The following is a 64175-nucleotide window of genomic DNA, read 5'->3' on the forward strand; positions in this document are numbered from 1 at the left end:
GAGAATCGGCTCACTACATTTCAATTCATTTAATTTATTTACCTTAAAGACCCCACTAGTGGGTATAACATAACGGGTGGGTGTACATAAAAAACAAAAAAAAAACACAAATTTGTGACAACAGGTACTCAGTCACATTGGGAGAAAAAGATGATGGACAGGGGAGAACGACGATATTGCGAGGAAGGCTGTTCCAGTCTTTGTCTGCACGAGAAAAAAAATATGCTGAAAAATTAACAGTTCTCATACGTGTACGGGAAACTTGCAGTTGGTGACCAGTTCGAGGAGTTATGTATGCGGGCGGTGTTATGTAAGGGGCACTGTTAAGTGATGAATGGTAAAGCTTATAGAATAGACGAAGTGTTGCTTTGCGTCGGTAGAGGGATAAAGCTTGCAGCCCAGATTCCGCTTTGAGGGCGGTAACACTGACTTCGTGAGAATAAGATGAGTGAATGAATCTAGCGGCACGATTTTGTACCTCTTCAAGGTCATCTACGACGCATGCTTGATGTGGGGACCATATGGGTGACGCATACTCTAGTTTTGAACGGATAAGTGACTTATAGGCTAGTAATTTAACGTGTTGGGGAGCGTTACGAACGTGACGTTTTAGAAAACCGAGAGTTCCCTTTGCCGATGATATAATGTTTGTAGTATGTGCATGCCATGAGAGATCATTGGACAAAGTAACGCCTAAGTATTTGAACGATGTTACTGTTTGTATAGGTTCGTTAGCAATTATGCACGGGAATGTAACGGGGTGCTTTTGGCGAGTAATGGAAAGAAGTTTACATTTAGTCGGGTTAAGGGTCATTAGCCAGTGGTCGCACCATTCCTGGACACGGTCTAGATCATGCTGAAGTTTTGCTGCGTCGCAATGGTTAGAAACTGATCGGTAAATTGCACAGTCGTCAGCGAACATTCGGATTTCGCAATATAAGTGTTGAGGCAAGTGGTTAATATATATTAGAAATAGGAGAGCAGCGAGAAGAGAGCCTTACGGTACACCAGATGTTACTGGAACAGGGTCGGAGGTACGATTATTACCAAGGACGTGTTCAGATCTGTTAGACAAGAATTCCTTGATCCAAATCAGAATGTTGTGGCCCAGGCTTAACTGGTTTAGTTTTAAGAGCAATCGTTGATGCGGCACTTTATCAAACGCTTTTGCGTAATTTAAGAAAATGGCATCAGTTAGTATGTTGGTGTCGAGGTTAGCAAGCAAGTCATGAATGAAAATGGCCAGTTGGGTCTCGCATGAGAAGCCCTTCCGAAAGCCATGCTCAGATGGATGAAAAAAGGTATTTTTATCGAGAAATGCCATGATATGAGAATAAATGACTTGCTCAATGATTTTGCACGGGATACTTGTTAATGATACGGAGGAGTAATTTAGTGGCGAGTCTTTTTTACCAGATTTCTAGACAGGAACATCCCTCCCCACTTCCCAGACGGCACCCCCGGACTGACCCACCCGGGCGAAATCGGTATTTGCCTTTTCCTATCCTGCTCTCCAATCTTCGTCCTTCTCTCTCACATTCCATCTTTCCTGTCTCCTACTCACTTCATTATTGCTTCAAATCTACCAAGCAGCAAGGGTTAACCTTGTGTCGGATAGCCAACCTTGGTTATAACAGATTTGGTTACAGCAGAAACGTACAGTTTGCGTTCGCAGGATCTGTTTCTTACAATTCCTTCGGCGTTCCCTTGTTTTAGCTCCACCGTGGCTGGCTGGCTTTACTGCCGAAACCTGAAATATACTTATGGAGATTTCTTTTCCAAAACTTCCTGATCGCGCACAGAATGAGGGCCCACCGAACAAGTCTTTCAATTTTTTAGCAAGTACAAGAAAAGCTTCCCGCGGTTTCAAGTGATACATAGTGATCAAACAGAAAAGATGGTGAGGATGATCTCACAATCCCTTGTGTCGAAATGTCTTACGACAGCTCTCCGTGGAGGCTATAAAGGAACGAAGATGGCAAGCGGGGATCTCCTCTTGGAACTCGGATATAAGAAACAACATGCCAAGCTCTCTAACCTATTGTCATGCACGGACATTCCAGTGACAGTGTCACGACGTCGTACCGTGAACACCACCCCTGATGTTGTCTCCGATGACGACCTAATAAAACCGAGTGAAATAGGATTATTATACTGCGTTCGTTACATCGGGTGCAACTCTGTGGAAGCTAAGCAAAAGGTCTGGTCACCACAATGTATCACTCGGCGCTTTTCCGTCTATTGCGCGCCAGCGGCGTTTACTCGCTCGAGCACGCACGTGAGGCTGCTGCGACAGGCTGCAATTAAGAAAATAAGGAAAAGCAAATTTATTTAAAACAACGTGTTAGCAGCCGTAGAAGTGCATGGATTATTTCTAAGGTTAATTTTTTTCCATTCAGACCTGAGCTTATACAAAAAGATTTTCATAAGAAGTCGGGTCAAGAAACACCGAACTATTTCGAAGTGTGAACGCAGCCACTGCAAAAAGTATCTCTAGCCTCCTCAGCGTTGCACCTGATGTATGAAACGAAGTATAGAAGGCTGGAGTGAACAGAATGTCGTTAATGTTAAAAAGAATTAACATGAGGCGTGAGTGCAAAGAGGTCAAAACTAAGCACCCAATCCTTACGCTTGGTTTGAGTACACTGCTCGAGAGTATTGAGGTAGGTTACGTCAAGATCCGGGTCAGGCCACACATTCCAAATCATCTGCGATGCTTCCAATGCCAGCGATTTCGGCGCAGTTCATTGAACTGCCGAGGCCGACAGACATGTGCTAAATGTAGCTCCCGTAAAAATTCATCCGGAGCATGTGAAAACACTGCGCACCCTGTCAAATGTGATGGCGCACATGCCACGTACTCCCGGTCCTGCCCATCCTGCAGGAGAGAAAAAAAGGCTGTAATCACCAAACTGAAAAAAAACTTCCTTTAAGGAACCACGAAGGCGGGCTTCCTACCTGCCAAAGAACAGCCTTGCCGAAGTGACGCGTCTGGTGGCAGCGCCAATACGGCACCCGCTAGTTGTCGGGCCCACGCACCGTGAGCCCGCAGCAATGACATCTGCCCCCTGGGCGGATGCAGCCAGCTCTGCTCCATCATCCAAGAAGGAGCCATCAACTTCCGGGCGTGCAGAATCCAAGGTCTTGTCCTTCGAGCGAAGCTTTTGAAGCGAACAAACCACTCGCATGTGCGCATGACCAGTAGTGCCTCTCAGAAGGCGATAGAAACAACACCGAGTGTGACTGCGCAGTCAGTGCTCAAGGACCGGCGCGATTTCATCAGGCGCTCGAAAGAAGGCAGACCTCGCGTCATGGCGTCCCGGCAGGGCCCCGGGACCCAATGCCTGTTTCCTAAACACGCAGCACAAACACTACTATTACCATTGAGACACATATACTACTATGGAATGTAAAAGAACTCCTCTGTAATCAACTATTGTTAACTCACTTTGTCATGTGTTTGGCCCTCTTTGACCGGAACTGCTCCTTGAGCCAATACAAACAAGTCATCAATAAAATCAATGAAATCGACAAGCTTACTGCCAAGCCGCGACTCTGAACACAGAGCGTCAGGCTAAATCTAAATGTTTTCCAACTATCGCAATAGGTAGCAAGAGTGAAAAGCTCGTACGTCAAACATTCGCACCCATTGGAGCCGCGGCCTTCGTCCTACGTCGGACAACAAATGTATTATTGCAGTGTGAAATCCAATCACATGGTTGCAGGCAATATTATAAATGGCATTCGTACGGTACCCTATTTATAGTGTTGTATTAATTTTGTTCGGGACTCTGTTCGCTTAACGAAGAGGGAAATTTTCAGGTAAATTTGTTTGTGCTGACAGCTACGCCGACGTATTAGGCTATGGAAACACGATAATGGCCAAAATTTGACATGCACCGGTACTTGGTCACAGTGAGAATAATTGAAATGTTCATGCCCCATACCATAGAGTTTCTCACTACATTACCTAGAGGGAAATCTGGCGCTGCTGCGCTGTGGTATGCATGGGAACGCCGGTATATTGCGACTTCGGATTGGCATCGTTCTCGGAGAGACAGGACACCTTGAAGGCGCGCTTGGCAAGCACCGTTCCGTCTGTCGCAATGATTCATTTTCTACTAAAACAGCACGTGAAGAGCTGTTTTGGTTTTATTATTACGCAAAAACATGTTTTGCGTAACTATGGGAACTTGTTATTGCGTGTACAATTATATGTTACGTAAAATGTATCAGCGGGCCGCTAAAGCTGGAGGACAGACGACAAGGTTCGTGCTCGCTTTGAAACAGTTTCTCGTCTATTCTTGCTTTTCTTCGCTTGGTCACACATTGTAGGTGAGTAAAGATGTAATATGCGTGAATGGAAACATTTTATGAAGATTTTACTTTGAGAACGCGTTATTTGTGTAGCCATATACATGTTTTAGACGAAGCCTCGTACAACACCAGCCAACACGAGCCTCGTAGACACATATACCGTCACTCCCATGACGGCACGGTGCCTCCTTAAGAAACTCCCATAGATGGTGGCGCCAGATTTCCCTCTAGGTGTTATAGTGAAAAACTGTATGCCCCATACAATAAGGTTATTATTATGAAAGTACATTCAGTGAAGCTCCTTAACTGTCGCGAAAAGTGCACTACTCAAAATGAGTGGAAGTGCAACTGCTACACGAGAGCCACTACCAAGAACGTTATTCAAAGAGGGCATTCACTGCACGTTGGCTGCAGCAGTAATAGACGCCAACTCCAAAGCCGCAACGCGTGTAGCGTTGAAAACCAACATTCGGATGAATAGAAAGAGGTAGCCATCGCCTTGGCCCTCTTGAATCCGGACTGCAACACCATCCTGAGAACATCCAGGGGGTGGTGAGAAATGTATTCTAGAATAGTTGATTGTTCGGCTTGTTAGTTTTCCATATTGGAAGTACTAACTTAGCGCGATAAAAACCGTAGGGACAAGAAACTTTGCCACAAGACGCATTTCGCGCTTCGCCAAAAACATCATTAGAAGATGCACCCCCAACGACCTCCAGAGTCCAATCGTATTGTTCCCCGTCCACGTTAACACGGGCGACCAAGCATCCCTCAAGCTCAACGAGGTAGCCCACAGCAGTGCGCGAGAGCTGACAAACCATGCCCGGCCAGTCTTTCGGGAGTACCCCCTAGCCGAACGAGACAGACTGACCGGACACAACGATGTCATAACAGCATTTTCACCACCACACAGAGATCTAAACGAAGAACATGCACTGGCCCAACCCCAACTACAAACAAATCCCTTCCCGAACCTGTTTCACCTCAAATGGGTATTCCATGAGGTACACAAAGAAGACACATGTAAGATATGCAAATAGGATACAGCTGCACTCAAACACATGCTATGGGAATGTAACACCCGACGCCAAACCCAGTTAAACTCCGAGACCCTGTCGCTAAGGTGGGCCGCCGCTGGGCACAACTCTGACCGCGCCGACCAACTCTGGTCCGTCCAGCAGGGCCGCGAGGCGGCGCTGAGACAAAATCCCGATGTCCCGTCGTGGGAGACCCGAGCCTGGGCCGTCAAAATCCTGCCGGACATTTCAGTAAAGTTATTATCAAAAATATGCGCAAAAAACAAATATAAACTCTAGGCAGCGTGAATAAAAAGGCGGAGGATGAATAGGAAGTATCCACGTCTGACGGCGAAATGGCTTTCGCGCTTGCAATAATTGCTGCTTTTAAATAATCTTAAGTTTCTTGTTGAAAACTGAGCCATACTACCGACATTCATCGTAACTTGCGACTTCAACGATTAGCAGTAAAATGGCAAATTCCTCTGGTACACATCAGTGCGGATTGAAGGAAGAAAATCAAGTTTAAACTCATCTTGTAGTAAATTTGATTCAGTAACTTAATTTATTTCCTTGTTTGCTCGACACTGGACTGTTACACTGCCTCAGTATTTTCTTAAAATGTTTACTATTTTGGGACAATCGTTCCATTTCTTTTGAATTGGCCACTGTGGGTAGTCAGCCATGGATTCAATATGACCATGCCTGATGTTATATCACTAGTAGCGTCTCCTCCGGGACATTATCATAGGGATGTTGATTCAGCTGTTGTGAGGTATATAAATCACGACAATTTCCTTGCTAAATTTCTAGCGTTCTGCCTAACATTAAACTCTTAAGCTACTCGAAATTTGTCAACAGTGCTTGTTTTTAGACTTGTATGATTATTTTCTTAACTTCAACGTTCGAACTGTTAACTCCCTTGTTTCTTTATTCACATGATTTGACCACCCTATTCATGGCCAATCCCCCACTGCGGATATGGGCCACAGCCCATATCCGCAACAACAACAACAACAACAACAACAAAACAAGATTCTTGACGACCAACACCATTTTCCTAGGAAGGCGTGGGCAGGCGTCGACCAATCCTCTGGTGAGCCCACCGCAATATTTGAGATTCCCGATGAATCAAGCTCCCGCCAAACCCGAACACATTCCGAGGGGTCCGACGCGTCCGTCTATGGCTCAGAAAGAATAACGACCTTGTAGCGGGCACTTGCCAGTCGCGCTGAGGCGAACCATGACAACGAGCATTCTAGAAAAAAGAAAATGTCATGGTGCTGGATTTAATATCACCATGCCTCATATTCTATCACTAGGAACGTCTTCTTTGGGACATTGTCATAGGGATGATGATGCAGCTGTTGTGAGGTATATAAATCACGACAATTTCCTTGCTAAATTTCTAAATTTCTGGCTGACATTAAACTCCTTAGCTACTCGAAATTTCTCAATAGTGCTTCTTTTTAGACTCGTATGATTATTTTCTTAACTCGCCCGAATCTTGGCCAATCCCTCATAGAGGGTTTGAGCTACTGTTCGATGGAAACAAAGATTTTTTCACATATATACATGGTTTTCTTCTGGTTGTTTTTTCCCACACACAAAAAGTTTACTTGTTAAGTTGCAATGTTCAAATTGTTACTCCCTTGTGGTTTATACACCTCATTTGGCCACCCGATTCATGGCCAATCCCCCACTGTGGGTATGTGCCACCACCACTTAGGACCACAACAACAAGGACAACAACAACAAGAACAAGGTTCCTGACGACTAGCACCATGTTCCCAAGAAACCGTGGTCAGGCGCCGACCAATCGTCCGCTGAGCCCACCGCAAAACTTGAGAGTCCCGATGAATCGAGCTCCCGCCAGACCCGAACACACTCCGAGGGGTCCGACGCGTCGGTCTATTGCGAGCCCCCCACCCGGTGCGAGGCCTCCGCTCAACCAAGGGACAATGAGTCCGAGGCGTTTGATGAATCAACCGCCACTGAAGCCACCTACCAATCAGCCAGCCGCGCTTCCTGCAAGACCTGTAAGAAGTCCGACCAACAGACCGCCGAGCCCACAGCGAATGGTGAGGGCACTGATGAATCAACCAAATCCCTGCGCCGAAACGGCTCCTCGTGGTCCAAGCCACCTGCCGGTAATGAGCCCCGAAATGGGTGCTAAGTATCCTGCGAGCCCACAAACCCCGCGCCAGGTGTTTCCGGCTGTTCAGTCGCCCATGAGCCCCCAACCAGCTCACAGGCGTTCGGTTCACTCACCGGTCTTGGGACCCGAACGTTTAGCGCGGCCGTCGCAAAACCAACCAAACGTGGCCCCGGAATGTGCTATGAGGGGTCCTACGAACAAGCCAGCGATGGGCCCTGGGCAAGCGTTTCGGATGCCTGAGAATCAGCAGAAGCTGGTGCCCCAACGGTATGCGATGCCCCCGCCGAACCAACAGATGATGAACCCCGGACACTTTACGAGACCGCGAAACCCACGGCCGATGATAGATCCCGACTTGGTTGAAGGGGGAGTGTATGAGATACCGAGAATTGTGCTCCCCGACGACATTGACGAGCAGAGGCCGCCTGAATATCCGCCAAAGTTCGGGCGCCCTCAGTAGTCCCCGTACCAAGCGATCCGGCACGTTGTCGGGGGACATGCTATACGTTACATCATCTCGCTTGAATGGCGCATTGCCAATCACGCACGCTGTCACCTTCGTGCGGGCTGCAACAGTAGTACTCTATCCACGGTGCGGGGAACGCAAATTCCGGCCATCGTCATCGACGGGCACATTACTGCAGGATTTGAGGAAGAACGCTTATTTTATCCAACATTTTATTGTTCGTATTGCTACGCCGTGTTGGCACATCGACCTCTACGACTGCTCGTTTGAGCACTGTTGTCTTCATCTTGTGTAGACAGCGCATCTTAAATTATATTCAATACGCGCCGATTTTACCAATTGATAAGAGTAAATGCCTATTTTTTTTGGCAGGCATGTGGTCGCTTTCATATCTCACTCTCAGTTTTGCTTGAGGGGGTTGGGAGAGGCTTGGGACAGTTACCTTATTTCGCTCACGACAAGGGAGGACAGGAATAGCTTGTTTAGTAAAGCAGATAAACAGTATTTAGCAATTATTAAGCGGGATAGCTAATGGATAGATGTAGAAGTTAATGAGGGACAAGACACTACTCTATAAGCTTATATTAGAAATTCCATTTCAAAACTCTCTCTCCGTTTTTACATTGCGAAGGCAAGTACATAATCCACAGTGGAAACCAAGAGCAAATGCTTTGTTTTTAATTTTTGGTGTGAACCATAGTTACGAGGATGTCACTAAAATGTCACAAATATTGTGCCATCTTCCCATATTTGGAACAGTTTGATGCTGCAATGATTTCATAATTGCTTATTTGAACCTTTTCTTGATTTGTTAAGTACGTTACTCTTTATTAGTCAGTGAAGAGTTATCTAGCTAAGGAAGACACGGAACTTGCCAATTGAAGACCTGCTATGTCTTTTTTTTTCAGGTTCTTTACTCTCTTACGAAGCATGCGCTCTCTCTTTGACGAGCTGCAAACCAGCATGCTTTAGTTCTTGTCCTAGCGTTGATTTTTGTAAATGAACAAATGCTAAATTAAGATTGAAATATTTATTTACGTTGTGGAACATACATGCTCTACTAACACTGTAAATTAAGGTTGTTTGTCTGAAGCATGGGTTTATTGTCCGGGGCAGACAGAAAGGGTGCCACTCTCCTATGTTCAAAACGGGGGAGGGCAAATAGTGCAATTTGTAAACGTATACCAATATCAAACATATAAACGCATCAGTAAAACATGAAGGAGGAAGTATCGACGCATATCGGACGTGAACGTCAACGCGCTTTTTGAGCATGGAATATCTTTTAATCCATTGTCATTTAGGTTCTTTGCATGCATCTGGATACGACGGTAAATAAATGCTAAATTATACAGAAAACATAAATGGCTAGATTCGACGAAAACAAACAGTTTTTTTTAACACTTCTCATTATAACTCGAACACGAGGTTCCAAGCCTTCCTATTAGGATAGTCAAAGTTTGTTTCAACGCATCATTAAAGACGAATATATTCCATTTTCCAGGAAAGATACAGGTAGATTATCAACCAAAACGTGATTGCTCGATGCAGCATCTTTTTTCGCATATCTTTACGACGCATTAGGAATATTTTACGAAAGGATTTTAGTTACGCGTATGCATTTTCTCGCGGATTAAAGGCGGCAGAACAGTCGCCGTAGATTGTTACTCAGATTTCAGTGTTTTCACCTATAAATGGTGATGCCGCGCCCAAAATCATACAACTTACACAGCCCTTATTCAGAGAAACGTTTTTTCCACAGTGAGCGTGCTCTTTTCAACAAGCGCTCAAGGAAGTGGAAATTCAATTCAAGGTAAACTGACACGCCCACTGAGGCAACACTTCTCCTCAAGAGGTGCAGTGTTATCGCCGCGCTCGCAAGAGTGCGCGCATCACTCTTGTTCCCATTGGACGCATCTGTCTTGTTCCCATGCAACGTTATCGTGTCTAGTGTGTTTAGCACCTTCACAACTGCTCGAAGAGCATGAGTGACGTAATAAACTGTGGAAAATAGTGAACGAACCAAACCCGCTAAATAGCGACACATTGACCCCAAGAGTAAAACACCCCACCGTCTACATTCCTGTTCATTTTACTAAAATATTTTATGCGAGCTTCGAGCGAATGCTACGGGGCTGCGCCTCTGCCGGTCCCCCTTTCACCCAAGAGGAACTGATAAAGCTTATTAAGGCCCAATACCAGACAAGTCAAATCATGCCATTTCAGAGGACCCGCGAGAGGACCGTCAGGTTTGACCTGATGGTCCGGAGTGGCCCCAGCCAGGCAACGTTTTGTTTACTCACGTCTATTGTGGACCGAATAAAGTTGTTTCACTCACTCACTCACTCACTCACTCACTCACTCACTCACTCACTCACTCACTCACTCACTCACTCACTCACTCACTCACTCACTCACTCACTCACTCACTCACTCACTCACTCACTCACTCACTCACTCACTCACTCACTCACTCACTCACTCACTCACTCACTCACTCACTCACTGCCACATATTACTGAGACGTGTAGTACAACTCGCAGCAGAAATGTCAGAATCCAGTGGGAGGAATACTCAAGATCACGCGATCCGTACTAAACGTCACTCTTATCATGCATTTTTGGTTTAGATATAGCCTAGGAGTTGTTGCGCCTGGCGATCCCTCAAAACCAAGGGTGCTTCACCGGCAGACATGTGGCTGTCACGGCTGCTGATCATGCCTTCTTGTTCATTCAAGGAAGCTCAATCAGAGTCACTTGTGTCTTACGGACAGGCGGTCTGGTTCCAGACCTTCGGCTTTTCGAGCGCCCAGAAACGACAGCTTGCTTCAAGGCAAGGTCGCCCCTCCTGATCGTCATGAAGAGGCCACTGATTGATGAAAGGGTTATTGTCGAGAGCTCCCCAGGAAAGTCGTCGACGGGTAGTTCACAGCTTGCCACGTGGTTGCTTCGTATGGTGCAACGTTGGAGATATGTGGCATGTTGGGGAATGGGAGGTGGTGAAGATTTCGGAGTTTGTGATTGGCCGGTGAGTTCTCTCGACGAGGGAAAGAGGCTAATAAATGGCATATTAAGCGGATCTGGACGTTAGTGAGGACACGTTCGGATATGCAAGGTCTTTAGCATGTAGTGCGCACTGATAGTTGGAGCCGTGCTTGTAAAGCTGAATCATGCACATTTTTTGAATCAACTCAACTCATCAACGTCGCTGTTAAACTTTCTTCCTCCCGCCACGTGGCACGGCACCATCCATGGAACCTTTGTTAGCCGCACGGACACCCGAATTTCAAAACAGGGCTCACTAATTGTCCGCAAAGCACCTGAAGGGCCTTAATGAAGATTTGCAAGGTGATGACACTTGTAAAGGAGATTTATTGAAACTTTTAGACCAACCGGCACATTTGTAGTCACGCTTCAACATCCATCCTTGAGTGCTTGACTACGAAATTCGTCTCCTTTGTTGGTCAGCTGGTGGTGCAGTCATCCACTTTCATTTATGCTGTTCTGCCTTGTCGCTTATGAGCCGATGCAAATGCACCATGCCAAAGGCCGTGCTGACTCAACGTGCAACGTCGCGTCGCTGGCCATTGAGTACTTCTATGGGTACGTGGACTACCCACCTCGCCGAACGTTCTACAAGCTTGACGCGTTTTTGTCAATGAGCTGCCCTGAGAGGCTCCAAGCGCCCTCGTAGAGAAACATCCAGAGAATGCACCCTTAATTGACGCGTGCCACAAGAAATACGCGGGTGGTTTCCACTGGGGTCGCCTTGTGGGCTCTAAGGCGAACGGCCACCCGATGTTAAACGAACGTTTAAGAGGGTGCGGACGTACTCTGTAGCACCTTACGTTGCTTAAAGCGACAGCCGAATGTGGCTGTAGATTTGTAACTAAATGACAACTGGCCGTGTGCACAGTGATGGGAGGATGAACATGACTCTCCTCCTGTGAGACTGAGCTGCGATAATTTTGGTTTGTTGGGTTAGGCACTAGATCTTAATGAAATGCATTGCCGCGAATAAACACAATGTCGATGTGCTCCAGTGAGCGCCATGACGCTTGTAATCACACCGGGATGGAGCCCTAGGCTGATATTTTTATAGCAAAATTTTTTAGCGGCTCAACATAATTCTGCTCATACGATGGCATACTAAGAACATGCTGGGAGTGCAGAGTGCACCCTAGGTGGATGTGGACGTTGTTACGGGACCTGAAGATTTCATGTATGTGAAAATATTAACTGGCAATATAAAATAATGCTCGAGCTAACACCCGATAAAAGCTTGACGTTGAAGTGGCTGTGTGGGGCATACTGCAAACTTGTATAGGGATTTCTGCGAATTTTCTGTGAGTGCCATTTTTACAATTCCATTAGGGTTGCCGCGACGCGTAAATACATTTCATTGTAAGGCGAAGGTCATTTGGCTGCTGTGCTTTAGCGGCGAACGTTCTTCGGGCTGGCGCCATCTTGCGGTTTCCTTCCCACAACACATGCAATCTAATACAATGGGAATGACAGCGGCGCTTATTGCATAAAGGAACGCATGCTATGTCTCGTTGCAACTTTTTAAAATTTGTTTGCTGTGGCTGAATGCGTCAACAAGATATCATGGAGTAAAGGTGTGTTAGTCATGCCGAGATATCCCGGGCATTTAGGCGGCTCTCTTGTGTAGGAGTGCTTGTCTGTTCTTTTCATATCTGTGCCTCTTGGTTGCTGAATGATGGCAAAACATATGCACAGCAGTCGAAGCAGTTATGGTCGCTTGGCTCTCCAAGTAATTAAGAATGACTGACTTATAGTGTTTCTTTATTTTAACACACGCAATGAACAAGCAATAACTAGAATGTACAACATTTATTTGGTTCACAAGGCCACTGCCGCAGCGGCACGATTAGAACAGCCTGTTTAAAGCTGATTACAAGTGCACAAGCATACTTAAGACTTGCCCGTTGCAATAGCGATAGCAAAGTATAAATCACTACAAGAAAAAGGGTTGATAGCTATATCACTCCTTTAAATTGCGGTACACATTCGCATATAATTATTGAATTATCCTTCCAATGCACCTTGCAGACATGTGCGGGATGAATTCCTAACCTAAGGAGCTTCCACCACGATGCCGACACACCTCGAACTTGTGTGGCTCGGGTAGCGGCGACTTGAGTCTGCAGCATGTGGTTACTCGGGCTGGCAGGCGACGCCGGCCGCCTGGAGCCACGTCCCCCACAGAGACCAATTAGAGCATGCGGTCGTGCCAGCGCCTGGACGGCTCGTCGCGCTAGTTCACGACGGCCGCGATTTCTACACTAGGCAGTAGTCGCAGCTACACGCAACTGCAGTGCACATAGTGCAACGTTTGCTTTGTGCACTACAGGGCTGGAGGGCACGCCCAAGCTTCTATACTCCAGTCTGGCCGTGTCCCGTGATGCGCACTTGCTTTGCCCTGCACGTATAGTAGAGAAATCCATATTTGCGCATTTCGAAGTGCTATGAACAGCTCAATGCGAAGCGATGTCTGCTAAGGCGTCTAGCCAGGAGCGGCAAGTGTTGAGCGCGCGCTGGCACGAGTCCCTCGTAGATGCTATCCACCATTCTTCAGAGCATGCGGACAGGCGTACCGTACGCGTGGACAGAGCTTAAGTTTTGCGTGGTTCGAGGATAGTTCAGTGCTCAAACCAAATCAATATTCTCGTGACCTCACCAGTAAGACACCGATAAGGAGAGGGGCCGAAGTGTCCTTCCTACGTAGGCGACCGCGACCGATAGCGGGCAGGCGTTAGTTGGCTTCTACCTGAAGTGCGCAATTCCTACTGGAATTCAAAACCCAGATTTGTTCACTCACTCTAGCCTCTTTAGTTAACTACGTCAATAAATTTATAGGGAAACAGTAGCATCAAGTGCTCGTGTCCAAACAGCCTTCTTGATTTGATGTCAGCTTTCGGCCAATAGCAGCCGTCTATGGGAATCGTGCCTATAACGACACATGAAAGCCGCCTGCAGCATAAAAAGTGGTTGGCAGAAGGCCTCTGTTTGAAAAATTGGCTTTCGATAAAGAGGTGTCTCCGTGATCTCTTTGTGAACTACACTTCGCGCACGACTGCGAAATTTGGCTGAGATGTTCACAGCAGCGTAAGCTTCGCGCAGAAAGCTTGTTTACCAAGCCCGAAAAGTGGTGCAGGATCCCTTCAAGTTGAGCTCTTGCACGAGATCCACTGCTAAGAATGTTAATGGGGACTCTTCACTACAGCACGTTGAATGCATATCTCACAAGTTATGGTTGAATGCATATTTCTGAAGGGTTTGGTTTTATGAGGAAGTGTGAGGTGGACATAGGTGGACGAACCTAACGTTCGAAAGGATGGCAAAAAAATACTCTCGGGCTTGTGTTCTCAAGACGTGCATTTCAAATCACAGCGAAGTTGATATGACGAACGGGAACCGCACTAGCTATTACTTGCCAACCCCGTATGCTTCTAAGACACGTAAGCGCAGACTCAAGGAAGAAGGAAAAGAAGAAGAAGAAGAAGAAGAAGAAGAAGAAGAAGAAGTAGAAGAAGAAGAAGAAGAAGAAGAAGAAGAAGAAGAAGATGATGATGATGGCCTCATATTATGGCCTATATCTACACTGGGCGATTGGCCATGGATTGTATGCTGAAATATTAACTTAATCTTGTCCTTTGGAGGATCTTCTTCTTCCTCTCTGATTTTTTTCCTTCTTTGTTTGAGACTATACAATATGCACTACGCATTTTTTTGAAGTTATCCTTTCGTATAATCTAAGTTTACGCTTTCCATATATCAAAACATATCCTGTCGCTTCTCGTCCTGTACTGAGTAGCGCGCTATGAGCAACATTATTTGAGATGTGAACGAATCCCTCTCCCCTGACAACGCTTCGCCGTGCTCCATCATGGGTTACAAAATCAAGCATCTTCCCCTTCTTTAAATCGCTATCATCATCGTCGTTATCATACCGAGTCCCGTACTGAATACGTGCTTGTCACACTGAATTGAACCGATAAACGAGCATGGTTGACCAGCACTAAAGAACCAGAACAAGAGCAGCATGATGTTCCCAGGAAAGGGTGGGAATGCGCTCACGAATCGTCAGGGAATAACCCCGCAAAATTTGAGAGCACCGATTAATCCAGCTCCCGGAAGATCAGAACACACTCCGAGGAGTCCGACCTATCAGTCTATGGCGAACCTTCCACCCGGCGCGAGGCCCCAGCTCAACCAAAGGACTATGAGTCCGAGGCATTTGATGAATCATCTGCACTGGAGCCACCTACCAATCAGCCAGCTGCCCTTCCCGCAAGAGCTGTGACAAGTCAACTAATAAGCCGACGAGACCACCGCGAGTCGTGAGGGCACTGACGAATCAACCAAACGCCTGCGCCCAAAGAGCTCCGGGGGTTCGAACACACCAACCGTTAACGCGCTCCGAAATGTGTGTGAGGAATCCTGCGAAGGGCAACGAACCACGTGCCAGATGTTACCGGCCATTCAATTGCCCATGGGCCCCCAAATAGCCTTCGAGGCTTCTGGTTCACTCACCGGTCAAGGAAGCCGAACGGTTAGCCAGGTCGTCGCTTAAGAAACTTAACCTGGTCCCAGGAAGGGCGGTGAGGAGTCCGGTGAACATGCCAGCAGTGGGCCCTGGGCAACCTTATCGAATGTCGGAAAACATGCAGAATCTGATGCTGCAAGGTTTTGTGATGCCTCCGCGCAACCAACAGATGATGAGCCCCGGACAGTTTACGAGACCACGCAACCCACGGCCGATGATGGATCCCGACTTGGTTGAAGGGGAAGTGTATGATATACCGGGAATGACGGTATATCATCAATAACCGGTGTGACGTTCTAAGCCGTTAATTTTTCACTTTACTTATGTCGTTAGCATAATTTCATACTTGAACAAGTCCTAAGTTACTGGCATGCCATTGTGAGGTTCAATTTATTCTTTCTCCAGCACATAGATACTGTACATTCGGGAGAAGAAAACGCTTAGAACATGCGACAGAGTTATTGCCCCTTGCATTCCCAGTTACGTGTGAAAGATGTTCTGAATAGTTACTTTTCTCTTGCTATTTCAATAATTTCTGGTACAACATAAATGAAATTAGAATCAGCCGCACAGCAAAGCAGTGATGTGCAGATTTTGCATGCGCACTGAAGCAACGTGTACAATATTTTGTATTTGAAACTTCAATAGGCACTAATACTGGCTGTAACGTATATATATATATATATATATATATATATATATATATATATATATATATATATATATATATATATATATATATATATATATATATATATATATATTGTAGGTAAATAGGAATTCTTCAGGCTTACCTCACTTTTACCTTGCCGCAAGGTAAACGGAACTAGTATATAATTTCAACAGTTTCGACTGGTGGACAAATCTTCGACAGGGTTTACAAGAATATGGCAGTTCGGCGCTGATAGTGAAGACACCAGACCGGGTGTCTGGTCGTTCTCAAATACATCAAACCCAAAGGGAGAGTTGTGACAGTGATTGACTTTTTCTGGGCGCTTTGGCAGATTTACAACTGCCTTATCGGCAACGATGCAGGGCAAGAGGAAGGTGGAGTCCCATGTATGTAGGGAAAGGAGGTCAGTGAAAAAAAGAAAAAAAGAAGAAAAGAAAAAGCACACAGGAGGAGGGAGGCATAAGTCGGAGAGTGGAAGGGGGCGGGGAGTAGCGGCAGCTAGGTTCCCGTTGACACGAGGCAAGGAGGGAGAAAACGGTCGCTGCGCAAGACCAGTGCGCGTGCTGCCGTTGCAGCGGGAAAGAGGGCAAGTTGAATCGGGCGGCGGGCGGCACAATAGAGAAGGGTCCCAGAAGGAAGTCAAAAGAGCGGCAACTTGTGGAAAGTAACACAGTGTCACAGTACACATATACAAGGCACGGCCCGTTCCGGCAACTCTGAGGTCCAGCTAAGGTGCGAAAAAATATACAGTTCCAAAAAGAATATATGCGTGGGATTCGCAAGGCAAGTGCGCCCCTGGGCTTATGTTTAGGGAGCCGGGTTAAGGAGCCTCCTTGTTGTCCAGTTTTTGAATGTTTAACCGACAGCTAATATCGCGTCAGCTCGTGCGGATTCCCAGAAAGGGCAATAGGTCACTCAGAATGACCACTTGAGCTGTGTTTAAAGCTTTAAGAAGCGTGCGTTGCAATGTATTGCGCAGCAATACTGACCGTTATATTCCAAAATGTTAGTTCTCGTAGCTCTGATCTATCATCCTGACAAAACTATGTCGATTGTAACACACTTACAAGTTATCATTTGCCCCTACTTGTGGTGCAATTGATATAACAATTATTGCCCTAAATTTATTTACTATTACCTGCGATATTTTTCTGCATTTCGTGCACTACTGGTCTTTTCTTACTCTAATAAGCTTTTCATTTGTACAACTAATTGCCATCCTACTATTTTTATTGTAATTTTTCCGCACTGTATACGAAAAACTACCATGTGCGTTTCTTTGTCAATTATGCTGTCATATTCATCAGACTGCATAAATGTATCAGGCGCATATTTCTCGGGCTTCGTTCTATCATCTAAAGTGCGTGTAACCAATTGTTCTTTAAAAGAGACTGCCTTATCTTTATTTAATTGCATTGTTCTTGTCACCAACTGCCAAGTACAGCGCCTGCTAGAGCCACTCAACCGGCAAACCGCAGCTTTTAGGCCTAGAGTACCTTTTCAGCGCGCACTCATCCGCCTTTATTAGTGCTTCGGACCTCTAAAACTCCTTCCTTTTACAGATCGCTTCGCAGTGAGCACCTTGCGCCATGTCGATCACATTATAGGAGACGTGCAACAAGAGTACGCTTTTATTTAAAATGAATTCGAAAGTGACTTAGTGAAATATGCCGTAAATGTTTTTGTGCACAGTTTATTAGATCAAAGAGAATGTGCGACTGCAGCCGATGCTGTGGCACCGAGGTTCACGGGGTTCGGTGCGATGAAAGACGGCAGCGAGGCAAGTTAAAGCTTCGCGTCGCCGAATCGCGCTGTCGTGTTCCTTGCCGTCGAAAATGTTGGCTTGTTTGCAGCTTCTTCAACACTCTTGCCTTGGTTGGCAGTCGCGTCCTTTCCGTCGTAGGTGGTTTGACGACGTGTTCGTTCACAGTTACGAGTACATCATTGTACGTACCTGCATCAAATGCGGCGTATTCGTCACCAGTGGTACCTGCTGCTGGGTTACGAGCATCATAAGCGTATGAACTGAACAATTCCCGATGCAGTCCAGCTGGACTGTAACATTCGCTGACATCGACACTTTCGCCGAGTGGGTCGCTAGAGCTAGCGGAGACCGCCACTGGGTGGCACCTTCGGAAGGCTTAGGTGCACCTTTACGTGGCGATAGTTGTAAGGCAATTAATCAGACGTAGGGGCCGCCTTGATCGTTTCGTTGTACAGACAATTTCGTTGTATTGGTCTTCATCGTGGAAGCATTTAGAGTAGCAGTGAAGTGTAGGAATTTGGCGAAGATAATTATTCCTTCATTATGCAGGTTAATTCACCATAGAGGTGTTTGTCGTAGAGGCGGCTCAATCTACATTGCAGAAAAAAAAATTCGTGTGCATTGCATCGAAAACGGCCTATGGTAATTTTCATGGAACTGGCAGGAAAGTAGATTTTATAATTGGGTGTCAGCCTCTTTGAGGTCTGAGGGAACGACGTTCGACTAGGCCAAGCATTCACAGGGAACGAGTATGAGAAGGAAAACACGAGAGAAATGAAAATGAGAAAGAAACGATTTAATCACAGAAGGCACTTATTCTCAAGTCATGAAACTACAGCTTACCGCTATTGTTGAAAAGAAAAGTTTGCGGCAAGCAGTCTAACACTACTAGTCTATGAAGCGTAAGCTAACGAAGTTGAAAAGTAAATAATTATTGTCCAATTAGTGATTCAACGAGAATTGTTTCTATGACTTTTTCAGGAATAAGAAGTCCGGTTGAGTTGAAGATCAAAGGGTGAATCTTTTACTTTTGTTTACATTGCGAAATACAAGTATGTTGCGAAGGACAATTGTAAAAAATTAGGTATGCTTGATTACGTCTACACTTTCGTGTAATCAACGCAAATTGTTCGAGCATACTGCGAAGCCAGCACCTCCGTGGTAAACGAAGACTTGCACGTTCTGTTAGCTAAGTGACGATGCTTCTATTTAAACCTTGCTTGATAGAAAAAATATAGTCGGGCTAAGCGTGGACCACGTCTTCTCACCTTTCTCTCCTGGCAAAGCGTCTCCAATAGTGAATACCTTTATTTCAGTAGTCGGTGTTAGTCGAATCCATGGTCACCACTGCCACATCCTGCGTTTCCGGTGGTTTATAACTCCTGTATTCTATATAATTGCTCTTTCCTGTTCCCATGTTGGATTGATCACTGTACGCATGTCTATCTATAGCATTCGTTATGTACCACACATACAAGTTTGTTGGTTGACACTTTTTAGTGGTTTCTGTTTTATACTGATACTTTCTTTTTGTGCCTAGCTAATTCCGCGCATTCTTTCGATTTCGAAGACATGTGTCCGTCATTCTCTTGTTATTTTACTTATTTTCCTGCTCCGCTTCCAACAACAACAACCACAGCAACAAACCCAACGAGAGCAATGACAGTTAGTACGCCCTTCCCTGCTATTAGGCAATCTCCCCACGTCACTTCTAAACTTCTATAAATAGTACGCTAGACCAACCTGACACCACTTCAACAGGAAAGAAAACGGTGAAGCTTTCGAGTGGCTCTCCTTGTAATTACATCACAGACAGCAAAAACAGCAAAACGCACTCGCGTTTCCTTTTTGAATTTACAGAGCTAAGTTGAAAGAACGCGTGTGCCAGGGCCTTCGCCCTGTCCAGTTTTGTTCTTCATTAAGCGAAAACAGAAGCTTTTCTCGCCGTTTTGATTGCTATGTTGGGCTTCATAGGTGAGGACCCGTTCTCAACATGTTTTTTCTTGCATTTCAAAATAGAAAACAAATAAAAGCTCGACTTATTCTTTGGGGTTAATGTGTTAAACCTGTAGTCACTGTAGTCAAAATTTCCGCAGCAATTTGGACCACCTGCGTTTCATTAACATGCGCACAGGTCTGGGCACACAAACTCCTTGGCGTTCTTCCGAGTCAAAATGTGGCCGCTGCGGCCGGCATTTCAGTCCGCGACCTCGCGCTCTACAGCAAAACACTGCGACCACTCAGACACTAGGGTGAGAAATCATAATAAAGAAAGAGCTCCGACTCGCGCTGTCTTCCCATAAAACATCAAAACTGGAAGTCTACACCCTTCAGTAAGCCGTGCCAACAAACCGCAAGCACTGCATTCCATAACATCTGTAGCCGTTTTTGCTCAGTCGTCGACCTCTTGACTGCTTCATTTCCTGTTTGTAAATGTTTTTTGCATGTTCAGTTCCTGTTCCAGAGGCTGAATAGTTACACCGCCAAAACGCGATGCCCTTCTGTCGCTGACCCCCGTCTCCCCCAGTCGCCATCTCATTGCTCCTCCTTTCCAGTCGGCCTTATAAGGACAACGATAACATATCGGAACCCAGATCGGTCGGCCCTACGTTTCAATGCCACAAGAGCACGCAATTTCCGAGCTGTATTGGCGGCCGTCGGCGAATATTGTGTCAAGGTAAGGAACGTCGTCGCGTGCGTGTGTGCTGGGCCCCCGTCTCGAACGTGTTACGGCGAGCTGGTTTCACCGTGAGTGGGGCCAATCGCCGAGCGCAGTTTGAGCCGGAAAGCCGCCTTACGTAATGCGCTCACTCGCTTAATCTCTTTTCCTGGCCTGCCGAGTGAGCAGTCGGCAGCGGTGGTCGGCTATACTGCGTGAATTCCCCCTTGAGTTGCAGGTAAGATACGGAGCTGAAAATTGTTAATTAGAAACGCATCCGATCTGTTTAACTTTTTTTACACCTTCGCGCAGCCCACATTCGTTCCGGACCCCCCCCCCCCCCCCCCCCCCCCAATTGTGTCGTCTCTAAAATTTCCTTATCTCGCCGGTATAAATGGCGAACTTGAGAAAGCTGCGGAAGAAATTCGCACGCTGGTAAAACCGTTCTGAAGCCAAAGATTCCCAATCACTCCTGGGTTATGCCTATCTGGAGTGGTACAAGACTTTTCAATCAGTAATGGTTTGCGACATGATGGTTTCTTAGATTTATCTTCCTACACGTGTGTACTTACTCTACGAATAACTTGTTGAGATGAATAGACTACTAATTTATTATTTGACAAGCGCTTTGGACTGAGAAAAACAATGCTACAAGCAGAAAGTACTTCGTCGATTAAGTTTAGTCGATAGATAGATAGAAAAAAGTTAAATGGATCACTTGATTGATTGATTGATTGATTGATTGATTGATTGATTGATTGATTGATTGATTGATTGATTGATTGATTGGCTGGCTGGCTGGCTGGCTGGCTGATGAGGCGACGCGTAATGTAACGTTCTAGCATTATGGATTTGATCTTCTCGCACATGTTATCCATTATTACCACCCCAGTCCAATACGCAAGTAATAACTCGGAACATTCGCAGGCAAGGACATGACTACAAGGTGGATACTTTTCTTCGCCTTGATCCTTCCCATCTGGAAACTCTGGAAGCGATTGCCGCTTATGCTCGACTTGGGTACCTACTTCGGTTCCTGGTTCCTTGTGCTCCTGGTTAGTTTTGGGATTGCACGGTTGTTGTCGTCTAGATTCTTCAGGAAGCTTGTTGACGGTGACGGCAAAGCTGTGCTGGTGACGGGTGAGTGCATTTTTATTCGCTCATGAATGTTCCCACTAACTGTAAGCTGTGTACAAGGCCGAATATTTTCAGAGAACATATGATTCTTATTTGAAATAGAAATACAGCAGCAGGGATTAGAGAAGAAATTGGTGTATCTTCTGGTTGAGAGTCAATGAAAGGAGGAAGCTTTGGCGGGTGGCGTAATGCGTACAACAGAGCCCAGAGTTGTCGTCTATTAGTGTAAGGAAACATCTGCCAAATGAAGTGTTTGGGAAGCTTTTGTGTATATAACGAGGTGGACCGATGTGATACGGAAGAAATCGGACATCGCTGAACCGGAATTTTGCAATTAAGTGGACATAAAGTGGCGCAACAGTCATGATGAGCACTCAAGGAGCTATAGCATGCTAAATGTAGAAGAAGTAAGGCATAAATTTTTGTTTCATACAATGCATACTTGCATTAGGTGTGATGTCGCCCAAGTTCTCCCGTGAAGTAGAAGTGAAAGTTCAAACCATATTTGATTGAATAATAACGAGGTGCGTTTAGCCATTGCGGACATGAACGTCCCGTGTGGGAGCAGCGAAGGCCAGTAATTGCAACATCTGCTCCACGAAGGTTGCTGTTGTGCTTCGGCCAACAATGTTGCCCCAGGAAATTATTCATGCCGCGAAATACGTCGCCGGATACGCGTGTTTGCAATGTGGTGGGTCCTTCATTTTGAAGGTAGTGAACGCCGAATACACAGTGGCAAAAGAGCATCTGCCCGTCTGTTTGGCTCTCACTTCAGCATTTGATGCCAGCTTGACGAGTAGAACGTTTTTCTGACGCAGGCACGCGTTTAAGGGCGACAACAAAAGGACAGCGCAGTCAATACACTGTCTAGTTCAGAGCTTGCCATCAACGGAAATTTGGCACGCTAAACAATAATTTGAGTGGGAATTTGTTGCCGTCAGGATATGTGGATCGCGCGTCAGTTTCACATTGTTGGCACTGTCAGCATTGAAATAATTGTGACCATGAATAATTTTGTCTTATTCTCCACACTGCGCGCTGTATTGAAGGGACCCTTACACAATTTTCTAATGAATCGTAGAGTGACCTCACTAACGAAGAACGCCGCCTCACGAATACACTGCTGCGAAATTTTTTTCGAATCATTTTAGCAGTTACCTCTCGGCTGCGCGGCTTTCGCGCTCCTTTCGTCTTCACTGGCGCTCTGGAAGCTACACAGGGTAGCTGGCATGGGGTAAGGCTGCACATAAAGTTGAGCTTTTCGTCGGTGAGAGGGTTGGTCGCGCCACCGAGTGGCGGCCATGGTAAGCTACGCTACACAGCATGCCGTTATAGTTTCGGGGGCCACACGCAGTAGGCCCTGCCAAGAACAACTGTCGTGCGTAGACTGGCAGTGCAAAGATGAAATAATTTGTTTCTTTTTGAGATTGCAGATATACATTTATTTTTCATTTATTTTGGTCAACATTAGAAGTAATGGTGTTACCGAGACAGTTCCCACGATCAGTCAAATCAGTCAATAGCTGTTGGTGGGAATCTGTGCTTGCGATGCTGCTGCATTAGGACAATGCAGAGGTGAGAGCAAGTGATTTTTCATTGTTTTGGACGCGACTTTATGAATTCCATGCGGCATGCACTGCAATGATATTTGGCGCACGTGTTCGCATTAGCGTCTTCTACGGAGCGGCGACCTGTTAGTATGTTCAAAACGCGTTTCCGGACCCCTTTAAGAATTCCTTCTTGTTTCCTTTTTGTGGATGAAATATGTAGCACTGGTGATGATCATTGAATGTGTTGGTAGTACTGATATATACTGGACTTGGTTCTTCACAGCGGTCTGTAGTATTGAGCAAAATATGGTTAAACCTAATTATGGTCTTGTTTTAGGTAAACGGAGCCCACGACTTATATATCTAGTTATTTTTTAACTGTAGATGGTTGTTCTTTCTAGTGAGGAAGTAACAATGGAAATTCTGAGTCGTTTTCTCACCATGTAGCGGGTGCTTGGGCACTCACGTTACCTTTTCTTTGCCAGGCTGCGACACAGGCTTTGGAAACCTGCTTGCTAAGCGACTATCCCGCAATGGCTTTATGGTGTATGCCGGTTGCCTGAATGCCTCAAGCGAGGATGCCTGTGAACTCTCCAAGGAACCTAACGTCCACGTGCTTCAACTGGATGTCACAAAAGAAGAGGAGATGGATAATGCCCTCGTGGCTGTGAAGAATACTCTAGGAACTAAAAGCAAGTGAAATTATATGCTTAAGTTTCTGTTGACTGAAACGTATGTTAAAAAAGCTGCATTAACTGCTTGCTCAAGCACAACGAACGTAGCATGGAGCTATGCGCGACCCGCGTATTGAGGGTCATCTTTTATATGTTTGCTGTAAATGGTAAAGTGCTGCCAGTGTAAGTTTCCGGTTGCACACACAAAATAAGTATTCAGCGAATGACAGAAGCAACCCTAGAGATATATTAGACACTTTTTGAGCAAGAAATTATCAAGGATCAAGGCAAGAACTAAACTTCCTCGACCGTATTAGGCTCATCATGGCCTGCACGCACTGTACTTCAAATGCAAACCTCATAATCTACCTGCACGAGAAAAATATATGCGTATTTCTTGTTTACCTGCATGCGCCGCTCACTGCTGTTAGTGTATGTTTAACCACATACTGGGTGTCCAAGAAGTTCTACTTCTGACAGAGTTTGGATCACTACTGGAGTTGCGCGAAACGTCTACCACCTGCAAAAGGCTGTTTCTCTCTCTCTACCACCGGCTTGAAAACATCTGTGCACACGACGCTGCATGTTGTTGAACACTTGGTGAAATATTGCTAGAGTTATATGAGCAATGAGGGGCGGTTTGTAGCTCCGGCGGTGCGTGAGGATTGTTCTCGTACATCTGTTGTCCGAGCGCACCCCACAGACGTTGCCAGACGAGCTACAGGCCTCGTGCTCTCATATCGCACTTGAAAGGGCGATGTCATTCGCGATTATGATAATATTTTTGTTTCTTTCCCCACTGCACAGTTAATTTTTTCGGACACCGAATACCTGCATTTAGGCATAACATGCCCGAAGTAATAAGCTATGAAAGCTTCGCTTTTCAGACTTGGCTATGTATTGCGTGCGTGAAGTTTCTTTCGGTTTGCACCGTGTTTTATGTGACTGCAATTCATGTTCAACCGACAGAACCATGTCTGAAGTTTGCGTTTCACATGTACCGCGACGCGAACTTAGAACAGCGTGACATTCTCGGTCTGAGGAGCACAGGCTGTTCCGCGGGAGATGGAAACTCAGGACGATGAGTCTTTTTCAAGCCTTGAACATTGAAAAAGACAAGTCCTCTTGTCGAAACGTTTGCTCCCGCTTTTACATTGTTCTCGTTTTGCTCATGTTCCAGTTGTGCTGGTATAAGAAACGTTTCGAAGATTCTTTATACCAACTATTAGAGCGTGATCACTATGTCTCTAAAGGTGTTGTTTTGGGGATTTCGCGTTAACACCTTGCATATTTCTTTGGTTTCTCCATGTCAGAAAAAAAGCACGTTACAATGGGGTCATTATGCTGTAATTCGTACAGTTTCCTTTATGATAAAACCCAATGCCCATAAAATAGTATGCTGAATTTATGTTTAGAAATTTCGGCAGAGTAAGAAGAAAGCTGACTGTTCAGTGGAAGTTTGTCAAGCTTGAAACTGAGCATACTTGGGGCACACGAATTGAATTTAGGATAGGTATTGCCGTATGGGCAGGATTCTGTCGTAAGCATAGCGTCACGTGATTAGAACAAAATATGCATGCAAAATGAAACATATGTGGACGTTTAGAATGTCGTAATGATGCCTTAATCGCATAAACAAAACGCAGAGCAGCCGCGACTACATACCTAAAATATAATAGGCAATTCTAGTGCATTGGTTGTAGCATATTTCATTTTTCTTATGAAATCAGTGATACATACGGGCACTGAAATGCTGATATGTGTTTTATTTTCCATTACGACTGCGAAATTTCGTCTGCTATCATCTTCCTTCACCAGACAATCATTCATCCGACACTTACATAGCTTGATGTGGTGACGGGAAAGCCAGTGCTGGTCGTTATCGCACGAAACGTGGCATCCCAAACCTCACGCTTTCGCATGATTAGGAATTACCGTCCTTTTTCTGGACATTGTCTACCTTTCTTTTATTTTAGACTGAACGAAATTAGCACAGAGAAATCATTTGACAAATAAGGCAATTGACCTCCTTTTTTTTTTTGGCTTGGGCAGGGTTATGGGCCGTGGTGGCTAACGCTGGCGTACCGAGTCACGGCCTCCTCGAATGGGCAAGCATGTCATCCATTAGGAAAATCTTTGACGTCAACGTTTTCGGTGTGGTCAGCGTGGCAAAGAAGTTTCTTCCACTTCTGAGGAAAGCGAAAGGACGTCTCGTCATTACAGGAAGCGTCCTCGGTGAGTGTGAAGGTGTGGCAATCTTTGAGTTTGATCAAGGCGCAGAAGCTGACTGACTGAGGTAAAAGAAAAAGTGAAATTTCGCTTGCAGTATCTTGCATGAACCATGGCCGAAAAAAAAATGTTAAGTGCTAGAAATGTTCAGCTAAATGCGATTTACTAACGAATGGGACTTACTTACTAGCGAATGCGACCAGAGAATCGGCAGTAGCAGCAACGAGAAAAAAAGCTGCAAAATCACAGAATTTCTGCGTGACAAGCCAAGCCTACTGTGACCGAATGTATACCTAAAGTATAACTGAAGCAAGTGTATCATAATATTACGTCTATGTTGGCAGTGACGTCATAGAAGCTACGTCGTGACGCTGCCGAGTGTGAAGTCATGGGTTCGGTCTCTACCGAGACGGCCGCATTTCGGTGGGGAGGGGGGCATGCAACAACGCTCATGTACTTATGTTTAGGTTCAGGATAACAAAAACCCAGGTGGTCAAAGTGAATCCGGAGGCTCCACTATGACGTTCCGCGTAATAAGATTGTGGTCTTGGCACGTTAAGGCCGGGGATTCAATTACTTAGCTATGTTACGCACAGCGCGTTTCAAACGGTATGAGGCGCTTTAGAATATGGGGTGCGGGAACATCCTCTTGAAGTTCGATTACAGCCTAAATAAGTGACGAGTTCCAGTTAAAAGCTTGTTTTAAGAGAGTTTTGCCATCTTAATCAAGCAAACGTTAACAAATGGCACGTCTCGATCAACCCCATAGAAGGAATTCTCCGCATAATAAACGAAAAAAAAACAATAAAGAAGATGGACCGCTAAAGCGAGCTTAAAGGAAACCAGTACGGCTTACTTTAGGTAAATACAGAACACTAGACTCACCGTCTTTGTTAAATGCGGCAACATCGTATTCGTCGGCAACATCGTAGTCATTGAAATCGCGTACAAGAATTTGAGGATTGTAGTTTTTGTTTGGCGGTCTTATAGGTAATGTTGCCTTAGACTTACCAAAATATGTTGGGCCTTATAGCACAAGAAACAGCAGACACACTCGCGAAACATCGCTGGCTCAAATTTTGGCTAGCACAAATACATTTACACAGAGTTTTTCCTGTCAATGTTGCCGAATCGAACACATTGCGTGTACGTGTATGTGGTGGAATTTATTTTGTTTTTTAATTGGAGTGTTTCAATACTGACAATTTTTACTTGCACACATCTTAGTGGAAGTCTAGAGCGCGGGAACCGACAAAGACAAAGGAGGCACACGAAGTGCACAGGCACAGTGCTGACTTTCAAAAGAAACGTTTATTTTGCCGGTGCCCGGCTAGTTGTGAAGTGACCACTTCGCAAAAAACAAGATCACACATGCGCACAGAATCTGCTCGTACCGCTATCGCACCCTGGCATTTGAAAAAAAAAAGGTTGGTCGGCTCTATTTCACACAACGCTATCGAAGGACAACTGGCACAGTTATTTCCCGCGAGTGCAATTGCGACAGCCTCGATAATTTCTGGAGTAGGGCTTGATTTTCTCATAGATGCAATCCTGCATTTGTCGAAGACAGGTTGGATCCACAGTCGCGACAGTGCATGGCCTTGACGGCGGATGTGGAACATCGTTTCTGCCGCCGGCGTCACGTGTATGTGATATTTTTTTGGTAAAAGAAAGCTGTTAATAAACCCACGCATGCTACCCGAAATTGCATTGTGGGTTGACGCTGGCATAGCTGGGCTCGGTCGTTCGCGTCACCAATTTGTGGGAGGCGGCGTAAGGAAGTAGGTGCCGTAGCCACGTTTTGTCAAATATAGCTGTAACACACACGTTGTAAGTTTGCTAAGTTTTTGTTTTTTGGCCGTGAATCAACACTCGTGTAATTTTCCTAAACTGGCGCCCATCAGGTGTCTTACGAACGTCTAAAAAACTGCAAAAATCTACAAAGTGTACCTAAGTTATAAGACAATGTTAAATAGAAGATATCGGCAGACGCTTTACGGCTTGATCTCGATTGTGATTATTAGCTTTGTTTAACGACCGATTTACTGAAATCTATATAATGGTTTGACTGTTTCGTTCATCAATCTATAACGCTTATATATGTGCTTGTATTTAATATTTATGAACGCAACATCTGTCTTTCGGCAATCACAAAATGTTCCGTTCCATAGGAAAGGGGGCAAAGTTGCCATAATATAAATTGGTGGCTCTTTGCTTGTGTACACAAGTGTTGTTGAAGATAAAATTGATTGAATGAATGATTGATTGATTGATTGATTGTTTGATTGATTGATTGATTGAAAATGAATTACCACAGGTCGAAGCACGGTACCCACGGGTGTTGTTTACTGCATGACAAAGCACGCAGTCATCTCGCTGGCTGATGGACTGCGCAGGGAATGCGGCGACAAGGGTGTGTACGTCGCCACCGTGGAGCCCACTGCATACAGGTGAGACCGTGCATCTCAAGCTCATTGTATTGTGTCCCCAAATGACTTCTGGATACATCAAATGTTTCCAGAACGCACTTCCTCGCGATTTGAATTTCTGTGCATTTGTTTGCTAGTAGCGATAGGTATGCATGCAAATAACGAGGTTACAGCAAGGAACAGATGCAAGGTGGCCAGGGTAGTGGCACGAGTTCGTGAGCTCCATCTTTAGTTTCACTTCTAGGGTGACGTTCGCAATCTTGTGCAGATCAAACGAGACGTATGGGGACGCGCACTTGCTGAGCTTCTCAGATGCATTATTGCGCTATCTTGACATATTAATACACTCAGAGAAGGTGTGGCAGCGCTCCCAGCCAATCACAGATGAGAGGACTATGAATTTCACAATATAACTGCATTCGACAATGTCAACAATAGCATGCACGAATCCGATGCCCTTAGCTGTCAATGTCATCATCATTATCACCATCATTATCAGCCTATTTTTATTTCCACTACGGGACGAAGCCCTCTCCCAGCGATCTACAGCTGCCCGGTCTCAAGTGCGCTAGCTAATTCCAACTAGCATCCACAAATTTTCTAATTTCATCGCCCTGCTTAACTTTCTGCCGTCACCGACTTCCCTTCTCCTGGCACCCTTTCTGTAACATTTACGCTCCGCCAGTTATCTGCCTTACGCATTACATGGCCTGTCCAGATCCATTTATCCCTCCTAATGTCAACAAGGATATCGGCTTTCGCCGTCTGTTCTCTGGTCTACCCGCTATCTTCGTATGTCATAATTTTACGCGTAAATTTTTTTCCATCGATATTTGCGGGGCCCTTAACTTGCTATTGAGCTTCTTTGTTATCCTAGAAGTTTCTGTCCCATATGTTAGCACTGGTAGAATGCAATGATTGTGCACTTTTCAATGACTGTGGTAAGCTCCCAGTCATAATTTCGCTATGCCTGCCCTATGCACTCTAATCCATATTTATTATCCTGTAAATCTCCCTCCTCATAAAGCGGGGTCCCCTACAAGTCACTGACCTAGATAAACGTACTCCTGCACAGACTATTTATGCAGACGTCTTTAATATTCGCGACAACCATAACACAGTTTTTTATCACGACATTTAATACATTGATAAACATCATTCATAAACCTGACCATGGGTGCCTTTGGACGCAGCAGTGACCATGGCAGTGGCGTAGGTATGATCACGCCACCCCTTATAAGGATCGTTATAGGCGCATAGGCAAGCTGATGGGCAAATGCTCTCGGGTATAACTTTTCCGACGATGACTTTCGCCTATATTAACAAAACACTTTGTGGCCCTAGATCTATAAGTAAGAGCAAGTGTCATTTTTCAGTGATACTGGACATACTATCATCGATGGCGGCCGGCCAATTGCAATAAGCACTTACAATAAAAATTTATGCGAATTCCGCACCTTGATTCTTAAAGCAACGCTTTCTTTGCTTTTTCCTTTGACTTATCTACTGCTGATGCTAATATTTTGCACGCTTCGGGGGGGGGGGGGGGTTGAGAATGTGTATATCTGCATGGCAGAAGTGTGGCAAATCGTAAAGGCAAACTCAAAAACTATGTGTTGTTTTGGGTTCCTTAGTCTTTTCCAAGGACAGCTCTCTGGAACTCCCTAACCTTCTGGAACTGCTTTACAGCACAATGGCACAATGCACTCTGGAGCTACTTATGCATGTCACACCCTCTTCCCCCATCAAGCAGCAGCACTGCAAAAGTGGCAGTGCTTACCTTTGTGCTTACGTACTACAGCCTAGAGAGGAAGGAGAGAGAAGATAAACAGAAGAGGCAGCGAATGGGTAGAAACCAATAAGGTCTCAAAACGAGCTCTAACAGCCTTACTACTTTCGCTCATGGCAACTCACATACATGGGAGGAGCATGGTAGAAAGGAAAAGTGCCGTCAGAAATCATGCCTCGTTTGAGGTTTCTTCAACGAAGTCAGCGCTGCTTCTGGACATGGAAACAGTTGCAGATAAACTGCAAGAATGTGAATTCAAGGTACGGTACGATGAGTTTTCGCTATCTCTGAGAAATAGACACCGTGCAAGTTAATGTACGCGAACAAGCGACAAAGGGCGTACAGACGCAAAGCCGCCTTAGAGTACCGTAACGTCAAGACGAGACTGTGCAAGTGGCCTTCCTCCAATTTCAGCCACGATACGATGCGTCGTGTTAACGAAAATGACAGTTCTAACCGACACGGAGGCTACGACAAATGTCTCACAATGCCTTCAGCAAGCACGTCTCGCTGTGTGTTCTGTGTGTTACTTACGTAGATAAACACAAGCGGTGCATGTAAGGTAACGTTTAAGATCACCTCATGACTCTTGTATGCTGTGGAAATTATCACCAATTTTTTTCAGTAGAAGCAAACAGCACAATAAGCCTCTCTTACATCGATTCCCATCCCGGGTGGGATCCGCACTGGGGGGATACCACGCTGTGGAATCCCGCACGCTGGCATCCGCTTTACCATCCTCCCAGCATTTACAGCGTCTAATAAATCTGACGATGTCTTACATATCTTCTTTTTGTTCCTAACCCACTCACCAGGACACGGATCCTCTCCGACGTCGGTTCTATGGAGGCTACCCGTCAGCAGCTGAGCCTTCTGCCTCGCGAGTCGCTCGAAGACTTCACGGAGCAGGAAGTCGCCGACTGGATGAAGACAGCTGCGACAATCGCAGATCTGACGAGACGTGACGATATTAATGAAGTTGTTGATCAGATGGTGCTCGCCGTCAGGGAGAAAGAACCCAAGCCTAACTACGCCGCCTGGGGTCTATGGGAGCCGGTCTTTTACTTAGTCTGTCGGGAAGCACCAGCCGAACTCATTGACTTCTTGCTGGTTGCCTTTCGCAAGGCAACAAGAGCTGGTTTGCTCGATGGAACATGGCGGTTGTCCCGCATTTGGACGTAATGGAAATTTTACTCAAGGTTCCCGATCTACGAGGAAAAGCAGATCTCTTCACTCTAGTGACTCTTGTATTCTAACGATTCAGCGACTGCGAACAAGAGGTGTCGGCCTACAAACTCCTGGATAAGTTCAGGGGCTCCAGTGTGTACTTGTCAATGCCGTGTGGCAATACATAATCAGCATACCGGGAAAGTAAGGGCCCTGTGAACAGCCCAAGGAACTCTGCCCCCGCGTCTACTGCGAATGCTCGCCACATGCTGCGGCCGTTTCCGGGGACAAAGAACACACAATAAACAGTTTGTTGAGAAACCGAAATCCGCATAAACTAGCCTGCAAGCCACAAGTAGTTAACTATCGGCTCTAAACCGCACTACTTACAGTGCACAATCGCCCTCTGTCTTAAGAGAGGTCACCAGTACACTGGTTCGGACCGCCTTCAAGGGCGAAGGCATTGAACGCGTTGTTGCACTTTTTGAGCGCATGCGCACTGAATGAAAGGTGAAGAGCATTAGTCGAGAGCTACATCGCGCTTTTGCGAAGTTTCTTATTTTCTCGAATTATTTTTATTTCTCCGGCTAGTACTGTGCGCCTTTTGGAATAAGTCAGCTCAAGAGGAGAATTATGCTATCTGCAACAGGCAATTTTTAAAATTTTCATAAAACTTAAAGATGATCTTCCTGTATATATGAACACACGCTTGCAAACAGTTCTCCCATCCCCTCTCTGCCTCTACAACATGACTGCGTTCCCACACTTCAGACACATAAAATTTTTGCCGCTTTGACACTCTTATTGCTAACGGATTAAAAGTGTAAGGTCGCCGCATTCTTCTAATGTTAACTTGTGGAGCTATTCCTCCTTTTCCTTCCCCCGGTGTAGGGTAACGAAATCGATGTTCGTCTGGTTGCCCTCCTGCCTTTTTTCTTGCTTTCTCTCCGTTTTTAGAACTAAATCTTGAGAGGTTAACGATTAAAATTGAGAAGGTAGTAAGTTCAGCGCAACCAACGATTGCACGAAAAAGGGTATGTGCAATCTCAATGGACAGGAAAATGTCGATATGAATTAGAAAAAAAACGGATGCAGCCGATATTCTTGCTGATAATAATGTAAAACATTAGAGTTGCGAAGATTACGTGCCACTCAGACAGTGTAATCACGGGTTTATTAGGGCGAATAGAGGCCTAAAAAATGTTTATTAGGCAATGTCATGAGATCAGGGCATTCACAGGAACATATAATGAAGACGCAGCCACGCAGCATAGCTGTAATTCGCGATTGCTGCAGGATCTGCACCGGGCGTCAGATATCCTAATGGTGAACACAGAGAAAGGGTGGATATTTTGTAAAGCTTATTAGCAATGTTGATTATAACCGCAGCTGACAAACAATCTTTTACACGTTCTACATTTCCCGCCTCAGCGTAGATCTCCGACGGCGTTAGAGCGGACTGAGGGATTCAACTTTATTATCGCTTGAACAGGCAGTTGTCACGCAAGAAGAGTTCCAAGAAATTGTAACGACGATTATTTCCCTGTTTTTGAACGCAATCTACAATCATTTTTATTGACAAACACTTCGCTAACGTTAAGCAGACGCTGTCGAAATCTGTAACCTCACGAGAACATGTCGCGAGAATTTCGTTTCACAAACAACGTTGGTAGGTGCGCATTTTTGAAGTGGGTATGGTGACAAATTTGTCGCAAATTTTGCGTTCTTTTTCTCATTTCTTATCCCGTAAAACTTTGACGTCGTACCCGTGAGCTTTTGAATCTGCAGTTTATAGAAGCGCGGTTTAACGACACTCACTGACACTCTAGAGATTCAAGGGTTCTGAGAAGAGTACTTCTTCGCGAGTTCAATGGCAATGTTATGCAGAATATCGTTAGCCCTATTTCCGCCGACAAAATCCTGGTGGCAGAAACTTGGCTGGGGAACGATGTAGTTGAGCACAAGGTTGGAACCGAGTCTGTAAGCAAGGTCTGCCACGTCGGATTGGTCAGCCAGTATGTCCCCTTGAGACGAGAACAGGGCTATAGGTACCCTTATGCGTTCCAGAGGGTATGGAGGTGGAGTTTCCTGCGTGTAGGAATGCAAAATCAACAAAGCAAATTTAATACAAATGTTGTACTTTGGCCTTAAAGGGGAGGAATTGATGGTGGTAGCGATGTATTGTCCAACTGCTCGAATGTCAAGGTGAGTGGTTTTATAGGCCATATAAATTGCCGTTAACATTCACTTAGAAATAGATCAACAAGCGTGGCGTCACGCACGCGCAGACAAACCTGAACAGATATAATTTTATGATCGCGAGCACTGGCGGTCACGAAAGCGCAGAGAGCGAAGGTTTCATCATGCTCCTCGCGTCACCTCGTCTCGGGAACTTGAGATTGTGCTACCTCAAACACCGTGCGCGTGGAAATACAATGTGCAAAAAGTCACCAGCCACCTCGCCTCGTCCTTAGATTTTGTACCCACTGGACATTACCTGCAAGGTGCAGCGTGCCAGCCGCTTATGCGCTCAGCCGCAAGGACAGCTATGCACAGTGACACCGTGCATAGTGCACCGTGCACCGGGCTTGAGGAGGAGTAGCCCGCTCACCTGCCCCTTCTAGTGGGCGCTTATCACGTTACCACATGCTCAATACCTCCCCCCCCCTCCGCCCCCCTAGCGCGCGCTCGATCAAAAACCCACCAACAATGGACGTGCGGAAAGACGGCGAGCGTCAAGCCACGATCATTCTCAGCTCCTCCTCGGAAGCTTTACTTCGCGCCTACGGCACACGGCGTGGGGCGTAATAGGATGTTATCGCAATTGAACTCTATACGGAGCATCGCGGTCGTGACGACAGCGACGGCTAGGACGAAAGTTCACTTGCTGTGTCGATATAATTGATATAGTCGTAAAAGTCAAGCACTTCGGGAAAAAAAATCGCAAACTCACTCATGAATAGACTTACTCAAACTGCCTTCGAGCAAGTCTGGCTGATTTTCCTTTGGTTAGTTTGTGTCCCAGTAGGTCAGCTGAGTCTCGTTTGTCGTGAGTCGATTCAGCCAGCTTGACTCTGATTTACGAGTCCTAGTCATACCTTATGTGAAATATATATTTTCTGAGGGAGTCTGGGTGAGTTGTTTATATTGCCGACCTATAATTATAACTAATACCTTTCTGTAAGGTGCTCCACGAGACCTGGCGAGTGCTACAAGCAGCACCCTCCACTTCAATGGAGCACTCTGAAAGAAAGTCAGAGATGCCCTAGCTATACAAGTAAAAGATTTACAAGGCACTAAGCGATTCGCAATAACGTAGCAGGCGTTAAACAAACCTGAAAGCAGCAAACAAAAAGAAACAGTGGCATTTCTGCTGATAGGGCAGAAACGTTCTGACCACTTCACCACACCGGTTTATACCACCCATAGCATGCAACAAATCTCTTTCTGCTTTATTCTCATCCGTCCAGCCAACCAAGTGCATGAAAGCCATAAAAAGATAATAATAGAGGAGGAAAGAAGAATGTGGCCGGAGTGAATGGTTGGCGCTAATGGGAGCAAAGTAGCAAAATTAGGGTTAGCTTGTGCAACATCTAATTATCTTGTTGTGCTTAGAAAACAATGAATGGTTAGAAATTCAAACAAACAAAGCAAAATAAATAAAGCCACTTTTGAAGTCGTAAAGATAAGGATTAGAGAAATTCATGTACTAACCAATGTTCCCATGGGATCGCAACAGGCGTAGATCTAGAGTTCTTTCTAGAAAACTGTCTTTCAGATGTGACTGAGCCCAATAGACACATATTAAGGGATGTCTCTGTCTATGCCCTCCGGTGTCTAGCGGAGGCGCAGGAAGGATGCGCCTACAGATATTTTGCGATATCATGAAACTGAAGAGTGCCGTGTACCGATATTTATACTGCACGCACACACACACACAAAAAGGAGGGGTTACTCGAACTAACCCGGCAGGTTAATGTCAATATGATTTACCTGCCCGTATCTCCGGCGGTTCTCCTCTTCACCGTGGTCATACATCACCAGGTTCTTTGCTTTGTATATCTGTAACACAGCTGAAATCAGACATGTCTCTCTCTTCTTCAATGAGCACATGGTTTAGGAGTTGCGCGTAGAAGAGAGCTGAAATAAGGTCTCCGGATTTTGCCACAAGTTTAATGCCTAAGCATCATTCTGCCAAATCTTCCTTCGGTCAGTGAAGTGAATGCTGTAATCTTTTTCCAGAGCACAAAGGTTGTTTGAGGTAAGGTGACTGATGCTGCAGAGAAATCGTTTCACTTCGTATTATTTTGTGCCACCGGGAGATGCAAATTGAAAAAACAAAAACAAATGATTGATAAGTGAAATAATTACAAGTCTTGTAATCAATGTAGCGAAATACGAGGACATAGAGTTCCCAAGGTGGTGATTTGAGGCAAGCGTAGAGAGAATGGACCGCACAGTCGCCACGCATAATGGATACCAGAAAATGCCTATGAGAGACCTGTGTTCTTCCTTTGGCCTTTGGCCACATTTAAAACTTGGGGCTCTAGGTTTGCATCTAGGTTTCCTTATTTGTTAAAGTCCAGGTATTTTGTTTTTCTTTACTTGTAGGTGTTCATTCCTTGAAATGAAGAGGGACTTGCAGGTGTTCATTCCTTGAAATGAAGAGGGATCCCATTGTCTCATTTATTCGGTGATATTTTTGATTTAGTTGCCTAGTTCACCGCTGACAGATGTACCCGTGCAGCAACTGTACTGACAGCTTTACTGTGCAATTAACGGCAGCTGCTTTTAAAGGCATTCGTTCCATTGAAAGGGGAGAAACAGGTTAGGTTAGGAAAGCTGACCATGTCGCTCGCCATGGGTCCACGAAGCAAAGAAAGGAAGGGAGCAACCAAAAGGGTACGGTGTAAATATGGGACAAACAGGAGACCTTTGAGGGCGAGTTTACACTAATAATATAGAATATGCAGAACGTTCAGTGAGGCTACCTTACAGTGGGAATCCAGAGCCTTGATTAAGGCTTGTAAATAATTAAATATACTCGATGTCATTGTGATCGAAAAGGAACAAAGTGAGCACTGCTATCGCTTGTACATATTTGTGGTGACCTACGAAAGGTTAGTTAGTAAAAGCAGTTGGCCTCTTGAGTATTCGCGTTTCATGGATGCATGTACTCGAGGTTTAGAGATGTCACGTCGCTGTGCGCAAAGTTACATAGATGCGGAACAAATGCAGCGACTTTCTTATGTTCGAATGTAGCGCCATCTGTCTTGTTCCATCATCGACTTCGCTGAACTGCGCAAGGAAGTAAAGGGTCAAATCGTAGGCGCATCATACCTGATAGAAATGCAGGAAGTTCTGCACGCTCGAGCCGATTGGAAAATGGCCCAGGTACACCGGAATACGTGTCTGTAGGAAACAAAATAAGTATGACTGCACATTGCCTCGATAGATGATGGAATGTAACGTGGAGATTTACGATTTGTTTCTCATATACAATGAAAAGTAACGATAAAAGAGCACGAAACGTAAGGGAATTATTAGTTCGTTACAAAATTATCTGTGCAATAGTAACGTTTCTTACCATTCACAATGTATTCGAAGGGGAATACCAAGGACGCATTTAGGCCCTTCATCATATGCACTCACGATACCTTGCCCATGCTTTCACCGAGTTCAGTCACTGGACGGTAGTAATGATGAGAAATGCAGAGAGTTGGAGAAGCTTATTCCTCACAAAATAAATTCTCTCGATTTCAAAATTACTGAAAGGGTCCTGTAAGCACGAAGTGTTAGCACGAAGCACGAAGCTGCTGCACTTCGTGCTGTAAGCACGAAGTGCAGCAGCTACCTTTCCCTCGTATAGCTGGCGTACCTACCTCAATGACCTAAAGCACTGAAAGCTTGATAGCTTCTAATCACGACACAAAATAACAATTTCGTGGATACGAGCACTCATAGAGCAACTTGATGTTTTTGTCACTGCTGTCTGTACGCATTAACGCTGCCAGTGCTCTCCGCGCCTGAGCCGCCCGCATGCGTCGACACCACTCCCGCACTATCACAGAGTCAGAAACATGCTAGTACCGCAATATGTTCCTGCGCCACGCACGGAAATGCGCACCTCCAAGCAGCTAGTCGCGAACCACAACATCGCTGATGACGGCCAGTGTCCTCGTTCCTCGCCTTGGCCTCCTCCTCATCTTCTTGAATAAGCTGTCCGGGCTCAATTGGATGGTGGAACTGGGAGTGAACGTTCGTGCCCTGCCACCCATCAAAGCCGACAGCAGTTGTTGATCGCCAGGCCGAATGTTGTGCGCTGCGATCTCACCAACGATCCCCACGTGTAGCCTTCGTTCCCGGGCTATTGACCTATGTCTGCGGGTGAGTTAGTGGAGCTACAAGTTCAGCTCAGTGAGAGACAACGCGCCATGAGGAGTCGACGAAGCCCAAGAACTGAAACAGGTGGTGGTGATAGCTTTATTGAGATTCTGCTCAGTGGCAGGCCCGAGTCCTAGGATGGCCCCTCACGAGGAGCGACCCTTTCGGCCAAGGCAACGAGGGCTTTTTGTAGTTTTTCATTCGGCGTTCTCAGCAGCTGCTCCCACGTCTGTTCTTAGGGAGCTGGCAGGAGCGACCTGGGAGAGGGTAAGCCCTCGCACCCCCAAAGAATGTGATTTTGGGTAGCCAATGTCTGATTTGTGCAGTTTTGAAATATTGGGTTCCATTGCCCGTTGGTAATTATGGCCAGCCAATGTGGGCTCGGGAACGACGTAGCTTGGATTCGACGCAGGATCGAGGCTAGCGCTTGTGTGAGGGTTGCGTTTGGAGGCGGGTAGATTCGCCTTTTTTGCTTGTAGTAGTTTGTTATCTCGTGGTATGTCGTCGGTGCCTCATCCATGGGATCCGAGTCTGAGGGGCACGCCTCCCGGTTGATTAGGCCTCGGGCTACCCAGTGCGCCTCCTCATTCCCTTGATTCCCCGAATGGGCAGGGACCCATACGAGTTCAACAGTATTGTCATTTGTAATGTCCCGTAGGAGTCGCTCTGCACATACGCTTATGCTGCCTCTCGGAAAGTTGAAGATTGCCCTTTTGGAGTCGCTTATGATAGTTTGCACGAAGGGATTCATGATGGCCAAAGCAATGGCAGTCTGTTCCGCATCCATGGTGGACGCTGTTTTTATGGTCGCGGCGTTGAAGATACCTCCCTCTCCGGTCACGACGCTCACTACGTAAGTTTGGTGATTTTGCTTTGCTGCATGACATAAGCGGTGTGCTGGTTGCTTTTGTACATTTCTTGAAGGGCCTTGGCTCTGGAAGACCGCCTCTGTTGTCGTGTTTCCCAGGAAGCATGTTCTTGGGTAACGGTTTTATAACCAAACGGCGCTTGATCGCACCGAGTAATGATGTTCTTCCTGCTGAATTCATAACGGGATTCAGCCCAAGTTTACTTAGAATGACCCTGCCAATTGCGGTACTGGAGAGTCGTTCACGTTGGGCTGTTTTATGGGCCTTCACGAGTTCGTCTAGGGTATTGTATATACCTAGCTCAAGTAATCGTTCAGTGTTCGCATACCTCGGGAGACCAAGAATACAGCTTTATGAGCTGTGCGAATGACGCTGTTAACCTTTTCCTTGTCAGAAAGGCGTAGGTGGCAATAGGGGAAGGAATAAACGATGCGACTGATCAGGAAAGCCTGCGTCAGATGGCAGATATCAGCCTCCGCAGTGTCGTGTGGCTACTCGTCTGATTAGGCCACATATTTGGCGGGCTGTCGTCTGTAATCGGACAATCGCCTCAGAATTATGGGTGTTATACTGAATTAGCATGCCCAGGACTCTTATAGTCAGTACGGGCGGAACTGGGCCGTCTTCCATACTGACTAGTATAGGTGAGGTGGCGTCCTTTTCGGTGGCATGTTTGGTTGATTTATCTCGGATGACGAGAAGCTCCGACTTTGTCGGCGAGCACGCTAGACCATTCTGTCGCACAAAATTTTGTACGGTATCCACGGCCGCTTGTAATGCTTCCGTGATTTCTCCATCGGAACCGTTATTGGTCCAGATGGTGATATCACCGGCATAGATGGAGTGTTTGATATGCGTGATCCTTTCCAGTAACGGAGGCAAGTTTCGCATGGTCACGTTGAAAAGGAAGGGGGAGAGGACAGCACCCTGAGGGGTGCCCCTTGTACCTAATTGAAATTGTCCGCTTTTAATGTCCCCAAAATGTATTTCTGCAGTGTGATCCTTGAGAAAGCTTGTAATATAGCTATAATAGCGCTTCCCGACATTCATTTGGGCTAGATTTGTGAGTATTGAAGAATGTGACACATTATCAAACGCTTTACTCACGTCCAGACCTAGAATTGTACGGGTGGCTTTTATAAGGCCCGGGTGTAGGATATCTTGCTGAATTTGTCGCATAATGTCTTGAGTTGACAGATTTGATCTGAAGCCTATCAACGTATGAGGCAGCAGTCCATTGATATCAGTGTACTCGTTTAGCCTGTTAAAAATTACGTGTTCCATAACCTTCCTCAGGCAAGAGGTTAAGGAGATAGGGTGGAGATTCTGTAGCTCCAGCTTCTTGCCTGGCTTGGGTAGGAAAATTACGTTTGCATGTTTCCAGCTGGTGGGTATAGTTCCGTCTTTCCAGTGGATGTTGAAAAGATTGGTGATTTCGGTAACCGACTGATCGTCTAGGTTCCGTAGCATTTTATTGGTGATGCGGTCCTCGCCAGCCGCCGCTGTAGTTTTGAGGTTGTTTAGGACAACGCGCACTTCAGATTCCATAATTTCGCTGTCTAGTTCCCTGTTTTCCTTTCCGGTATAAAGAACTCAATCACGTTCATAGTGGTACTCCCGGGATGGCAGAATGCCCTGGGCGGTACCCCAAGACTTTCTGCTTGGGATGGTACACGCTTAATTCGTCGCAAAGTGATACGATGGCCAAGTAACGCCATCTACGACAAGCAGGATGCGCATTTATTTGGCGTTCGCCATTCGGGGTATAATGCTGTAGACGTTGGAATAGCGCACACGTGATGTTCATGCTTGTCGCGCACGGAGCTTCCACTAAGGATTGTGCTCAATATACGCAGGGACAATGATCACCCTGCGTATCAACTCGCCAGTTAACCTTAGGACAGCTTGAGCTGCGCTGCGTCGACCAAGAGGCACTCGTACACATTAAAAATCCATACGGAGCTAGTATGGCCGTCTACGGTACATCAGGAGACTCCACAGATATCTTCATAGACATTGATAAGATAGACTTGACGGGAAATAGTGTAATACACCAGGCTGCATGTAAAATCCCCTATGTCGGGAAAGGGATGCTATCGTGGACTGCCAAAAATAGACAGAGAGTAAGAGCGAGAGACAGATTGTTAAAAAAAAAGAGACTAAGAGAAATCAATATCAATCAAGCACTCAATGTTTTTATACAATACATTCGCCGGCTCTTTTTCTATTTTTCATGCTCCCTTTAATTGAGCGAATAATGAGTGTCATCATTTCCTTAACAACTTCAAGCATTTGTGTTTTTTTTTTGCTCTTACCTTATTTAACTGCTCGGAGCTTGAAGTGCTGGTTAGTACGAAACCAACGTCACAGTGCAAGCTTCCAAGTAAGCTACACGCTATCGTAAACAGCTTCCGCAAACCATTCGTTGAGCCGAGAAAACCTGCTTGCGTGAACGGGTAGACCAGTTTCTGCAGAGACATACGAAAGAACATGGTGTTATGTAGCTGCCGTCGCTCCGCTGATATGATTACTCGTCCTTTTAGTGGTGTGTGCCTGTAATAACTACACAAACAATATCAGAAGCAGCCACAACTTTACTACTACAATCACGAGTACTACAACATCAACAACCGCAATCCGTACACGCTTCGTCATTGGCCCAATTTATTGCCCGCAGGAATGGTCAATAAAGAAAATATGCTGCGCTGGTGAGTAAGCACCTGTAATGACACATATTTTCTGACAATAAGGAAGGTTGCTACATCACTAATGCAATAAAACGTTTATATATCGTTAGGTATTTTATATAGGAAGCCCACTTTTAAATACAATTTGCCTTTTTACAATGCTGGCCAAGAATCGACGCTTATCTAGAATTACACGACTTTACACATGTCATAGCTATATTACTCGCGGGCATGACTTCACAACTGCTTGGCTTCTATATCGTGCTCTCAACATGTGTTAACGTCATAGACTAAACACTTAAAAAGTGTTTTAGCAAATGTTTCTTACATATTTTTTTTTATTTCTCACTAAGAAACACTTTGACTCTACAAAATATATCCTACAAGTGCAAGCAGGGCTGTTTATCTCAGGCGACATTGAAGAAATCTGTTAGAGGCGAAAAAAGAAACAGCAGGTGGTATTGGATTTGATGAGAACTTGCCATGAGTGTCGGAACAAATGGCATGACCAATTTGACAGGAAGCCTGATGTTAGTGATATTTCCAACAGGACCGTACGCTATGAAAAGGGAGACCTGCGAAGAGGAATGCTTCTTTTTAAGAAAATCATATCAGTTTGTTTTAACGTACCAAAGCAAGTTATAAAGGCTATGAGAAGCGTCACGCCTCTCATACGAACCGTCAGATCAACTCGGGTAACTATGTGCCACTGTATACATAGAGACCTCTCTTCAACGAACCTCTTTCACGCCGATATAGGCACTGCAGATGCGGGACTGTCTAGGGACCACTCTACAAGGAGCCTCTTTGACGCCGACGTGGACCTCTGCGCATGCGCCATTCGGTCGCCGCTGGAACCTATTTGATGCCAACTTGGGTCCCTGGGCATGCGCCTGTAGGTGTGTAACGCTCTTCAGAGAACGTCTCTGACGTCAACTTAGATGACTAGGTATGTGCCACTGGGAACGCGCCGCCCTGCAATGACAAAATAATTCCCTTAAGTTTCTGTGATCCTAAGTGTAATCGAACGCAAGTCATGAGAATTCCTCAAGTACAGCAAACCGACGCAGTAGCAGGCTGTGCGACAAATGCACTGTGTATTTGCCGCTCTTCAGTGAACGTCTCGGCAACTTGGGTGACTAAGTATGTGCGACTGGATCTGCTGCAAGCGAGGGAGAAATTCTCAGCATTCACAGGCACCGGCCCGCCACGCTTCTCGCCTCGGAGGACACGCGTGGACTTCTCGGCAGCGCCACTAGGGGACGCAGCGTGTCCAGAAAGAAGAGGGAGCGAAAGGAGCCTGGTTGTCACATGACGCGCTTCTCGGCATTTACCTGCACGGCTGCGTCATCCATTTGGGATGCCATCGCAGGCTTCGCGGCGACGGCGTTGGATGGCGCCGAGTCTACTGTGGGAAACGCGAAAGCAGAGTCCTGCTGCAGCACACACCTCATGCGCAACTCGTTTCGACTGTGGCAATACGTTGTGCCGCGATATTGATGCAATGCTAACGCATTACCATCGACGGTCATCGTGAGATCGGTCCTGCCGAATTTTTTTTTGTCATTGAAGTGCACCACATGCCCAGTGGCACATCACCTGCCACCCAAGATGGCGTCAAAGAGCTTAATTGATAAGCGGCACATTCCCTGTGCCACGTACCCATTGACCCAAGTAGGCTTGAAAGATGCTCATTGAAGTGTGGCACGCGTCACCTTGTGACACACAGGTAGTAAGCCAAGTTATCGTGAACTAGGTTCACTGATTGTAACTGAAGCGCAAAAAAGCAGGGAATAAAGAATAGTACACCGCATGCGGTAGCTTCAAGAAACGATTTATTTGAAACAAGGCGCCAGCATATACACACAAAAGTGCGGACTGGTCAAGAATTAGAAATGATAACTTTTTTTTTCGACAGAGATAGGGAAGGAATGCTGACACACTGAGAACCGATACTATCAATTTTTGCTGATTCAACTATCAGTCTTGTTAGAGCTCTTTTTTAGTCAGAAGTGCGCGCAGAACTCTGAAGGACCGGGTGTCACCCGCGCGTATGAGGTTCAATACTGGCTAACGTACTCAACCCTATTTTACCATGTTGTGTTCTCTTAGCCTTTCGTTTAGGCTGCAACCTGTTTCCCTTACGTAGTATTTGCCACAGGAGAGAGGAACTTGTTATACTATGACCTCTGTATAGGTCCCATATCTAGTTTGGTTCCGTTTGTTGCGCCTTGCATATTTGTGCCACATGGGCTGCTGATTTTGCACAGCCATGACAATTTGCGTAGGACAGAAAGCATTTCTTTTATGTTGCATTTTCTACTACCTTGCACAGCCGTGAAAATTTGCGTAGGACAGAAAACATTACTTCTATATTGCATTTTCTACTACCATGTTCAAGCCTTGCAGAATTTTGTGCAGGCATAGTGCAACAGCAAATTGTCTTCGGACCCTAGGAGTGTTCACAGCTTTGGCATGTTCACGCGAAAGGGATTGTTTCAGAGAAAATTTGGCTACGGACATTTGAATGTGCGTAGGATAATCCGCATCCAAAAGGCGATCCAATTGAGCTGGAAAGCTGTCATCGATACTAAGCCAGCAGGATTTCTTTAGAGCAGCAGAGTGGCACAGACTCAGTAACGCATACTCAGTGGTCCAACTGACTTGGGTTGTTCGTTTAGAACCCTGTTCCCTCAGCACAGCAGCCGGATGTTTCACCCACCAGACAGTGCACTATCCACTGACCTAAGTTAGCGGGCACACGGTCAGACAGAAACATGGTCCCTTGAAAGTGCCGCACTAACAAGAATCATCTACAGGAGCCTTCGCATGGCCAGCCGTTGTTGTAGCCACATTAATGCTGTCATGAAAGTGTAGCAGGGAACATCATCCGTTCGAATACAGGGTGATCCAACAGTTGCTCAAGGGAAGCACTTGATCGTTTCAGACACATTTTGGCAGAAAACTTTGACTTTCACCTAAACATTTCTCAAAGTATTGGCATGCTGCTTTCGGTATACCACGAAGAGTGAAGCAAATAGATGGCACTTCTTACATGCTTTTAAAGAGCATAACGTAAGCTTCGTGTGCATAAGCGTTTCTTTGAGCTCGTGGAGCGAGAAGTTGGGTATCTCGCCATGCATTTCGACATGTGAGTCAAACGAATCAACACCCTCTTCGCAGTCGCACGGGTCAGAGTCAATCCTATGCTCCCTGCGTTAGAATTACTGGTATTTACACGAACCTTACGACTGGATTTCTGTACGACAGGCTTACTCATTGCCATCTTTCCCCAAACATGTCAATAAAGCTAGAACGAAATTTTCCTAGAAAGCTGTTCTTTCGGCTACCACATGACAAGGAAGTATTACCGTGGTAACTACAATATTCGCGACTCTGCCCATAACGCACCAATTTTGCGGAGAGAAATGGTAGATAATCCTCTCACCTTTTTGCTGTACTCTGGCCTTGTAGAATGCAGTATGAAATTCGCGAGGGTTCCCTGAGAGAACCCCACGACCGTCAGCTTGGAGGCACCAGTTGCGTTTAGAACGTGATCAATACAGGCAGCAACGTCATAGCGCCCCATTTCATCGAAACTGCGGCGAAACACATTTTCATATTGCCGTTCCAGCGCTTGTAGTTATTATATTGCAAAAACTACAGATACTTATACTTGACACGTTTTGTACTGGAATACTATATATACAAGGGGACACAATTCCTCCAGTGCCTTTCAAAAAATGATTAGAAGTGTTCACGCCATTAGGCGGGGAAGGACTAGGATTGAGGATCAACAGCCAATATCTCGGCAACTTTCGGTTTATCGGTGATGTTGTCCTGTTCAACAACGATGGGAACAAACTGCAAGAAATGATTAAAGGTCTTAACGAAGAAAATGTGCGAGCAGGTTTGAAAATATTATGCAGAGGGAAAAATGAAATGTTCAATTGATTGACAAGACACCAAGAATTCAACGATCGACAGTTCACCTATAGAATCGGCGCAGGGGTAAGTTTACCTCGGCCGATTCCAGTCACAGAGGATCGTAGTAAGGAGCAGGAAATTTACGAAAAAATAAAAATGGGTTTGAGCGCGTGCGGAAGTAATTGCCAAATCATGACCGGAAGCTTATCACTACCTTCATGCTTATCGCTGTACAATCTTGAAAGATTTGAAGGATGGTATTGTTTAGCTTATTCGTCTCACTACCTTCATGCTTATCGCTGTACAATCTTGAAAGATTTGAAGGATGGTATTGTTTAGCTTATTCGTCTCAAGATAGGACAAGGTCACAGTGAGGCGCACTTGACTGGTCGTTTCTGTGCACTTGTTCGAAGCTTCAGAGGCCCTTTAACAATGTAACGGGACAGTAAGTTCATTCTTACGGTGCTAAGAAATCCGCAATATTGCTGCGAAACTCACTTCTTTCTGTGACACAGCTTCCGTTTTCGTCTCACACGACCACCAGAAATATTGAAAGCGCTTTTAAAACAACAGGCGAATGCGTCATTATTGTGCCTCACTTTGTCCTTGTCTTCGAAGCACAACCTATCATTATATAAAATACCAACTCGTCCAAAAATCAGCACCCCTTTAAAACATACGCAGTGATTTTCAGCGATGCTATCAAGAAGCTGCATGCTAAAGAGCCAGTTACCCTGCAGAGCGATAAGCTTCTTTCGCGGGCGAGACAGAGGAACTGGTTCTTAACTGAAAATTCGAGATGTTTACCTGGCGTCACGCCCAGCATTCTGTTGCAGCTGAATGAAATTATGTATAAAAAGTCAGCCAGGATACGTACCATAGACACGTAACATACACATAATGTCCATAATTAGAGAATCTCGTTAACACTAGAGTCTATTGCGCCATTACGGTGTAAATTGATGCGTTTGCCACATGGCCAAGGGCCATGAAAACATGCAGAGCGATGCCGTATTTATAGCAAAGCGTGGATAATCCTGAAATATGAACATCCAAGAGAAAAGGAAACCCTGGAATGCAAAAGTAGAATGCACTGATGACCTGAACTGCCAGTACTCGGGCTCGTCTGGCGAAAGTGTCTTGTGACTTATGTATGGCTTGTTTTCTCTCATGCTCATGGCCCAAACATCAAAACCATTGTCGGCGAAGAGGTAGCCTGCGGGAAAAGACAGCGTGATAAATGTGCGAACGGGTGCATTTTCTTGCGTCATTTTGGATGTTTCGAGCATATAGCACTTCCATGATATAAATTTCTGCTCCATGCCCAATTATTTGAAAGCCAGCAGCTGAAGCGTTGCTTGCAAAAATCCGCGTTGCTGAATCTGCCTCGCTGTTCAGTCAATAAGCTTCCTACGATTTATGAGACGTGTTTATTTATATCCGTGTAAAACGAGGTTTGCAGGTGCAAAACCGCTTGTGTTACACAAATGACAAGAATAACTTTTCGAGTGTCAAGAGCTTAACGCATCTACAAGGGCTTAACTTCATGCCTGTGTTTGCGCCTACTAATACATTCAGGCACCTTGCTGCTCAATCGTTCATTTGTTGGTTCATCCTTTTGTTTATCGAGGATATTCGCTTACATTTACACTTGTTGTTGATGGCTCCTGCATAATTTTTCATGCGCGTAATACTTCAACATTTTCATTTTTCTGTTCCCATATGCATTGCGCCATTTATGACCCCCCAGGGGGTCCGCGAAGTGTATATATGTAAGATTGAATAAATGAACGAAGGGCTAACGAACTAAAACACAAAGAAAATAAATAAATAAATAAATGAATAAACAAGAGTGCTTTTGTATAGACATCGACACCTAAAGTAGTCTTAATGGATTTGCATCCTGCTGAAGACATATGCAACTTTTCATGGGAAAGTACTTTTCCTAATACGAAACAAGTGTAAATGTTCCAAAAAATACGGCATAGACTTCGGTTTCACCTTGATGCAGCTTTATACGCTCTGCATACCTTAAACGTCCGGCATAAGTTATCTTAAATATGTTCCTTTTAATTCTTAGTGCATTATAGTATAAAACAAGTTTAAGTATTCAAAAAAGGCATAGATTTCTTACGCTCATACAAGTGATACTATTGATGGTACTTGCCTGGGCTCTGGCTTGGCAAGTTGAAGAAGTACACGTCCACAGCAGCCAGCAAGGGGGGCACCAAGAGCACAGGGGGTCGACGCAATCGGTCGTTTTTCTGACTTGCGGTACCTGAAGTATTGCCCTGTATTCCGTGTGCGATTCTATATACTTCAAGTATGTAGCCGTCCTCCGTGGTGGCGTAGGTCGTCACACAAGGATATCCGAAGTACTTGATCAGTTCGCACTGTAAATTATTTGAAAGGAAAAATATAAATATATAAACGAATCAGAGGGCATCAGCTTGTTTACGATACCAGAGAACACGATACATTGCACTGCCGTTAGATTTCCCATATGTTCAGACCAGTGGCCATTCAATACAAAGTTTCGCGCATGTGAAGCAACTACCGCGTACTTTCGTTCGTGTTTTTCGCTACGAAGCTATGGAATTTTTCCCCTCGAGAACTTACCTGAATACCCAGTCATGTACACTCCATGTCTTCACTGTTATGCCGTGTGCTGCAATCGCAATAATCTTTCTATATGTCTGCGAAGCATCCTTAGCTTGTTTTTACTCGTCTGCCTTGACAGTTACCTGATTTCGCACTACATATGCCGCTTATTCATGTTCAGGCAAGCTACCCGAGAATATTTCCAGAAGAGGGTTATAGCGCCAACTAGCCCCCCAACAAGTATTACCCGAGAATAGATTTTTCTTCTTGATTCTGAGAATATCTTAACTGCCTCTCAATTACTCACGCTTACTAGGTAGGAGACGGCCTACTTAACTCTTACATGAATTACGAAGACCTGCGTGTACATACACGTCTCGACTATAATGAATTCCGTATTCCCCATTATCGCAATACCCAATGGCATCATATGACACCAGGAGAAACAGGTTTTTATATGGGATCCTATATGTTTTATATCGGGTTACAGGATATGGAAGTTCAAGAGCACATCAGTTTTATGAATAAGGCCTTTCATTGACGATAATAATAAGCTCTTTCGCCTTCTTGACATTTTAGGCCACATTGCGTCTTCTTGCGTATCCACCACGTGGCGTATTGACCGTGAACATTTGAAACTTCTCGTGGTGTCCTGGTGATGAGGTCAATGAAATAAAAATAAAAATTAAAATTAAGAGCTACCCTGTGCATTGAACTTCGCCACAGAGCCTGCCTCGCTGGCGTTATCAGTGTTCTTGATAAAGAGCGGCCATTCGTCGGCTGGAAATTCGCATCCTAAGAACATTTAGTCGCCACGAGGAAGACCAAGCGGGGATTGATTTCAGGCTTTTCAGAGGCTTCCCAAAAGGTAGCCACGATCTTTTTATTCTCCTTTTTCTTATTGTTTAATGCTTCGGAGTCAACGGGCTAGGATTATCGTCTGAAGCACTACACGGCAGCTTTAGCTGAGGCCTAAATCCGACGTGGCCTATTTAAATGCATGTAAAATGAAGAAACGCTTTCCTGAGATAACCAATGGACCGATTTTAATGAAATTTATTTCATTTGAAAGAAGTTGTTTATTCTAGAGAATGTTGGAAATGGAATTTCAGATTAATTTTGGATGTTCAAAAACGGCATTTTAAAAAATAGTATGCTTGAAAAAGAATAGAAGCACGACGCTTACAGATTCGCAGCTCTGCACCTAGAATAGATATCTCAGTTCGGTTAACTGCAACCATGAAAGCATCCAAAGCCGGCAAATTTGATATGTCGATTTATATTTTACGTGAATTTGCTGTATTCTTTACAAGGGCTTCGCTGCAGTTCTCATAAATTAGTGGTACGTTTGAGGTTCACGTATATCAATTTCTTCCGCTTTAGATGTACTTCTAGGTGCAATTTACGAAATTGTAATATCCGTTTTGATCGCTGAGTAACACATAGTTTCGCTTTCTGAAAATATGCGATCTTTACCAATTTTTACAAAAAAAAGAAATAACGACCTAAATCAAAAATTCGCGGCCAACAGTTACTATATTGTAATTTTTATTTTAAATGTAACAATCCTAATCAAGGTTAGTGATGTAGTTGCCGGGAACAATGATTTCTAAATTTCTATGTATATAGATGAAAGGCCCGGGCTAAGCTTTCTCAACGTCGCGCAGCGTCTACGAGAAACGCCGTCGTGAACGGCTTTTGATTTTTATTTATTCGTTTTGTTAAGGTACTCCATATTACTTCCATAACACTTTCGCTTTCCGTGCTCATAGGCTACCGCAGCTGCTGCAAGTCGAGAAAATATGTGTTTAAATATTGGGATGGACGCATGAACAAGTTTGTTTTGCACCTTAGGGCGAAAGGTATGACACAATACTTGTGCGAACAGTTTCTTATCTGTCGCCGTTTATTAGAGAGCTATGGCAGAAGCTGCTCACAATATCACGTCACATTTACTGGTTGCCGGGCCAGGTACACCTTTGGGCATGACATATAGAGTATTTGCATGTAATCGACAAAGCACTGCCCTGTCTCCGTTAGTCACGTGCGTGAGAGAGGGCCACTATTTAAGGTTATTGTGCAGTAACACATGCAGGATTTGTCTGTCCTATGTATTGTCTACTATGTTGCCGTTCTGCATTTATAACATAGCCGCAATGCAGACTAGCAGGTATCGAAAGTCAAAAAGGCTGCGCCTCGAAGGACTCGTGCACAGCTCGTCGCACTTATTAAGAATGTCATTAAGGAATCATTAGGAATCAATTAAGGAATGTTGGCAGTTCAAGGAAGGTGCGAAATTCGGCATTAACCTTCAAAGAATGACACCATAGTGTCCATTGTAATTCATGTTATGGAGTCCGCGTCCCAAATTTTATATCCATGCCTCACCCTGTGACGACTCACCCTGTAAGACTGACGATTAAGCATCTCGCTTGTGTATGTAGTCAGTCATCCGATAGTTGTCGGGCGTTTGCGTCGGCCTAGGACCTACTGGGCTTCTCTTCAACACTTTCTGACATTCTCACCTTATTTTGTACAAGTGGTTTTCAGCAGAACTCTTTGAGCAGCCAATTTATTTGTCCCTGCCAACGTACGTTATGGCTCTTTATCTTTAGGTTATCTGTATGCTTAAGTGCGTGCTGTCCCGCGATTTTCATCAATTTCACCTGTCGCAATATGCCAGCATTTTTATCGGCCTATGTTGATATATTGGGTGATTTTTGATAGAAGTTGAAAGCCTAGCACGGCCCCCGCACCATGCTGCATAAAAAGTAATGTTATTTCCCTGAGGCTGCCTGCAAGCTTCTGCCTTGTTGCCGTTCATCAACTTCCTGAACTCATTCTCAGTTGTAGCCGATTTTGACGGCTACATTCCAACAGAAGTTGACAATCACGCAACGGCCATCGGATCGAAGTGTTTAACCGAATTTACCGTGGACACGACAGCTGCTTTTTCTTACTTCGAATAACTATTACATTATTGAGTGCTATCCTTAAGCATATAACTTGACAGTCTAGAAAATTATGCGGATCCCATGCACCGTGGGAATCGATGTAAGCGAAGCTCTCTGTGCTGTTTGTTTTGATTGACGGTATTGAGCGGTGATGGTGACTGCGAATGTTTCATTTCTTCAGTGCTTGGTAGAATACGAGAGCAGTGAGTTGATGGTAAATGTTGCCTTGTCTGTACCACTGTTGTTTGTCTGCGTAGTGCACAGAACATATAGGGCGATGTGTTTGCTTGAGGCGTTGTTGTGCGCCATTGTTCATAACCTACGAGAAGGTTGAGCACTGGCACTGCCTCATATGACACATCGCATCGAGGCAGAAGTGTTGGTAGGATTATGGGGCTGTACGTGTCAAACCCACAATCGGATTATGAGGCGCGCCGTAGTGGCCGACTCCGGAAATTCGGACTACCTAGGGTTCTTTAACGGGCACTTAGATCTAAGCACAAGGGTGTTTTCACATTGCGCCCCCATCGATATGCAGCCGCCGTGGCAGTGATTCGATCTCACGACCTCCTGCTAGCGACGCTCTTTACGCAGCCCTTTCGTCTCATGCGTGCTTGGGAACTGGTGTAAAGGGCAGGAAGGTAACACGTCTTCCCGAAATACAACGTTTTGAATGACCCTTTGTTCGGCAGCCCACGATATGAACCACCTTCTGTCGATATCAGCTTGCAGTGTGGTAAGTCAGATGAAGCGTTTTCAAGTGAATAGGCTTTTAATTAAAACGATATATTTATTAAAATTTCCTTCGCTCCCATAAGCCGAAAGCTGACTAAAAAGCATTTAAACTTTCTTTATTCCTAAGATCTCCTGTTCATATAAGGTTGCTATCTTTTACAACCTCCTAAATTAAAAAAAATAAGATATGAACACTACATGACTGCGTTAAATGTGTAAACGCACACGCAAGTCCTAGTCCATTTGCCAGTATTGACTCAATGAAGATGTAGCAAGTCTGTACTGTCACGTTGTACTGATGTGAAGTATAAGGTAGTTCCAAAAGAGTGAGTCATGAATCTAACTTACTATAAGACCAGCTTGCGCTGAAAAAAAAATACACTCGAAGCACAACGATGGCTGCGCGCCAAGTAGTACTTTCTCTGAATCTGATCTATGATTCAAGGCATTGATTCATCACATTGAAATGCTCGTACATTGCAGTGCAATCTCGGGTGCTCAAATGTTATCAAGAATGCATGCCAGTATTCGCTTCACGCGTGCAGCCTGATTACATAACATTTCTTGGCTATTGCATCCGTGACAACATTCTGGATATTAGAAATACATGCAGGAGCGTGCTGAGCTAAGAGATAAATTAGGAGCAATGGTTTGGTGCTAAAGAAAGCTCACCCGAAAAAGAGAAAAACATAACGTGCAATTGATTTAAATATTAGCTGAAATATCGTGCTCGTTGTAAAAAGGGCCTCCAAGACTGCAGAGCGATGATTTCACACCAAAATTTATATATATATATATATATATATATATATATATATATATATATATATATATATATATATATATATATATATAGAGAGAGAGAGAGAGAGAGCTAAACACGTTCTGATTACTGTTATTTATCAAACCAGCATTTCTTGTGTCAATGTAACCCTGTAGCCCTCATATTTCAGGTCAATGTACGTATGTCAACTATAATTGCCACATAATCACAGTATTTTCTTCTTTACGTCTGAAAATTAGACATTCAAAATATACTGTCACATAGTAGTGACGGTAAAGAAAGTAGCAAAACCGTTATTGACGAGAGAGAGAGAGATAATAAGCATTTTTATTGGGTGAATGCAGCTTTGGAGAGGCGTCCTCATTCCAGAATGCCTTGAGCTCGGGCCGCGTCCTGGGCCCTCGCAATCAGCCGTTGCTGATCCTTGAGTTCGGAGCTGGCCAAGGCTCTCTCCCAAAGCTCGTTAGTGGGGTAAAGGTTCGGAGGATTTAGCGGTGCCGCTCTGCAACCCCCTACTATTGTCTGAGGGACCCGGGCTCAGCACAGAAGCAGCATTGTGGAGAGAATTGTGTAGGTGTTATGAAGTGATTTCTGGTTGTGTGGGGGAATGTACTAACCTTGTAGAGCTCTGATGAATCGCTCCTGCTCTCTAGGTAGTGACTTGTGTGGGGGTGCATATGTTCTGCTGGTCAGCTTGTAGTATTGTGTGATGTCTTGGTACGAGATTAAAGGGTGCATGCGCTCGGGTTCAGATTCCTCGGCGTCGGCTCGGTGGGTCAGATCTCGAGCCACGTGGTTGGCGACCTCGTTGCCAGGAATGCATTGATGAGCTGGCGCCCAGATGATCATGACTGATCTCGTTGGCGGCTTTTGATTGATGATCCGAAGCGTAGTGGTATGAATTTTGCCGCTAGCAAAGTTGCGGCACGCCTGTTGGGAGTCGGCCACTATGACTTTAACCTCTGTTTGGGAGAGCGCGAGGGCTATGGCCGCTTCCTCGGCTTGGAGGGGATTGTATCGTGTGAGCGAAATGCTGGTACGATGTTCTTTGTTGACGACTACGGTGGCTGTTGTGGCTGCGCGTCTGGGGTAAGAAGCCGCGTCCGTGTAGGCTGTGGAGGGTAAAGTCCCGTATCGCTTGTGTATGGCCAGGGCGCGGGGCTCCCTTCGCTCTGCGTGGTGCACTGGGTGCATATTTCGAGGTAGAGGACGCACGGTGATGTTGCTCCGGATGGCATGGGGTAAGCTCGCAGTCTGAAGCGGCGGGTGTCTAAGAGGAGCAGAAAGCCCCAGGCGTAAGAGAATGGACCTCCCCGCTTCCGTAACCGCCAGCCTTGTTCGCTGACGGGATAAATGTGCCTCTATCAGATCCTCGGCCGTGTTGCGCGCACCTAGTCGCAGTAGGCGTTCTGTGGACGTATTGATTGGCAGGCCCATCGCGTGCTTATATGCCTTTCTGATCATTGTGTTGATTTTCTTGAGTTCCGTCGCGTTGAGAAGTGCGTATGGAATAGCGTAAGTTATTCGAGACACGACGACGGCTTGGACCAGCCGAAGCGTGTCCGCCTCCCCCATGCCTCTTGTCTTGGTTGTTATTCGCCGTATCATGTGAGTAACTTGGGCTGTTGTATTCTTAAGCTTTTGAATTAATATTGTATTGGTGCGATCCGACTGGAAAACCATTCGCAATATCTTTACGCTCTGAGACGGAACGATGGTGTGTCCCTCCGGTTGTATGTTGATAGTGGGCGAGTCGGATGTGTGCTTCTTGCGCGGTGAGACCAGGAGTAGCTCCGACTTTTGGGGGGCGCAGCTGAGCCCGCATGACTTAGCATAGTCGCTCACCACGTCTGCAGCTTCCTGCAAGCGGTTCTCCATTTCCCCGATGGACCCTGTGGACGACCAGATGGTAATGTCGTCGGCATATAGGCCATGCCGGATTCCTGGGATGTTATCGAGTAGCGGCGGTAGGCCTATTAGGGTGATATTGTTCGATATAAGTTCAGTGTTGAGCAAGTTCACAAGCAGAGTGAGCTTATTGCATAGTACGAGGGGGTGGGTTATTGACAATCCTTAGAAATGACTTGTTCGCGCTTCAGCAATTTTACTGTGCAGGCGAATTGGGCCTTTTGCTTAAAATACCTTAGTGTGCAAGGAAATAGCGATAACACAGCGCCTTAAACAGCGCATACTAGATGTATGTGGTCGCTAGTGGCAAAGATTCCCTGCTCCAGACATGGGGTCATGGGCTTTTCAAGAAAGCATAATAATGAATTTCAAGTCGTAACTGAGCTAGGGGTAATAAAGTTCTCCCGCAGTTAAAAAACGTATCTGGCACCGAAAGTGTGTCCGAAGAGGCGACAAGAGCTCGAGCATATTCTATTTTGGAAACTACGTGATACGGACTGAGTGACCGTCAGTGCATATAGAGCGGAAAAATGTTACCACGTCGGTGATATCCATGGCGGAGTTTTTCTTTTTCTCCTAATCTTTCCTCCCCTGTCCCCTTACCCCAGCGTAGGGTAGCCAACCGGGATCAGTCCTGGTTAACCTCCCTGCCTTTCATTGATTGCTTCTTTTTCTCTCCCTCTTTCCGAACACTCAACGCGTTTTCTTCGCATTGCTGTTTTCCATCGGCATGTAGCCAACGCAAGTGTGTCTCTCGCCACTAAACTAGGTTGCACCTGGTCCAATAGAATCTACCCGATCAATACGGAATGCCTGAAAAAGAAATACATCATGCCATAGTTTTCAGCTATGAGCCTTACTCACAGGTGGGAGACGAGCTTCCAACTTCAGGTCTTCCGCCGTAACAAACGAATGCAAACAGGATGCAGCAAAAGCTAACACACACGTCGAAAGCACGCGAAAAGCCTGCATGTTTACTGCTATATCTTGGAGGCCGCAGTGGTGAACCGCATAAAACGAGCCCAGAATCGCGTGAAGTGTATATATAGCAAACTTAGCCTTTAGGTGCGCTTCAGTCTCGTTTTGGCGCCACTATTTGACAGAATTCCACAATTCGATATTTATGTGACCGTAAAGTAACGCCAAGTCGTTACACTATGAATCTCTTGGGCTGCGTCATGAACAGATGCGAAATTTGCGATGACGCCGCTGTATGCAATGCGCCTGCATGTGGTGTCTAGTGTGTACCGTTCTGCTGGAGTCGGGTGCGGCGGCGTGATGGAGTATTTTCGTGTGGATGTGTTGACAGCACCATACGTTGTCATACAAGTAAAATCTTTTATAAACCACCCCAGTGTTGCGCTAGCTTCGCACGTGTCGCTTGCGTGTGTCGTCGCGCAACATATGCGAACAGGTTGAGACTGATTCCAATCACGTCGAGTGTAAGCGAATGAGGCACCGCTCTTCTCCGTATCCATTCTGAGACCGGATGCGGGCATTGTTCAAGCAATACTGGAATGCACGAAGGTTCCCATACCAACCCGTCTTCATCGGTCGTGGTATCGAGAACAGCATAGCCGCGGGCTCGTCCTCGACTGCTTAAAGCAATTCATGCGTCACCGAAGGGCTTCGATAAAACGGTGCGCTTATTCAAACGCAAGCAACATCGAGATATGTCGAAGTTCACTGTTAGGTCGATCCAAATAGGTCGCAAAGCTGCGGGCGAAAAGCGGTTGACAACAAATTGTCACCGACATCAGAGAGGGTAGTTATGGGAGCAGCGATTTAAGCGCGACTATGTTTGGAGGGAACAAGCATTGGGAAAGAAAAAGAAAGCGTTCATTTAATTAAAGCGAGATACAGTTAGATTCATTCCACGAAAATAAAATTCTTATTCAATTATATATAGGCGTGACGAGCAAAGAAAAGACAACTCTATTTTATTTTATCATTATCAATAAATCCCTTTTTTTTCAGCGCCCATCGTAAGAGGGGGCTGAAAAGAGGGCTTCAGCGGAGGGTTGACGCCGCAATCGCTTGCAAAGCAATGTAGCTCTTGAAGTGCGCAGAGAGGCGCGTTCGTAAAATTCGCCTGTTCTAATACGTTTCCGTCACACGTTGTGCTATTCTGCATGTCGACGTTTGTCTGAATTTGGAGACGTGGGTAGCTTCATGTTTCCTCAACCTGTTCAGTCAAAAGTAGTGAGTTACGACTGCCAGATAATCCTTACTTTAGTTGGTTTCGTGCAACTACGCACGCCAACGTCCTTGGCGTCCGACTATAATACCAGCACTCACCCCCTAAAGCTTCCGTCGGCCTCCGAGGAAAGTACGTTCTGTTCAGGGATGCGGTTTCGACACCTGTACGGCTGACCTTTTCTTGAAGCGAGTTCCGTGCTGAAAGCTCGAAACGCCCATTAAGTCGAATGGCAGGCCACTAAATCGAATTTCACGCCTTTGAGAAAAAAATGACAGCACTTCCCTTTTTAACGGATATGACGTCACATTGTTTTTTCTTCTGCCGGAAGTGTTCCCTCTTCACACAAGTGGCGCTAAGCCCAATGAACCGCCGACGTAGCGCCATGTTTTGAACTTATTGGCTTCTATGAAAGGTTCGCTACCAGGCACATTTACCTTGCTTACTGCCCCTTCAGCTCGGGCAGCATGGTGGGGTGGCTAGAATGGGAAGTTGTCAAAGGCGCGGCACGTTTCCACTGGCGAAACTGGCTCCTTTTTTCACTTACACCACTAGGGGAAAACCCGGCGCTGCGGCTCACAGCGTGTTGTGCGACGGCGCATTTGTTCATTTCAGTGTGTTTCACCACGCTGCCCCTAGACTGAAGCGTCAGTGCAGTTCGTTGACATTCCGCGCCTATTCTCGAAAATAGCGGCGTCTCCTTCCGTCGGGAGGGTGGCGGCTAAATCAGCTCGGTGAAGCGGAGCAAGAACTACGAGTCGACGGTGGTTTAAGAATACGCGCGTTAGTCCTACGGGGCATCGGGCCGAGTATTGTTCGGCGCACTTCATCCTTTGCAAGCGCTGCCATTCCCTGTTTGTATGATTCCGTTGAATGATATCGTTGCTTCCGGACGCCGCGGAAGCTCGTAGATAACGTTTTACGGCCTTTTCCAGTTGCATTCACAGCTTTGCTGTAAAAATAAAGACAAAAGAGAACAGCACGCATGAATGTTCGAGCAGCAGCTTTAGCAGTCGGCTCCCACGCGCCGAGGCCGACACCTGCACACCGCGGCAGGCCCTGCGCTTTGCGTAGCCAACAGCCAACCCCCAATGCCTGCAACACCACCATATTCTACCCAGCCTAACCGCGATGTGTCATGCGCACAGCTGCTCAGCCCGAAGGACAATGCACTTCCGCACAACGCTGATGCCAGCAGCGGTATACCATGCCCGGGGTCAGCCGGCGAGCCTACCGATATCAACGTGGCGCGGCTTCGCTGGTTTTGCACTCAAACGCACAAGCTCGGCGCATGTACCGTTCATAGCGTAAGAGCACGGTGATGGTGGCGGCCTCTAGTGTTGGCGTAATTGCTGACTCGGTAAAACAGTTTCTTGAAGGCGTGGCAGGCATTCTCAACTGCTATTTTCGTAAATAATAAATGAAAGACAGCAGACTAGTGTGACCCTAAAGAATCGCAGCGAAATTTCCAGCCCAGGTGTTTCCTTGCAGCTGTTGAGTATTTCGGCTTCTGAAATTATGGTACTTACATTAAAATGCTTCCAGCATGTGACTCGCTCATTACACACCTTACCCACCTATAACGCTTTTGAACATTTCAGGAATTTCTTTTACAAGTATTGTAATTCATCCGTACAGATTTTGCTTAATGAGCACATTGGTCGTATTGTTTTTATGTTGACTGAATGCGATTTTGGTGGCAGTTGTAGATATTCCGGGGCAGCCCACAGCATTTCCCACAGCTCGTAATCACACGATCTGGAGCCCTGGCGTGCGTAAATCAATGCGAAAGCCGCAGTCAACCAATGCCTATCGAGCTTTCTCTACACATCACTTATAACGTCCCGCATAATTTCAAGAAATATACAGAAGCTGCTTCGTTCAGTTCACGGTGGACATCACTACATGCAACTGTGTAATAATATATATGTAATAAGATTATGTCGAGGACAAATGACGTGTACTCTGGGCAAGAAAAAGTTATCATGCCAGTTGTGAGCGATGAGTGTTAGGTGCTGGTGAAAGGCGTACTTCCAGCTTCAGGTCTCCTATCGAAGCAAACGTATGCGCACACGATGCAACTAAAGTTAACATGCACGTCAAAAGGTAGTGGAAAGCACCGAAGTTAACTATTGAATCATGGTGGCCGCAGCGGTGATCCGCAAGCGTGCGCGGAAGCATGTGCGCGAGTTAAATATTTGCTCGTGTGCGTGCTTCAGGTTTACTTTGGCAGCGATATCATCTAGTACCAGGGTCCAAAAATTCTGGCTTCCATTAGGAGATGGTTGTCAGTCTCGTCGACTGTTCGATGACGTAGGAGCACGAATATGTACGCCCGAATCACTTTAAAACTAATTGTGCGCTTTAAAAAAAAACGGGACTGATCGAAATCTATAGAAGTGTGAAAGAGTGCTTTGTTTCTTATTTTTACTTTATCTTTTTTCTGACATTTACGGCCTTTATCCCATACCCCCGTGCAGAGTAGCCAAGCGGACCTTTAAACTTGAACTCACTGCCTTTCGCTTCAATTGTTTCCCCTCTCTCTCTCTTTGGCACCTATAATTCACAGAACACACCACTACAATTTTCATCTGTCCGTAAAGAAAGGCTAAATTGTTGCACCATGAATCTCTCTGGCTGCGGCATGAACGGATACAATATTTGTGGAGCGCCAACTGTATGCAATGCTAATGTGTGTATGCCCTGTTGTACATGACTCTTTTAGAGCGGGGCTGGACACCCAGCACCCGCTCTAGAACCCGATGAGGAAACCTGGTTCGACACGTGTGATGATCAAAACTATAGTCCAACGTTTCTTGCTGATTTTTTAAAACAATTTCCGCCAGTGAAATTCTATTACCGACGTGTTTGTCGCTGAGTAATAAAGAAACGCGTCAGGCAGGGAGATACGATCTCTCCAATGCTATTCACAGCGTGTTTACAGGAGGTATTCAGAGACCTGGATTGGGAAGAATTGGGGATAAGAGTTAATGGAGAATACCTTAATAACTTGCGATTCGCTGATGATATTGCCTTGCTTAGTAACTCAGGGGACCAACTGCAATGCATGCTCACTGACCTGGAGAGGCAAAGCCGAAGGGTGGGTCTAAAATTAATCTGCAGAAAACTAAAGTAATGTTTAGCAGTCTCGGAAGAGAACAGCAGTTTACGATAGGTAGTGAGGCACTGGAAGTGGTAAGGGAATACATCTACTTAGGACAGGTAGTGACTGCGGATCCGAATCATGAGACTGAAATATGCAGAAGATTAAGAATGGGCTGGGGTGCGTTTGGCAGGCATTCTCAGATCATGAACAGCAGGTTGCCATTATCCCTCAAGAGAAAAGTTTATAACAGCTGTGTCTTACCAGTACTCACGTACGGGGCAGAAACGTGGAGGCTTACGAAAAGGATTCTACTTAAATTGAGGACGACGCAACAGGCTATGGAAAGAAGAATGATAGGTGTAACCTTAAGGGATAGGAAAAGAGCAGATTGGATGAGGGGACAAAGGGGAGTTAGTGATATTTTAGTTGAAATCAAGAAAAAGAAATGGGCATGGGCAGGACGCGTAATGAGGAGGGAAGATAACCGGTGGTCATTAAGAGTTACGGGATGGATTCCAAGGGAAGGGAAGCGTAGCAGAGGGCGGCAGAAAGTTAGGTGGGCGGATGAAATCAAGAAGTTTGCAGGGACAACATGGCCACAATTAGTACATGACCGGGGTAGTTGGAGAAGTATGGGAGAGGCCTTTGCCCTGCAGTGGGCGTAACCAGGCTGATGATGATGATGATGATGATGAGTATGATGATGATGATGATGCAGTATGACTTCGTGTGACACGTTGTCGGAAGCCCCTTTCACTTCAAGTGCGAGGATGGCTCTTTTGCTGTGCGTGTCCAGTTTGTCGATGTCTTTTTCTTTGATCCGCAGTAACACGTCTTGTGTGGACAGGGGAGCTCTAAATCCGAACATGGTGTTTGGGACGTGTCCGTTCTCTTCGAGATGTTCGATCATGCGGTTGTGCACCATGTGCTCATCGAGTTTTCCAGCACACGACGTGAGGGATATAGGTCGAAGGTTCTGCACGCTGATGGGCTTGTTGGGTTTAGGTATCATGGTTACCTCGGCATGTTTCCATTCCGCTGGTACTTTACCGTGTTCCCAGCACTCGTTGATGTATTTTAAAGGTGCGTCTACAGAAGGTCCGTCAAGGTTCGGGAGTGTCTTGTTGTTTATTCTGTCGTACCCCGGCGCCGTGTTGCGGGTGAGCTTGCTCAAGGCCCTCTCGATTTCTGCTTCTGTGAAGGGCCGATCCAGTTCTTTATTTGGGTTGCCTCGATACTCGCCAAAGTGCAAATCTATAGTTATGTTCCGCTCTGTACCGAGGAACTTCTCCTTCACTTCTTTGATGATGTCTTCCTCTTTCCCCGGGTGGTTTTGTATAAGTATCTGTACTTTCTATTTTGCGGCGTTCTTGTTCTCCTTCTTTGATAGGAGTGTCTTGAGTACCGCCCAAGTGCGCTTGCTGCTTAAGGTCCCTTAAAGATTGTTGCATGTTTCGCGCCAGTTCTGTTTTTCAAGTTGTTCAGAGTACTCTTGCGTTTCCTTGATCAGCTTAGAGGTTCGAATTTTGAGCTTCCGGTTGCATTTGTTACGCTGCCAGCGTTTCGCGAGTCCACTCCGCGCCTCCCACAGGTAGAATAAGTGGGGGTCGACCACGGGGGTGACTTGCGACAGCTGGATTGTCTTCGTATGCTTCTAGGCTCTTTCCACGACTCTGATCCATATTTCTTTGTCGTCTATCGTCGCATTAATGGCGCTCTCGTCTTTGCGAAAGGCCTGCCAGCCAATGATCTTGGCTTTTCCAATCTTCTTCGTCGCTTTGTGGTACGGGATGATCGTAAGCACTATATAATGGTCGCTACCCAGATTCTCGTCCATACAGCTCCACTCATACTGTGTGAGTCCGTGTACGAATGTGAGGTGTGGGCTGGTGTTTCTAGATACACTGTTGCCGATGCGCGTGGGTGTGTGCGGGTCGTTGAGTGGTGTGAGGATGTGTTGTTGGGCTACGTTGTGTACATCTCCTTTTTTGTTGGAGGCCGCATATCGCCAGGCCACATGGGGAGCATTAAAATCACCAACGACTATCAGTCCGTTACGCTTGCTCAGCTTCTTCACTTCTCGCATTAGCTTGTCTAGCTCCTTTAGGTGGTCCTTTGGCGGGCTGTACACGTTTAACACAAAGAGGCTTTGCTGCTGTTTTTTCTCGGGTACGATTTCGACGAGGGTGCGTTCAAAACGGCGTTGGATGTCAGTGTCGTTGAGCGTTGATGGCCTTCTTGTTCAGGATTGCTGTCCTCGTCTTACCGTCGGTGACATGAGTGAGGCTATCACTGACGTTGAAGTCTTCAGCTTCAATTTCTTGTAAGGCTATAATGTCCGGGTTAAACTGCGTGCAGAATTGTACAAGGTTGCTTCTCTTACTTCGGATAGAATGACACTTCCATTGCCAAATTTTGAGCCGTGGGTGTTGCTTGTAGTCAACTTTCTCTTTAGTTAGCCTCGCCATCTTGTTCGCTTAGGGTCTGCATGATCTTAACTTCTCTCGCAGGGTACTTAGGCTTCTTGCGAGTATTATCTCTTTCTTCTAGCATGTCGATGCGTTGACTGAAACTTTCTCCCGATTGAATCATTTTGTTCCGTAGGGCCTGAATCTGGTTGTCTATTTCGCTCTTGAGAGATTGGAACCCAGTCTGTGTCATCCGCGTTAACGTGTATTGCATAACCTGGGTTACCGTGGACATTGTGGTTTCCATCATGGCGGTCACGCTGGCGTTGATGCGGTCTTCAAGTGTCTTGTGGTCGTTCTGGGTTATCACCGCTTGGTTCGACAGTGCTGCTGGCTTTGGTTGTGTTGCTGAGGATGGGGGCGGTGGCCCTTTTCACTCCGTAGTTGTTTTATTTCTCGCATGAGGTATTCGAGCTGTTTTTCAGTGCTAGCTTTCTTCTCTTGTGTCTTGTTCTTTTGCTGTTCTAGCTCTCGCTTCAATTCATCGTTGTGTCTTCGGAGAATCATTATCGTGTCCTCGTACCTCGAGTGTATTGTGCTTTGAACGCCATTATTTTCCCTCGACGTATGATTGTGCCCTGTGATGACGTTGACCCAGCTTACCTTGCGCGGGGTGTTGTCTTGTTCCACGCCCGTTGCCGGTATCCGGGGGATGCTTTGTTCTCTTTCCCTCAATCTCGGTCACGACTTGGATCTAGACCTTTTGTCTGTTCGGTCTCATTCGGTGACTGTGGCGATGGTGACATGGTCATCATGTGCTCGTTGTTGTTGGTAGTTACTACGCTGGCCTGGTACCAGAATATTCTCTGTCTCGATCTTAACCGCTCCCTGACACTCAACGGTGGCGGGGCCGGTTTCAGGTTCCTTCGACAGTCTCTACTCGCCGTTTCATGGGGCATTCCGCAGAGCTTACATTTCGCCTCGCATTGGTGGTTGTTTGGATCAGCGTTGTGTTCTACGCAGTTGTCACATAGTTCGTCGTTTGGATTAGAGCAGACGTCTTGTCTCTGTTCGATCTCCCTGCAAGATCTGCAGTACTGGACTGACTTTCTGTAGGGTCTGCAGCGGGTGAGCATACATCCAACTTTAATGTAGAACGGCACACGCGGGCCCTCGAAGGTGATCACTGCCGACGTCGATCTTCCCACCATTCTAGCGTAGAGGATTTTGCAATTGTTGGTCGTTGCTAGTAGATCTACTAGCTGTTCGTCGGTGGTGCTTTCCTCTATTCCGTGAACAACGCCACGTACAGTGCCCGGAATTGGCTTGAGATATGGTGTGACTTCGTACGTTGCGTGTCCTACTTTCATGCTTGTTATTTCCCCTAGTTTAAGGGCGCAGTCTTCTTCTTAGGTATTTGCCAGAATTAAGTTTTGTTGCCACTGTGTCTGTATGATCACTTTGGCGTAGAGCTCCTGGGGTGTGACTCCGCATGCTTGGGCTAATCCTCTTGCTATCACTCCGCCTTTCCAGTTTGATACTTTCACACCGGCTTTAGGTCTGTACACAATCTTGTAATGATTTTCTGGTAGCGGTGGAGTCGTTGGCCAGCGAGGACGTGGCTTGCTTGCGTTGGTTTGGCCCCATGGCTTTTAAAGAGCTTGTTGCCGTTTTCCATCATTCGTGTTCTGCGCCTTGCTGTGTTCGTATGAGAACTCCTTCTGCGTATTCGACGTTGCAATGGATTCTTTCTTCTGATATCGCGCTTGTAGCATCACCCACGGTCCGCTCTTGCATAGTGTTTTTGCGCTGTTGCTGCTGAACGTCGATTCCGTGTCGTTTATCTCTGCTTCATTATTTGTTATTCCTGCTATGGAGCTCGCTCGGTCAACTTCCATAACGCTTGGTTGCGGCTACGTTCGAAGAGAGAAAAGACATTAAAACGCCGTTGTCGGGTGGCCCGGCGTGCACGTGGATCTCGAGGCACGAGGCGCGTTGCCCCGGGCAGCGGGGTCGG

General features: G+C 45.8%; 3 protein-coding genes across 4 annotated transcripts; 2 read left to right on the plus strand and 1 right to left on the minus strand.

The window, feature by feature from the left end:
• The first annotated feature begins 21521 nt into the window (after positions 1–21521).
• On the plus strand, positions 21522–24014 carry LOC142564624 (dehydrogenase/reductase SDR family member 9-like). The gene is made up of 2 exons (XM_075675691.1): positions 21522–21763; positions 23796–24014. The coding sequence occupies exons 1-2, from the start codon at positions 21559–21561 to the stop codon at positions 24008–24010; spliced, it is 420 nt and encodes a 139-aa protein (XP_075531806.1). The 5' UTR covers positions 21522–21558; the 3' UTR covers positions 24011–24014.
• A 4517-nt stretch (positions 24015–28531) lies between these two features.
• LOC142564626 (17-beta-hydroxysteroid dehydrogenase type 6-like) lies at positions 28532–32138 on the plus strand. Its single transcript, XM_075675695.1, has 2 exons — positions 28532–28663; positions 31247–32138. The coding sequence occupies exons 1-2, from the start codon at positions 28566–28568 to the stop codon at positions 31611–31613; spliced, it is 465 nt and encodes a 154-aa protein (XP_075531810.1). The 5' UTR covers positions 28532–28565; the 3' UTR covers positions 31614–32138.
• A 617-nt stretch (positions 32139–32755) lies between these two features.
• LOC142564625 (gastric triacylglycerol lipase-like) lies at positions 32756–55492 on the minus strand. Of its 2 annotated transcripts, XM_075675692.1 has the most exons (9): positions 55312–55490; positions 47633–47858; positions 46567–46681; positions 44987–45137; positions 42021–42113; positions 41167–41319; positions 36939–37010; positions 35592–35660; positions 32756–33686 (listed from the first exon to the last, which is right to left on the minus strand). In XM_075675692.1, the coding sequence occupies exons 1-9, from the start codon at positions 55417–55419 to the stop codon at positions 33432–33434; spliced, it is 1242 nt and encodes a 413-aa protein (XP_075531807.1). In that variant the 5' UTR covers positions 55420–55490; the 3' UTR covers positions 32756–33431. The 2 variants fall into 2 exon arrangements, with proteins under 2 accessions (XP_075531807.1, XP_075531808.1); XM_075675693.1 differs by lacking the exon at positions 42021–42113 and having other exon boundaries at positions 55312–55492.
• Positions 55493–64175: the final 8683 nt, after the last annotated feature.

The sequence above is a fragment of the Dermacentor variabilis genome, chromosome 11 (assembly GCF_050947875.1).
Source record: "Dermacentor variabilis isolate Ectoservices chromosome 11, ASM5094787v1, whole genome shotgun sequence".
Taxonomy (NCBI): domain Eukaryota; kingdom Metazoa; phylum Arthropoda; class Arachnida; order Ixodida; family Ixodidae; genus Dermacentor; species Dermacentor variabilis.

Coding starts and splice junctions, on each gene's coding strand:
- LOC142564624 (XM_075675691.1), top strand. CDS start 21,559: ATGACTACAAGGTGGATACTTTTCTTCGCCTTGATCCTTCCCATCTGG. Junction 21,764..23,795: donor CAAAGCTGTGCTGGTGACGG/GTGAGTGCATTT, acceptor TTTCTTTGCCAG/GCTGCGACACAGGCTTTGGA.
- LOC142564626 (XM_075675695.1), top strand. CDS start 28,566: ATGACAAAGCACGCAGTCATCTCGCTGGCTGATGGACTGCGCAGGGAA. Junction 28,664..31,246: donor GTGGAGCCCACTGCATACAG/GTGAGACCGTGC, acceptor CCCACTCACCAG/GACACGGATCCTCTCCGACG.
- LOC142564625 (XM_075675692.1), bottom strand. CDS start 55,419: ATGCAGGCTTTTCGCGTGCTTTCGACGTGTGTGTTAGCTTTTGCTGCA. Junction 47,859..55,311: donor TGGAAGCTCGTCTCCCACCT/GTGAGTAAGGCT, acceptor AATAATTTACAG/TGCGAACTGATCAAGTACTT. Junction 46,682..47,632: donor CTTGCCAAGCCAGAGCCCAG/GCAAGTACCATC, acceptor CTTTTCCCGCAG/GCTACCTCTTCGCCGACAAT.